Raw genomic sequence first — 60,948 nt, 5'->3', positions numbered from 1 at the left:
CATGAGAGATGGGTTTTTGGTGTTCGATTTAAGCAGTTTTGTAAACTGCCCACAACTTTGGGGAAAATAAGCTACTACTGTTTTTCCCCCCGAAAACCATTTGAGATGCCCAACTCCTTTTAAATAAAATCAGAAAGTTAAAACTGATTTTAAACCAGCTACTGGATTTCCTTTAAAATGAGCATTTCTTTTGTATTTAGACCATCAGCGGTATTATAATCTAAATGGCATTTGTAGGCGAAGTCAATCAATTAACAGCGCTCAGTACAGATTTCAGCCTCCCCTGTTGGTTTTAAAGCTACACAGAAGTTGTAACTCTGTTATTCACTAATGTATACACATTGTTACGATTTTTAAAACATTCTGGAAATGTAGCAGTTTCTTTTGGTAGGAAATAAAAATAATAGCAAATTAATTGTGTGTACTTTGTTTGATGTTGTTCCCCATTCATTCTAGTGGACTACAGCAATGCAGCCACTGGCAAATTTAAAATACCAACAGCGTCAAATAAACATCTGCCGAAGTGCTAATGAAGATTCCCCCCCCCCCATCTTCTCTAGGGGGACCGACAACCAGAAAGGGAGCAGAAAAACAGCTATGTGTTTTATTCTCTACTTAACAATACGAAAGAAAGCCTTTGTCCTTTTGAACAGGTTTGTTGAATTGTATTTTCAAGTGAAGCTCCTCATATATGAACCCACGGTCGTCTTTTTTGTCTTTTTTCATACACTGGTTTAAAGGCAGTATGCCCGTAGGTAAGTACAAGCCCCGTGTAAACTCAGCCACTGGAACACAGGTGCCTTGTGCATGGTAGGCCACGATCCATCTACCTCCAACCGCACGCTCCAGGGGATTATTTATTTTTTAAACAGAAACACGGCAAAAGGAGGAGGCTGTTCTGATCTGACCTGTGTGGATATTATCCTACAATGTACAACGGGCATTTTATCTTCAGTGCTGACACTTAACACTGATCTTGAAATTTATGCAGGTTACTTACCTGTTCAGTTATTTAATCCTCTGCAAAGTAATAACTAAACATACTAATTTTATCTTCCCCGTTAGGATGGAGAGATCCTGAGCGTGCTGTACTCCCAGTGCTAGGGAAATCTCAATCTATTCTGCGCAAAAGCAAACTGAAAAGATACCAGGTAACTGGATACCATTATATTATAGTTAAAGATTTCTCAGGACCAAACCACCATCACCACACCAAGGAAAACACTTCAAGGCTAAAAGTGTCACCTCCTTTTGTGCCTAAGAAGCACAGACTTGTTTAAGCCAGCGGGCATAAAACTCTTCACCCTCAAAGACAGGCCTAAGTTTGTGTCTCTGTCTTCGCTATGTTTTAATTCTCAGCGCCAGCTCAGCACAACAGGGTGCGAGCGCAGACCACGCAGCGGCTGGGGCTGGGGCATTTCCTGCATCAGAACACACCGAGGGCTGCGTCGGACAACGCAGCTGCGTCCGTGCTGCCGTCTGGTTTGGATGCTGCCACCACCTGTGCCACGTACACACCCGCTGCGAGCCTTATTTACCTAGGAGTAGCAGCAACAGCTTTGCTCAGATTGTATTATATCTTTGTCAGCCATTCTGTTCCAAAGATTTTATTTGGCAAGTATTAGGTATTTACAACTGTTGCCAAAGCACCTGAAATAAAAAAAAAAACAAAAACCAAACCAAGTAACCAAGTCCAAGGATGAAGGATCAGCTTTTTTTCTCGGTCTGCTGCTCGGCTTGTCCTCCTTCCACCATTTCCCAGGTTGAAACAGCAGCTCTGTCCTGTAAGAAGCAGCAAGTGGGTCAGTCCCAGCTCCCTGGATCACAGGGGGATCACACATGTGCAGGCAGTGGGAGGCGCGGGTTTTTCACCCAGCTTCATCCGGCAAAGCTATTCATCCAGTTAGGCATTCCAGAGGAATGCCACTGTTAGTGCTGCTGCAAAACAAACCCAGACATTTCTTCCCAGTTAAGAAGGGGGAGAAAAAAAAAAAACCCACCACAATAGAAATGTAAATTTTTCAGCGTGGGATCCTGCAGTGATGTGTAGTCTCTCTCATATGAGCAACTTCTGTTAAACTCAGGCAACCGCATTTTTGTGTTTAAATGGTGCGTGTGTATGGAAAACAGCTCTTCTTACGGCCCGTACATGAGAATATATTGCCTGATAGCTCTGATCTCCTCCCGAATTTGAGGATAGTAGCCTGTTGCCATAAATACCTGTAGTGCAACACTGTCATATTTTTGAAAGAGAATATTACAGTCAAACCGAGCATTTCTGACCCTTAAGATCTAGCTGTTTGACTGCAATTGGTAAAAAGAAAAGTTAATCTGAATATTGAAACATGACAATGTTACAGGAGCTCTGACTCAGGAGAGAGGCTGGAACAGAATGTAGAATTTTCTTTACATTAAAGTGAAAACTGGTTTTGATGCCTAAATACCTCATTACTACATTTCACTTAGTGCATTTCAAGCAGGCTATCATGACGTGGAAAGACCGGTGGATATTTTAATCAGTTTGTTGCAACTTCAGGCAAACAGAACGTCATCTGCATTGAGCAGCATGAGAGAAGAAACCAGCCTACAGAAATCACAAACTTAGAAGCTGAAGAAGTTGCCCTTTCTGCAAAGCTGATTTGTAGGGGAATTAAGTTACCAGCGCTCTCTAAGTTGCCACTCGCCAACCACTCCCTGCCCAGCCCCAAACCAGGGGTTCCTGGTCCACGCTGGGTGGAGGCGAGGATCGTCTGCTTCATCTATTCTGCTGCTTTTCCTGCTGCACATGCCCTTGAGAAGTTCGGACGCATGTGACAGAGGGAGAGCACGTCCACAGCTGCGTTGCCACCTGCGTATCGTGGGGCTCCTAAGCGTTTCAGGGAAAGCAGAGGCTGGGTAGAAAAGGCAAATTCAAATCACTTCCTCAAGCGCTTATTAGGCACGCAGGACCCGGCTGCTAGGCGCTGTGTTCCCATGGCATTTGTGGCACTAGCCAGCCCAGGGCGGGTTGGCACTAGCCATTTTTGTCACTAGCCAACCCGCCCAGCAAGCACAAGGGTGGCAAGAGCCCTGCTTTGGGAAGGGCCATGTCTTGTTGCAGATGTGCTGCGGTGAGCCTGCGTGAGGAACTGCAGAGCTGCATTGCTCCATTTGCGGGACTCTTCTGGGATTTGCAAAGGCAAGATATGGGCAACCTTCACAGAACACCTTCAGATGCTTCCAAAGTATCAGCAACAAAAAAGCAGGAGTTCAGCTTCGGAGGCACGCTGTGTGCACGCACGCGTGCACGTGTGCACGTTTGCAGAATAGCAAACTATTCTGGGACAAGCAGGAGACAGATTATGCCGAGCTCCAGGTTATTAAAAAAAAAAATAAATTAAATAAATGGAATGGGCTGAATCCTGGCTAAGGCCAATTTCTAGGAGGTTATTAAATGCCCGTAAATCCCTTTAAAAACAAATCAAAACTAACCTCCAAAAGGGTGGAGGTGGGGCTACAGCTGTTTTGCCAAATAGATCAAAAGGGAGTCTTCCTCTCCAAGACTTTGTCTCCGAGCAGTTGTTTGGATTTGTGAACTTTCTTGACAGATAAGTGGAACAAGGATTTAGCTATGTACAAACAAGTTAAGGAAGCAGATGTTCCAACTTCCCGCAGTCTTCCTTTGCTTTCACAGCTGCAGCTCACCACGTCTGCGCTCTGGCCCTCACCCCAGTTTGCATCAGCACGCTCACTTTTCATCTGAGATCACGGGACAGCTGACCGCACTTTGTATTTGGTTTTAATACGTGTGTTGACAAACGACAGCTCTCACGCTCAGCAATTAAAGAGGATGTATGCCATCACTCCCTAATGTCATTGTGCTTTATATCCTCCCGTTGGTAAAATGATGCAAGGAGACTCTGCAAGGCTCAGTTCCCGAGCGAGAGAAAAATGAGCAGCATGAACTGGAGGGAGGGAGGAAGACGCTGGAGAGGAAGCGGAGGATTATTCTGCATATCAGGAGCAACACTGGCCCAGCAAGGGCTGGAGCGCAGGTGAGAAGGGCAACGAAGCAAGAGGACTGGAAGAAGTGGCACCCGTAAAAGAATAGAGCACCTTGAAACCAGGAGGAGACAGGAAGCCAGTGAAGGGATTTCTCCTGAGCAGGAGACACCACTGGGGTAGTGGAAAAGGAAAAGAACAGTAGCATTAGGATGAGGGGGAGCGGAAGAGAAGGGTAGCAGTACAACCAGGCAATGGCTAACTTCACCCATCTGCTGCTGCAGTCATGCAGGGAGCAGGGCACAACACCGAAAGCTGCCAAAGGGGCACGATGGGCAAAAATAAACGTTCTCTTAAAAAATGACCAACGGTCTCACAAAGAGGGTTACTGTCTTCTACCTTTATGTGGATTCCAAAGGCAGCAAGGTCTCCACGCAGACTGTCACAAGCCTCCAGGAGGGGTTTTCTCTCCCGCATTAACTGCTGCCTCTTTTCCTTCTGTTCTTCTTTTGGTCCCTTGGCTCCCACAGCACCCTCCACGGGCACAGCCTCTGCTGCCTCTTCTGGCAGAGCCAGCGCGTAATGACGGACCTTCGCGCGGAACCGTACAAGCTCGTCAAGGACATTTGAGAGGACGGCAGAGTTGTCTCCTCCCACAGCCACCTAGAAATGAAACAGGTGCTTTACAAACATCTGAGAATGATTTCAAAAATCAGCCCTGACTGAGTAGCATACACTGAGGCCCCGTCACCTCTCTTGGTTCTGCATCTTCCATTGTATTGGTACAATTAAAACATCATAATCTCACTAATGCTGGACAAAAGTTACAGTACAGGCACACTTGGCAGTAGTTCCGTGTATTCCTATAGAGGAAAGCATCTATCTTGGAGCAGAGGGCTCTCATGTGAACATAACACGCTGCATAACCCAACTGGGGAACTCATCGCCACAGGAAACCTCCGAGATGCCAGAAGTGTGCATAAATTAAAAAGGGATTAGATGAATCAATGGAAGAAAGGCCTGGCAACAGCCATCCAGCACAGCAAGGGCAGCCCAGCCGCCGGCTCAGACAGTCCCTCGGCTGCAAACGTCTGCAGAGCTAAAGTGCACCAGCCCCACACCCTGCCTTTGGGCTCCAGACCCTCTTCAAGAATCACAGACCAGGAAAATTAGGTATTTTTGCTTTAAGTCTCTACATTACCCTTTCTCCTTGCATCCAGAGGACCTCCCCAAATCCACAGAACTTTTATCTGTTCTGTCTTATCCAAAGTTTCAGCCACCCAAAAAACCTGAGGAGCAGCAGCCTCTGCACACGGAAGGTGCTTTCTTGGCTGATGCATGGCCTTCTCCTTCCCTCAGCCAGCTCCGAGCTTCCTCAGCCTCCTCTGGCTTGGCAGAAGTCTCGCTGGTCAATGCCTCAGGAAGGGAATGGCCTCGCTCCTCCTCCTTGAGAGCTCAGGTGCTCGCAGAACAGGAAGGCCATTCCTCGGCGCAGGAACAGCCAGGCTCCCGGTCGCGCTCTCGGCAGAGAAACCATCCCTGTGTCTCATTAGAGGCAAACTCCCACACAGGAGGAAAAGGACAATCCTCCAAACCAGGAAAACGCCATCGCAGTATTTTATCACTAAAACACAAGAGGGGGAGTGGAGCGGACAACGGAGCAGTGAAATGTAAAGCACACCAAGGCCAGGGGGGGAGAAGTTGCTGGCAGTGGCGCTCGACCGGGAGCAGAGCAGCTGAGTAATTAAAGCCAGAGGGGACTGTATTTAGTCACCGAACAGCAGGATGGAAATGAAAGGGAGTAGTTTCAGAGGTCACTGACCGAAGCAAACAAACAAGGAGGAGGAGAAGGAGGTGAGGGGGAAGCTATCAAAGACAGAATGTGAGATGCTCAATGCTCTCCCACAATCACAAAAGGCAGCAAACTCCCCAAACTTTCAAAACATGGTAAAAGTACTAAAGACGACGTTTATGAGACTGAAGAAGGCAATAAAACTAAGTGCCAGCAATGCTCTGTTGTAACCTGGGGCAGGTAAAAGAGCAGGATAAATGCTTAAATACAGAAGGGAGAGGAAACACAAATGATGAGGGGAGCAAGAAACACGCCTCTACAAACACCACTGCCAAAGTTCAAACCAAGCACCTACTCATGACACAAGGCAAGATCCTCCAAAAGGAGGGGCAGCTTTAGGAGACGAACTGATCGGATTACCATGTAAATTTTGCACCATTTCCATGGTGTAGCCTCTCGGGACTAATTTCTTCTAATTTCTTCTTTTCATTTCTCTAATTTCTTGTCCTGCAGCACCAACCAATCCAAAGAGCTCGTAAGATGCTTTATATGGAAACGTGGCCTTTGACAACCCCACCTGCTTGCCCCCGGCTGCACCCGCAGTACAGCTCTCCTGGGCAGAGCAAAAGCCCTCCCCTTTGCTGCCCAGCTCTAAAACAGGCACGATGGTTTCCACCCATCGTCTTTTCAGATGGGTTCACCTGCCTATGGCTGTCCCGGCTCCTTCTCCTTCTCTTGCCAAAGCAGAGAGAAAGACGGGCAGTCTTATTTTACACATCCACCACACCACCTTACACAACCACCAAGATGAAGCACCCCTTAGCAGTGCCTTTCTCTCCCCACCAGCTACTGCAGAGGCACAGGCAGCTACACTCAACTGTCAGGCTAATTAGCTGAGGTGAATCCCATCCTAAGAGCAAGAGAGACGCACAGGCTGTATGCAAACATCCAAATGAAGAGGGACCAAGCATCGCACCCCATAGCCTCTACATTAAATTGTTAGCCCAGCGGTGGCCAGGCCAGCGAGCCCTCTCCCAGACAGCCCACTGCCAGGACCCACGGTGGTCAGGGACCGCAAGCCACGTGCCACCTGCCTAAGGGGCAAGAAAGGTTGGATGCTGAGCTGTTGCGGCTGGTCTTGAGGTCAAAGAACAATTCCTGCACCATTTTATTTACTAGCCTGCGGCAGCCCACGGACCTTTCTGATGAAGATTTTGATTGATTCGTTTACTGGGAGCTGAGAGAGCCGAGAGAGGAGAGTCCGCTGTGCTGCTCCTTCCCTCCCACCTGCCTCGCACCAACGTCTGCTGCTGACCCTGCTGCCCCGGAGAAACTAGCCCAGCATACAAAAAAGAAGAGCATTCAGACACTTGTTTCAGCAAAAATGTAGGTGCAGCAGGCACCTGCATACAGGCAGCCCAGAATCTGACGGAATGACTTTGCCATCTGACTTACAGACAAATGTAAGTGTTTGGTACATCTCTGAAATTAACATGACAAACCATGGGTTATGAGGAGTAACACACAGACAAATCACATTCAACTGCTGCTTTGAAAGAAATTTGGTGGAAAAATCCACAAAGAGGCAAAGTAAATAAATGCATTTACTGCTCTACTGCCTGACTTTCAAAGGATGAATAAGGTTATTTACATTTTCTTATCCTCTTCTCCCTTATCCTCTTCTGCAAAAACTGTTCTGTTTTTGCAGAACAGTTGCTTTAAAGAAAGTTTTCAACTTCTTGGTATTCAGCTGCAGATTCGAGCAGGAGAGGAGCACAGAAACACCTGCTAGTCTCCGACACGTTGTGCCATTTTAAATGCTGCACTTCCATACTTCAGGGTATCACCTCCATATTTATCACTCTCTTCCCAGTGCAGTACTTCACTTTGAGCTTTTCTCTCTCCTTTTCTGCCCACCCCCGCCTCTTCCCAGTTCCTACTTTTCCATGAACTAGAGGATAGGTAATGTATTTCCAACGATGTCCCCCCCGCCACTGCCCTTCCCTCCTTGCACCCTACCAGGGCTCAAGGCAGAGCAGCCCCTTTCCCCACAGCCCGGCTTTCTGCAGAGGAGCTGGACCCCGGCTCCTGCTGCGCAGGGAGGTCACAACCGCAAATATTCGCGCAGCTATCCTAGTCAGCCTGGGTGCAACCAGCAGAAAGAAGAGGAAGAGCTGGGGAAAAGCCAGGGACATAAGAGGGCCAACTTAAAAGGCCTCCGATGCTAACTTTTTCTCGTTTCATTCCTCAAACTTTCGTTTCCACAGCTCAATTGCTGCTGAAGTCACCCGGGAGTACGTCAGAGAAGAAAAAAAGCCCACGCTTTGCTTTCTCCTGCTCTACCTCCTCACACGCTTTCCTAAGACATCACGGCAGAAACTGCAAGCGGTGCAGAAAGGTTTACTAAAACCATAAATAACTTTGTTACATCTGACGCTTTCGGAAAGCTTTCTATAAAACATAACGCTGGCACTGCTACCACATACTAGTACACATAGAAGAGATGTTTCGTACCTGTCTTTCTCCAAAGGACATCCCAAGGGCATTAAAAAAGCCTTCTATGTAGGAAATAATGCTTCCATACACAACGGAGCTTCTAGGAGATCCAGCATCCTGTTTAAAAAACACTCAAAAGAGATTGTCCAGTCAACACATATTACAGAACTCAGCATCTCTCTGTAGCCTAGTCCACCAGGAAAAACTATTACTAATTATATAGATCCACGTCCACCAGTAACACCTGCCCAGATGGGAACTTTTATGGAGATATAAAAGCACCTCACAACACAAACGGAAAAGATTTAAGTAAACAGGGGAGAGGAAGAGCTTATTACTGGCATGCACAGTAAGGAGAAGAGATGTGGGAAGCTGCCATGCATTACACGCGTGCAGTAAATTAGACCTAAAAATAGCACTTCTGGGCATGAAAGGGCTGTGTGTCTGAAAACAAAATAAAAGAACAAAATCCCAGCTTCAAGGGCGCCTATAAAATAAATGATTTTAAAGAAAAACCAAACCTTTTTTTGAGTGTCCTATTGATTTAAACAATGCAAAGATTGCTTTGAGATAGCTTATGGTATTTTGTCATGCCCAGGTAGCACCAGCAAACACCAGCAGAAGCGACAGAATAGCATTTTTAAGAACACATGTATTTCTTTCTTTCTTCCATATTTATTTCATAAAAAAATATAAAAATCAAGATTAAACAACAGACTGAGAAGCAATTTAAGGGACTAACCCTTGCTCAAAAAACAAGTGATGACAAACACAATCGAATTAGCAGCTGGTACTGGATTTTATCCGACATTTCCATTAGGGCCTGAAATCAGTCATAACCTAAAATTTGCAGAAGATCTGAACTGGAAGCAGCTGAGGTGGACCAGTGAGGGAAAGAAATAGGAATGTGCCAACTAAGGTAAGAACAGCGAGAAGGTTAAAGAGGGGACTGAGCAGTTATGTATATGTGAATTTACTCACAGTTCTTAAAGAGGAAAAACTATGCACAGAGTGAGTAAGAGGTAACGCTCAGACAGCTGGGCTGCGCCCAGAAAAGCTCCACCACCGCAACCAGAAACCTGAGTCAGCTGCAAATTACCTCACCCAATTCTCAATGAAATGACTGGCAGAAGGAATTCAGGGGAAACGAGCAATGACTGGCAAAATGTTGTCTTTAGGAGCAATAACGCTGTTACAGATCCCTGCTGCAAAATGGTTCCGGTCAGGGATTAGCTCAGAGAGTCATTTTGTAAAGGCAAAGTAAAGGACAGAATTCAAAGCCAGCGCCAAAACGGGACCGGGAGAGGCAGGACTTCTAAACCAATGGACAAATTCTCTCTTAAAATCAAGTTATTACTATGTAGTCAACATTTCTTTCACAGCACAAACATGGTGGACATTGACGACACCAGCAACCAAGCAGCACAGGAACAAGGCTGAGGTGCTTGCCTTGAGCGAGGCAGGGAGCTGTTGGTAAAAGGAGACCCAGGAGTGAGACTTCAGACTGTGTTTACTGCTCAGGTCTTGCCCTTACCAGGTGCCTCCTTTGTCTCAGCATCGAGAGACCTTAAGAGGGTCTCAATTTGCCAAAAGCCGTCTGAAGACGGACTCGTGCAGGCATGCTGAGGCCACAGTTACAGTTTGCCAACAGCAGAAGCCACTTGGTCCCCAAAGTTGAACTCGCCACCACGGCTGCCCCGTGCACATGGGACTGTGTGCCAAAGCCCCTGCAGTGACCACCCCCCCACACCTTTCCCAATCCAGGGTGATTTCTGTGCATGGGTGTTAAAGCAGAGAAGCAGGGTATGAACATAAAACCAACACTAAAATTAGCAGCATGCCACAATGGCTTCAGGCCTTTCAAAAAACCTTTGGTATAAATAATATAGGGCAGCAGGAAAGAAACATCCTTTGGACACAGCGAAGCACGAAACAATAGCCATACGCAATTCCTGCGACACGGTCAGGACAAATGGGCACCATTAAGGTCAACAATTTATGGAGCTTTGTTTCTGCCAGTTTCTTACGTGAACAATAAACTAATCTGTCTGCATTAAGCAGTAGGACAGTGGACAGCTGTCATTTTCTGATCTCTGTATCCTAATGGGTTACCTTAGTAACAGCCTTAAGCTGTCTGTTGCCATGGTGAATGAGGTCCATAATTGCTGCAACAGCCCTGGAGGTGTCAAAGTCATCTGCAAACGCAGCCTTCACGGTTACTTTTGTGTTGGCTAGCCTTCAAGAAGAAAAGGTAACTTTTCAGATAAGACAAACAAGATGCCAGCAGCGCGCTGAATTCATCAGCTATTCAGCCAGAGGGAGTCATCGAAAGGACACTGTTGTTTCCTTCCTCGCTGTCCTATGATGGGTGATGCTACACTGATCAGGAAAAATACATCTTCCAGCTGCAAAGGGAAAAACTTGATGCCTGTCAAAATCCAAAGGAATATACCTGTTCAATGAATACACGGTTAATCACAGGAACCAACAATGGCAGAGCAAGGCTTGCCTTGATCATTTAAAAACAGATGGAAAATGAGGTTGATAGCAAAATCGTTAAAGTCCTTAATAAGTTATTTTTTTGCCAGCAGCCCGTTTTTCATGCTAACAGCATGTTTCTCTTCCAAAGCCATGTCAAGCACATCACTCCAATGCCTGGCAAGAGAGCTGACTCAGGGTCAGGCAGGAGTCCTGCTCAGAAGCAGGATTCCTCATTTCCCAGGTAAGCCCAATCCCAGCCCTGGGACTCTACTTGGCTTGGCCCAGATGGAAAAGTCTGGTGGGACCGTTTGTGTAACAGCACCAAAAGCCAGCAGGGCAACCAGCACTCATTGCCGCAGGACCAGTGCTACCAGCCACTGTGAGCGGGAGGACGAGGACAGCAGGGGGAATAAACAGCAAGCTGCAAAGAGCTGCTGTTGGCACGCTCTTGTGCACAGCCAGGAGAACTGGGACCTCGACAGTGCTGACCCAAGGACGCCATTTCAGGGTAAAGCTCAGGGAGCAGGTTTACCTGTGGAGCCAGGCTGGATGGGGCGTTGGGCAGCCTGGTCTAGTGGAAGGTGTCCCTGCCCATGGCAGGGGGTTGGAACCAGATGGTCTTTAAGGTCTCTTCCAACCCAAATCATTCTATGATTCTAAGCCTCAGGCTGTCCCAGCACCTCTGGGGCTCCCCTGAACCCTGTTGTGCCTGTTCCCAAGTGGTTTTGCCTCCCTCCCCTCAGATATCGGATGATTGCTGCCCTAACCCATTCCTCCCGACGCTCTTCCCTGCAAGTTCCCCCTTCTCCATTGAACACCTACCACTTTCCTAACCAAGAGCTCCATTTCATCATGGTTGTTTTTACATCTAGTTGACACACAAGTTATGCCCAGCCCCACATTCCCCTATGGCAATCCATTTCAACCTCCCCACATGCCTCATGTCTCTCAGCCTTATATCTCACCAACGGGTCTCCGGCAGCCTCCTGCTGAAGGACTCCCTTTTGCCAAATACCACAACCAGTTAATTCAACTCCCCTTCCACGTAACACCTTCCAGTGCCCTTTGCAAGCCTTAGTTGGTGCAGTCACAAGCTCCCCGACAGCGAGGTGCCCGCACCACAAGGAAGCCACCTCTCACTTCTGCAGCACAGGATGTTCCCCCTCTCATCTATGCCCCAGAGCTGCCTGCATGTACATCCTTTCAGGGCATTCAATGTCCTTCCTGCCCCAACTCCAGAGCACTGCACTCATCTGCTCAGATTTGCACCCAACACACAGTTTTCCTAAAGGACTCCAAAGAGGATTCTCCTTACCCTTGTCAGGGCCACAGCAACCATAATTTCCTCTTTTCCTGTGACATCTCCATCCCGGACAGTTTCTCAGCAACCCTTTCTCTCCTCTGCTGCATGGCACAGTGCCAGCCAGCTTGATTACAAGCTCGCGTGCCCAAGGCATATTACTTTCCAGTCATCATCTTTCTTCTTCAGTCGCTAACGCTCAGTTCTACTTACAAACCTAATAGCCTCACAACTTCAGTCACAGCTTTGCCTTCTACATCACTCAAGAGGGCAAAGATGCAAGTGTCAGGACAGGCACACTAGATAAATAACATGGATTTTAAAAATACAGTGAACTAAGTGTAGCATGAGGAAAAGCAGCTGGATAGACAAAGAAGTAAAAAAACCAAAACAAACTGCCCTTGGTTGAGGGCTGGCAGGGAAGACTGCTTCTCGGTTCTTCTTCTGCTCCTGCTTGTTGAACAGAACCCAGCACACTACAGCGGTCAGCCCTCTAAGCCTGTCAGCAAATTACTGTTCACGTGATCATAATCATTCAGATACAGGAGATGCACTTACCTTTCCCACAGTATGTCTTCTCTAACCGGGTCACATACCAGCTGTCCTTTTATATAAGCATTTGCATCTCTAATAAATGAGGAGATTGCCTGAAGAAGGTGCTTTGCATCGTCCATGCTCTCATCACTAAATTCGACTGCTAAAGAAAAAAAAAAAAATTCAGGCATTACGATAGAAAGGATGTTGTCTGTCATACAATACCCTCTGAGGAACAATATTCTGAGACAAAGTTATTCCAGAAAAAGTTTGTTATTGCTTGTCACAGCAAAATTTTCTTACAATTAATTGCATATTTAATTAAAAACTCTGTTCTTCATGTGCACTAGGTGAATTAAATCAATATAAACCCGCAATCATTACATACGACAAAGTATAACCTACTGGAAAGGTATCAGACTGATTCAAAAAGCGTCTCGAAGCTGACTGAAGCAATAGCTCCTTGACTTTAATTCTTTTTTCCTTATTGAATCTCTCTGTGAAGTTATTGCTCCAAAGCATTTGGATTGGATATATTTCTAAGCATCTCCCCAGATTTTAGTTGGCAAGACAAACTTTTGATCTCATCCCTAATTTTTTTCCTATTCTAATTTAAGTAGACACAATCTGTCTTTGGAGACCTCCAAAGAGACCTAACCCTCACCACGGACTCCGTGAGGAATACAAGCACTTACAGTTAAAGGGCTGCTTCACCAGCATCTAAAACCTAGATGGACCTAAAATTTTGTAGTCTAGATTCTGCTCTAGATATACAATTCCCTCACAATATCAAAGCTAAACCGGCCATATCGATTTTTGAAGACATCTATTAGAGAAAATACAGATTGTTTAAACTTGTAAGGGCATGTTTGGGATGGGATTCATCACACTCGACTTACTTATACACTTACACCTAAGCCTCTTTATAGGCACTGGAAAGAAAGATAAAACCTTAAGGAAAATGATTCATCGCATCCTAAGGAAAGCACTGCTTTATGATGAGATCTGCTATACCCTAACCCCGACAGCGCTTCTCTTCCACCAGCTGGAAAGATGACATTATCCCCCCTGCTAACACGGCATCCATTCACATGGACACCCTCACTGCCTTCAGCAGGACTCTAGCTGCAGCAGGCAACTGCGCGTCGGGAGCTACCAGCGTCCACTTCTGCTGGCTTAGGGTTGAGCAGGCTCCTCTCGCCTTGCCTACCCCCTCAGAGGCGCAGGCGCTGCGCTGGTCCTTTGGCACTTTTACTGCAGGCTGCCAAAAGCAAGAGGCAATTTTTCTATCTGTACAGTAACACGCAATTTACTGTAGGAAGAGCAGTCGGACCCCAGACAAGACAGCTCACCCAACTTTGGTAGAAGTCCTAAGTTTAAATGTATTTCTTCCCACAGAGTCTATTACTTGTATTAGAACCATACGGAGCCAGCGTAATATTGCTTCACCATTTTATGCCTGACCTCTGCACTAAGGTACATCCAAACTACAGCTTGCAGCGTATCCCTGATTTCATCAGCACTGAGCATCACCTGTAGTTTCCACAGCAGGTGGAGCTTCCTCACTTCTGGTCCTGCGCACATTACAGCCCGCTGCTCTGTGCGATCGCACAACGCTGCCCAGGCACAGACTCTTTAGAGCAGCCAGTCTGAGCAAGGGGACGGATCTAAGAGGGCAGAAGCAGCCAGATGTGAGACCTGATTTTGATTGCATTAGCCTAAATCGCAAAGAAGCCTGACGATTTAAACAGACTTCCCATAAGATTTACCCCAGTACAAGTAAGGCATAAGTCTGGACCTGTATTTGTCAGATTTTCTGTTTCTGTGTAATTAAAAATCTGCATTACTGCCTCATTAACACTGGTTTTAAAATTAAGCTTTACTCAGCTTTTAAAAAGACCGATGCACAGACTTTTAGAAAACAGCCAGATACCAAAAGAGATCATTTATATCCACTAAGATTACTCAACTGATTACCCTGGTTACAGGAACTCCGCAAGGAATACTTGATGAAAGTTTATCCTGATGAAGCCCACTTTGATTAAAGCCATTCTTCTTCCCCGATTCACAGCCCTCTCCTAAACCACCGCCTGTGGGCACTGCAAACCCACCCGGCTCTATAAATCTCCACCGTACTCCCCACTCCTTCCCTCCTGTGCCACTGAGGGCACCATTGCTACATCATCCAATTACAAAAACATACGTTTATTAGCACCAACAAGTAATTAAAGACCAGAGGGACCAAAACGGTACCGTTCACTCAGGTTCACAAAATCACCAGAGCTGTTCTGGTGACCAGGAGAGCATTTTTGGGACAGCAGGCTCACAGTCCTTCCACCTAACTGCAGAAGCAAAGCCTCTGCTGAGGAGATGCAAGAGGAAATGCAGTGCCACACAGCGGGGTCCCCACAGGGCTTTGGAGATGGCACCTCTCCATTTAAGCTGCACCCAGAAGGAGCCTGGCAGGGACACTGGTGGTGGGGCACCATGTTAATGTCCATAGCACCTCAGAAAGACCTTTTTCCAGCAGCCCCAGGTGGGCCGAAGGGTGGTGACTCAGGCCGAGCAGGGGACAGCCAGATGCACCAATCAAAGCAAAATGCACCAGGGCAAGAAGTTCTCTGGATCGAAGCCATTAAGAGAGAGAGACAACTTTACAGCAATGTTTCTAACTTATATTGAATGTGATGTTCATGGTATGAAATAATCCTGTTGGCCAGCCTGGGTCAAGTGCCCGGGTCTCGCTCCTCCTCATCCCTGCACCTGGTGAGCTCGAAAATACCGAGACCTTGAAACCACATAGCCTAGCTGGCTATAAAGAAAACACTTTCACAAATTCAGACACGTGAGTCTTCTAAAACTGCAGTTTTCCCAAGCATTATAAATTAGTCCTGTGTTGCCTAAACCAGGACACGCTTCTAGAGGTCCACCGAAATAACCCAGCAGGTGTTGCCTCATGCTCCACCATCCCCTCAGCTTGCCAGGACAGCCAACAAGCCAAATGACCCAGCAGTGTTTTAGGGAAATACCAGCCGCTTTTGGCAGGCCCCAATAAACTGGTGAAAACACTATCCATATGAAAACCTCTTCCAGTTCAAAGTAGCATCTTCCTGCTGGAAAAACCATGGTGTAGACAGGGAAGCCGACAAAATCTACCACACCTCTCCCCACTGGCAGCGTTTGCCAGGCTAAGATAATCATTAGGTTATCAAGCGCCGGTGTAAACGAGCTGCGCTGCGCCACAGAACTGCTTGAACACTCAGGAACTCCATGGGATGAAAAACGATAACACAGCAGGGAGATAGAAAGTTATTAGCAAGCCCTTGTCATACCCTACGGGAATATAAGGCAAAGCTCTACCTAGATACGTCTCCAAAAACAGCCGATCGTGACTGAAATACAAGTGACTGCAACAGCTGCAAATCAGAGATGGAGGTAATTCATTAATTGAAAGCGCATTTAATTGAGAGTCGCAATTAACTGCAGCTCAGGAAGGTGTTTAGATGAATGGTTACATACTGTGCTCAGTAAAGATGCTTTTTTCTAAATGTGAAGCAAAGAGCAGCCCCATAGAGCATTGCCGGCCTTTCCACCCCCTGCGAGGTGCTCCACCCTCCCCCCCCGCTGGGAAGCCCGTGGGGGAATCCATGCTTATCTCAACAAATAAGGGATTTTTGGGTTATTTCCTTACCTGAGCTGTATCTGCTGCGCAAACAAAACATCCTGAATTGATCCGACGAAAATTTCTTCAGGAAATCCTAAACTCCACCCACAAAAAGACAACTTTAGCATTATATCAAACAATTTCTTCAGGAGTTCTTCCACTCCTTAAACTAGTTTCACAGCATATTTCAAACAAACTAACATGACAAATAACCCAGTCTTTGTAGCTTAAGACAGGCAGAAAGCTTCAAACTATAACACTGGTTTAAAGTCTAAACTAAATAAAATCTAATTCCGTGTAAGACAGATGTGCGTACATGTAGACAAGATATAAATATACACACAATGCCAAATACAAGACAGTGAAAAGTGCTTTGTAATTATGATCAAACATACACTGCATAAAGACCTTTGCAAAAAGACAGACTGAAATTACCAGGCTAAGACTGGGATACAATCACGCAGGAAAGGACAGCTCCTACGTTTTGCAAACTTCATGAAAAAAAGAAAGATTTCTTGAAAAAGAAAATAAGTGTACTTTTTCTGCAGGGCTAGAACATGAAGGAAAACAGGGAGTGAACAAAAATAACTTTTTCTTTTTATATTGTTAGAATTCATCTGTGTTAATTATGAAACCTCATTAATTTCACCCTAACATTTATTGGGCTTTACAAATAATTTACTCTAGTAAAAAGTTATTACTATTACTACTAGTGCAATTAATGTAATTAACTTACACTAATAGTATAAAGAACCATTTAAATGCTCAGAAGGTACACTGATAAAACATTCAATCCCTTCCAACTCTGCTCTCAGCAAGGCTGGACATCGTGGGAGACTGACTGTGAACACTGCATCGAAGCTTTTTTTTTTTTTTTTTTTAAATTCCAAATTGGTGATGGTAAGTTTGTAACACTGAAGTGCCACCGAAACAGAAAATCATAAGGAGAAGTCAATACAAGTCAGAATATATGGAAAGTGTCGTTTGCTTAAAGATGCACATTTCAAAATTTAGCTTCTGCTACCAGACTAAACCAGCCTGAACACCGAAGGTAGCAAAGCATCAGCAATATGCTGTCTCTCGAGTGAAAATAGAAATAACTGAGGCAATCAGGGCAAACTAAACCAAGAAATAGACAGTGATATTGTTTGTTTTGGAGGCTGGGTTTTTTTGTAATTTTTTTAAATTAAAGTCTATGTAACTGAGTGTACCAAATGTGCCCAGAAGCTTTACACTAATATACAGAGGTAGAACAAGATGAGTAAAGTATGGAAATAAATTCATATTTGGGAAAGTAGCATTTGAACAGGAAAAGTCAATTCTGCATTTTGTTAAAAATGGAGCACAGAGAAAGTATCACTGCTGTTTCAAAGCAGGTTGCTTGGCCGTGTGTTATTGCAACGCGCTTGATTTTGGGGGTCAGAATTAATAGCTATTAAAAAAAAAAAAAAAAAGAATCAGAGAAGGGGAGGACGGTGAGGGAAAGCAGGGCAGGTGGATGCGGAGGATGCAGGGTGGCCATGCCCGGGTGACAGCCTGGAATGCAGATGGCCGCTGGCGGGACCAAGGGAATGCCGCAGGCCCTGTCCTGGTTGGGCCTTTCCTCTTTCGGAGTGGGCATAAAAACTTCCACGTGGGGCTTAATTTTCAAGATGCGGGAAGGCTGTATGGGAAGAAGTTTGTTTGACTGGACTGAAAATCGCTTACAGGGAAGGATTAATACTTGTTAGCCGTGTCTTAAGGGCAGAAATTAAAACTGGAGGCCCACAAGGGAAAAGGACAGGCCTGAAGCTCTTATTTTCTCAACACAAAGAAGTCCCACCACAGACGTGGAGGGGAATGTTTCTACATGTTATTTTCAACCGCATGCATTGCATTTAGTTAAATTTTTTAATTTATCAGGGACGGTAGCGATAGGACAAGGGGTAATGGTTTTAAGCTGAAAGAGGGCAGATTCAGATTAGATATTAGGAAGGAATTCTTTCCTGTGAGGGTGGTGAGGCACTGGAACAGGTTGCCCAGAGAAGCTGTGGATGCCCCATCCCTGGAAGTGTTCAAGGCCAGGCTGGATGGGGCTTTGAGCAGCCTGGTCTAGTGGGAGGTGTCCCTGCCCACGGCAGGGGGTTGGAACTAGATGGTCTTTGAGGTCCCTTACAACCCAAACCAATTTATGATTAGTGGTCATTTCTCCACCCTGTCCAAAACATCTGCCGAGACTTGGGAAACTTCTGTGAAAATCGTGAGTGATGGGTAATTTTCCTGGGCGAGACAGGGCTTAACCATACCCAGACAGCATCAGGAGAATTAAGAATAAAGCAGTTTATATTGAAGTCCTTTTTAAAGAGATTTTAATTAAGTCTTCCGAGAGGGCAAAGGGGAACATATGTGCCAAAACAGCCTCTCAAGCTTTGTCTAAAGGAAGGAAATTACCCACTTCTAGCAATGGGTGTCAGCCAGCAGGGGGGCCACGCCTGGCAGAGAAACCCTGCTCTGTGCTATGCCAAAAAAGCTTTGGGACACAGTAAACCAGGACATATTCACGTGGCTTGTAGGTACCAAAAGAAAAAGCGCTCTCTGCATCCAAAAGGTGACCATACAAAAATAAAGGAGAGTACGAGAGACCGCTGGCACGGTGGGGTTGTAGGAGACCCAACAGTTTCCTGACAAAATGCTGACAGTGTCCCATTTCACCTAAAGCAGAACCAGGGAAAACATCTCCTCTTTTCTAAGTCCCAAAAGGATATGCACTATTAAAAGCAGATAGATGAGAACCCATGACTATAGAATAGAACCATTTAGGTTGGAAAAGACCCTTGAGATTGTCGAGTCCAACCATAAACCTATAATGCAGAAGTGTGGTATGGGGCACAAACACTGCTCCTATAAATGCTGTCAGCTTAGCAAGATCCATGTTACAAGCAAACCCTGAGTCCGAGCAGGTTTCCTACATCCAGATCTGCAATAACAGGTACACCAGCACTAGGGAAACACTCCGATTCAGGTCTTCTGCTGCAGCATAAGAACCCGCTCCAAAGTCTTCTCCAAAGAGGGCTGTGATTAATATTTACATATTATCAACACACATCGCTTCAGTTGACAGATATAGATTACCTTAATTGTTACGTAGTTTTTCAATGACTTGGACATTTTTTCTTGACTTCCTTTAACATGCAAATGCCCTAAAACAACAAAAAGAAAATTAATGAGGATAAACGAGCATGCTTCTGAATGGGGAGTGAATAAGAAAGACTGCACTGAGACCCCGGAAACGCTGGAGGCAGCATATGCTGTGATGGATATGTGCCAACCACTTCAATGCAACATGTAACATGTTTTTCGATAACTTTACCTACAGTTGTGCATACCTCTCCATCCTCAACTGGGTGAATTTTAAAACATAGGGTTTTTTTTAAAAAAAACAAAATAACAAAACACCACCATAAGCAGAGACATTAATAAGAAAAAACAAAAAGCCTCCCTGCTCAGAACTGATAATAAACTGATAAAAAGAAGTAAGCAGGCAAATACTTTTCAGTCTTCACAGACAAATACCTCACCTGTTACTCTTGACTTTTCAGAATAAAGACCTTTAAAGATCTTCCAGTGATCTCACATTATAATATTGTTGAAACTCAAATTATTTTCTGTACTTATTACTTGCTGGTGTCTGTTACACTGGTTTTTTTTAATTCAAAAGTTTATTGCTGGTTGAAAATACCATACGTGTACAAACAATTTTCTGCACATTCCCTATTTCTCCAGATTTTCAGAGACTGAGAAAAAGAAGGGGGAGGAGGGATGTAGCTATGATGCCTAATTTGAATGAGCTTATTTTAAAATGTAATCCTGAGCATTGCTAGAGCTTTCAATAACCACATGGACCATTGGTTTGCAGGGCTGTGGTACATGAAAAAGGCAGTAACCATCTCCATCGCATTCAGGAGAGTACACAGAGCTCGGCTTCAGGACTGAAAGTTCTGTCAAAGCAAGACAGGAGATGGGCGACCTCAGGCTGTACGCTCCGGGCCTCGTCCACGCTAGCCACAGCACCACCGCTGATGGAAAACATCAATTATTCACATCACCAGAGAGGTGCCAAACACGTAGCCAATCAAAGACTACTCAGCATCCTTTCAGAAACGTCGCTGAAAGCCTTTACTCGCTTCTCCTAATAAAGGAGTAATCCTCTAACTTACTGAGCACCCACAACTAACAAGCAATTTTCAGGCACTTCAAGACCTGCAGAATCCAGCACTTAATCTTACTTAGAGGCAGATTTTTAAGCATGAACTTTTCTTACTCTGGAATATTACGTCAGCACTCTGCATTCTTTCAGATTTGGTGGCCCAGCATTACCGATGCCTGGGAGTGCTCCACAAGGACAACATACGATCTATACTTCTGCTTTTACAGGTAGTGGCAGAGGTGGCATTTCTTGCTCAGCAGCCCAAGCACTTGTCCGAGTTTTGTGCTACTCTCTACCCCCTCTCTTACCAAAGTGGATAAAATCCCCATTACGCTCACCTGGATACAAAAGCAACATGCTCAGGCCTGGTAAACAGATGTGAAAAGCATCTGTTTTCACTTCTTAGCTATTTCTGACAACGATTCCAAGCAGCGGGGATTCTCTGTAAGAAGGCTACCTCTGGTCCTACCCTGACCACCTGGAAATTTAAGTTTGCACAACACACTCCACACAGAGTAGGAAAGAATTGAGAGATCTATGGATATAGAACTAGCTACAGCAGAAATCTACGATCAAACCGAAATCTCATTTTCGTCGTATTTGTCCTGACTGCTGGCAGGTGAGGTCACTGTCACCGCTGCACAGTTAAATTCGGGGCTCTGAATAAGAACACTCAGGCTGTCAGAGGCACCCTATAGCTGTTGCAACTCGAGTAGAACCCACAGAAAAACTTCTCCTGGGAGACGGGGAAGAGCCTGGGTACGATTATTATCTTTTCTTTTGCAAAGGTGCCTAAATATTGACTTACTTAACTTTAGGCAGCCAAGCTTAAAATAGTTTGATTGTGTTTTCCTAATAAGGTACAGGTAACATCTGAATTTGAAATAATAGTCCTCTTCCAGAGTTTCAGCACTCAGAATTATTTCATTAAAGAATCACAAAATACAAGGATTTTCATAACTTTGGCTTGGCGCTCTTCCCAGAGTACAAGTAGTCTAAAAATAAAGTCCTTATAAAAAGATTTATCCCCAGTGCAGGGATTTTCTTCCTCTAATGGGGATTGCTCCTCCAATTCTGAGCCTGCTAAAATTCGGAAGTCTGCTACCAGAATAAATTGTTTCTGAAGCTGATTCATTTGCCCTAAATAATTCACACTATCGTCCTCCAGCAAAATTTTTTGACTTAATGAATGTGATCTGTCAGCTCCTAGAGAACCTCAGTGTACAAATTGCCCTTGGAATTACGTTCTTTTTTAAAAAATTTTTTTTTTTTTTTTAGGAAAAATTGACTTCTCCTTATTTAGTTAGTTTCAAGGAATATTTCCCCTGTAGTTTCAATTCCCAACTTGAAAAGTCAGATTCACTGGTTTTCAACGAAGGCTCCACCTGGCAGTAACCAGTGCATCTCGGTGGAAGTGCAGAGAATTCTCCAGGACTTCAGGAGCAAAGCACACCCTGGAGGATGCACCAGCCTCTGGACAATTGCTACCGATTTATTACAGGCCCTACACTGGGAACTGAAACTAGAATTCAATATTCATTCCATACAGTACAAATATATATAAAAAAGAAAGCCCAAGTAATTCCCAGAGTGTAGCACAGGCTACAGGAGAATTTTTTACACTGGAAGGGTTATTAAGCATTGGAACAGGCTGCCCAGGGAAGTGGCTGAGGCACCACCCCTGGAGGTATTTAAAAGACGGGTAGACAGTACTTAGAGATATAGTTTAGATTAGTGCTGGTTTTTGTCAGCGTTAGGTTGATGGTTGGACTAGGTGATCTGAAAGGTCCCTTCCAACCTAGACAATTCTATGTTTCTATGATATATAGAAAAGATCAACTATTTTCACCCTCATCCTGCAGGACTGTTATAACAAAATACAATTAAAAACGAAAGCCCATCACAAAGAGCCCCCTCAAATTTTGAGGGAACTCAAATGAAAGGGAATGAGATACTACAGGAAGAACTCTTATCTCCTCATTTTTAATTAGGAGTAAGCACCGTACATGGGCAATGCATATATTATTTGGAGATTTCCCCAGATGAAATTTAGAAGTATTTAACCATAATCACTTCTACTAATAAAAGCATTCATTCTACAGTTTCAAGATACACTCCTATTTATGTTTCTTCACTTAGTGAGGTCAGAAACTCAGTCATTGTAGTGGACCATCGGCTTGGAAGGTTTCCTTCGCACTTCACACCATACAAATGCCAAACATAAATAAAATTTAAAAAAAAAATCCTACAGACCTGTTAGATGATTAATATTTTACTTACCAGAATGCAAAAAGTAATTCCCCCATTGCTCACACTGATGATACACCTCGCACTGTGCAATTTCGTTTTCATGATGAGGAAATGCAAGATCTATTCCACCGGTATGGATGTCCAGCTGCTTTCCAAACACTGCACTGTAACAATATTTTCCTGATTGGTAAGTAGAACACTACAGAAGTTTTTTGTAAAAGAAATACGGAAAAGAATAAGACGAAACAACGTAATTTAAGTGTACAATTTAATGACTGCAATTTTAAAACAAGTCTTTACACAGATCTTGGATACCAAAACTGCAGCAGAACATGCATGGACAGGACCCATATCTGCCCGCAATTAATTCTCCTTAGCAGGAACAACTATTTTTCTAACTTAGAATAAAGAATGGCAAGCAGGACATCTCTCTTCCTTGTTCTGCTACAGTTTCAGTATCAGACAGCTGCCTTCATCTGCAAACCTAACAACTTCGAAGTGATGAACATTTCTGTAAATTTGGTATTACTATTCTTTATCTTGTACCTTTTCTGTAAGAATTCAGGCAATACTCTATTTAGTCATGAAAGAAAATGCTTGGCTCTATATTGTTATGATGTCAAAAGAAAGCGTCAGCGCCTCTGATCTCCCAAGGCCATTCCATTCCTCTCATCCCAACAGCTCTGCTGCATTGGTGCCAGTCACACATGGCATCTCTGCAAACACCAATGGCTGGAAGTAAGGTATTCATGTGACAACAGGACAGACCTAGATGCCTTCTGGTTAAAGTTCAGGAGACAAGGCTGCTACACTCCATCCACTGCTCCAGCAAGTCCCTGCTAGGTCACACTGACAAGTGATTAACTTCATTTTGCCCATCTGTTAAACAAAGACAGTTACCTACTCACAGGGAGGTAAATCAACGCTAACTGCCCAGAAACCAGGGGCACTCAAGCTGGGGAGGATGCAAGGTCTACACAATAGAAAATAAAAGGCAAGCCCCACACGCGTGCACACACACAGACACACACAGTCTTTCCATATGTCACGTTAACAAGTTGCTCCTGGTAGCTGGCTAGACATTAATAATTTTGTCCCTTTTTGAAACAAAACACCCTGTTAACACCCTGGCTCACGATGGTTCTGCAGAAGCAGTTGGGGCAGAGGAAGAAAAGAAAATGAGAAGAAAGGAGGGAAGAAAGACTGGCTGTTGCCATTTCCCAGGCTTGAGCCCCTGTGCTTCCTCCTGTCTGCTCCAAAACCAGCTTAAGCACAGACCTCCACAGGAGTGGCCCGGCTCATGCCTCTTCCATCCTTGTCCAACTTGGAATGGAACTTCAACAAGAACATATGGATAGCTCCACTGTCATTCAAGGAGTGTCAAGAACGTATATGGCTTTGTATTTACTACTTACACATGAATAAGTCCTGCCCCAAAAGAGACATCTTTCTGAAATGCAGTATGAAAAGTTGTAGACAGCAGTACTCAGCCTAGAAAATACTCTTGTCACTCAAACAACCCAAAGACAGACTCTTAAACACAAAATAATTAATATAGGTAATAATATTGTCATAAATTTTATTAGCACAAGGCCAGATTTATTAATGCAAAGGCTTCAAAAGTTATCTGTAATGCAGTATGAGTATGATACACCATATTAGTTTATATATCCATGTGATCCCATTCAACTAGAGAAATGAGCCAGTATTTCCCCTTTCTATTTTACTGTTGCCAAACCTCATAATTTTATCGCCAATCATGTGATGTTTGATTGTAGCTTCAAAGGCCTGACTGTAGAATCGTGATATTCCCACAAAGTCTCTCTTCCTTGTGCCATCTACAGAGGAGCACTGGCCACTTGCCTTTTCCTCCGACAAAACCATTAAGAGCTGGGGAGAGATGGATCTGCAAAACACTCAGGGGTGGGAGGAGCAGCCCATCTCACCGCAAGGGAAATTCCATCAAGGAGATCAGAACTAAGTCACAGCAGGTGGTTTCCTCCTCCAGGGCTGCACTAGAGACCAGCGCGCTTCTCGTTCACCTTCCCCAGAGGCAGACTTCAAAGACTTTTCAAAATTAGTTCACTTAGATTACTTAAAAGTGCTTTGAGATCTTTGTCAAAACAGATGGGTAGGTAGGTATTGCTTGAAATGGGCCTTGGACAGCAAAACATTTGAGGTAACTTATCTCAATTTTTCACAGTCTGAGACTGCTACACTTACGCTCTGCATAGGTCAGCTCTTATTTACATGGCAGGAGCCTCATCCAAACACAGTAAAATAAGTTTTTACAGAAAGAAATGCAGACTCTAAACAGCACTGCATCAGCAGACAGGCTGTTTTATAATTGGCATTTCTTACCCATGCACCTCTGTCACAGGCTGCACTCCAAATACAGCATGGTTTTGTGCACTTCTGTTGCCTTAAGAACTGTTTCACAGTGCTGAAATTATTTACGGACAGAAAAACACCCTTATAAACAATCAGGTAGTAATAACCCCAGGCACACCAGCAAAGCATATCAAAGAGAAACTTAAAGCACCTGTTCCATCTACTTTCAGCTTGGGCTGAAAACTTAAGTTAAACAGGGCCAGATCCAAATAATTTGTTACTAGCTTCCAAAAAAAGATCTTTGGCTAATGCAAAACTACGTACCACTATCAATCTTCCAGGACAGAAGATTTCAAGTCTCTTTTTTAAAATTACAAATGAATAGGTCACAAGTTAACACAGTGCAGGACAAAGTACTACCACCCTGTGGAGAAAATAAACCTCCAAATCAAGAGCAAATTAATTTAAACCAACTACAAGCAAAACGCTGCTAAGCACAATTCCCATCTTCCACACAGAGATTCCCTTACTGCCACAGAGAAATCAGAATATTTAACATTGTGTCTGACTTTTAAAGAAAGCTGAATAACACTTAAATGACTAGCATGAACATCCACAACTGCGGTTAAGATAAGGCCAGGAAGATCTCAGACACTCCCTGGAGTTGGGATGGAATCCCATACCCTGTCCTCCCGACACAGCGTTAAATGCTGGATGAGGTCTGATGGAGACTGCAAAAAGTGGAAGGGAGGCAAATGAAAGAGGTACCATAACTTTCACTAAAACTTTGGTTATTCAGTTCAGGTTAAAAGACTTGCTAATCCCTGAAAGCCAACTGCATGCTGGGCTGCATCAAAAGAAGTGTGACCGGCAGATTGAAGGAGGTGATTCTGCCCTTCTGCTCCACTCTGGTGAGACCCCACCTGGAGTACTGCATCCAGCTCTGGAGCCCTCAGTACAGGAAGGATATGGACCTGTTGGAATGGGTTCAGAAGAGGGCCATGAAGATGATGAGAGGGATGGAGCACATCTCCTGTGAGGACAGGTGGAGAGAGTTGGGGTTGTTCAACCTGGAGAAGAGAAGGCTCCACAGAGACCTTATAGCAGCCTTCCAGTACCTAAAGGGGGCCTACAGGAAAGATGGGGAGGGACTCTTTATCAGGGAGTGGAGCGATAGGATGAGGGGTAATGGTTTTAAGCTGAAAGAGGGTAGATTTAGATTAGATATTAGGAAGGAATTCTGTACTGTGAGTGCAGTAAAGTATTCCTGCATTGGAACAGGTTGCCCAGGGAAGTTGTGGATGCCCCATCCCTGGAAGTGTTGAAGGCCAGGCTGGATGGGGCTTTGAGCAGCCTGGTCTAGTGGGAGGTGTCCCTGCCCATGGCAGGGGGGTTGAAACTAGATGGTCTTTAAGGTCCCTCCAAAGTCTAACCATTCTATGATCAACTGTGCAATCCTGCGCAGCATATTTTAAATACGTCTGTCTCAAGGTGACAAAACATAGCAAGACAGCTATGCCATTACGGTGAAGCAGAGTTTGTGCAATTTGCGATGTGAAGTGTGGCCCAAACAAAGTATTCACACTAAAACTGGTGCTTTCCACTGATCAGAACAAACACTTTCAATACTGCTGATACCATTGCGATTGAAAACAAAAACCAGCACTAGATTTAAGATCCAAGAAAACTGACCTTGATATTGTGGAACACTCAATGTGCCATCCAGGTCTTCCTTTTCCCCATGGAGAAGTCCAAGATAACTCTTGAGGTTTGGCAGCCTTCCACAGGGCAAAATCTTTACTGTGTCGTTTATCAGTATCAACTGCCAAGAATAAGTGATTTGTTAATGGGATATGTCTCAAAGGAAAAAAAATGAGCAAATGAAAGCAAGTGGAAATGTGCATTTAGTGAACTACTCAGATTTTAATCTCTTTCGCTCAACTTCTTTTCCTGCAACTTTCCTCTCTTGCCCCTTATACAGGGCTTCCAGTTTCTCAATCAAGCATTTGGAAAAAAAAAATTATGTTGAATTACATTTCTGCAGGCTAAAAAGATGGATTCAAGATTCTTTAATACATGCTATCCTTTTAGTCCTTTTCGCCTTCTTGGGTTTTTACATCATTCATTTAGTTACTTATCAGCCACTTTCCCAGGACAAACAGATTGTACCGCAACAGAAAAGGTAACAAAACCAGCCCAAACCAAAACCCACAAATAAGAAAAAAACCACAAAAATATTTTTTTCCCTGGGACACAAATAGTTTCTGGTTCAGAATCTATAAAACCAAGAGCAGCACAGAGATGAGAATCAAAACTATCCTTGGACAGTAGCAACCTTCCGGTATTGTTTTCACCAAGGGCTTCTCTAGAGAGAAGCTAGGTTTGTTGCTTCCTTCATTACGCAGCCAAGGACGTCATCCTTTTTGCCACAGTACGGCAGAGAAGAGGGTTTGTCTCTGCTGGCTCCTAACCCCTGGTCAGATACACACCGTTCCCTGGCAGAAGCTACAGAACAGCGTTCTGGACTCTGTGGATTTTTGCTGACAAATACACGACCTCGCATTTGACTGATGCAGAACGATATACCTATTTGGCTTGAAGGGATCCAGCTTGGCGAGCAACTCGCGCTGTTTTAAGTTCCCTTATTGAACACCGCTCATCTGTTTTATCAGCAGCTGATGCTAGATTTACTTCTTTCCCCTACTTATTTCAGACCACTAACAAAACCACAGTGTATCACTGGACCTGGAGCACTCTGGTATCAACACATTTTAATGATGATTCACAGCTATTTTTGGACATCTATTAGATGGTCATTTTTCTTGAGCCATTCCACTTGCACTTTATTGATATACAGAGTCAGTTTTTATTAGGAATGTCATGCAATATTAAGGGAAGCACATTACACAAATCCATTACACCTGCCTCATCATTCAAAATTGATAAGAAATAAAGGGAGAGAAATATAACCCTAGTTTTATCCACTGAATCTCCATCTTGGCTCTTTCACTACTTTGCCAAGCTCTGGCTGACCAGTATCTGTTGACTCTGTGCCCCTCTTCCCTTTTTTGAGTAAACTGCTAAAAAAAAAAAAGAGGAAAAAAAAGCATTCTTCATCTTCTCGGTTATGATCTGAACAACAGAACAACAGTCAAAATCTTTAGAAATAACATTAAATTTAGTTATAAGTGACAGGAGAGGAAATAGGGTAACACACATCATCAGTCACAGTTGAGGCTGGAAGGCACCTCGAGATCATCTAGTCCAACCCCTTGCTCAGAGCAGGTTCAGCTACAGCAGGCTGCCCAGGACAGTGTCCCACGGGATTTTGAACATCTCCAAGGATGGAGACTCCGCAGCCTCTCTGGGCAACATGTTCTTGTGTTAACCATCCTCAGAGTGAAAAAAGGTTGTTCTTAGCTTTAAATTGAATTTCCTGTGTTTCAGGATGTGACCAATGCCTCTTGTCTTGTCATCAAGCACCACTAAGAGCCTGGCTCCATCTTCTTTACTTCCCCCATCAGGTATTTGTACACAGGGGTAAGATGCCCCAAGCCTTCTCTTCTCCAGCCTGAGCAGTCCCAGCTCTCTCAGCCTTTTCTCATATGAAAGATGCTCCAGTACCTTCATTGTATTCGTGGCCCTTCGCTGGCCTCTCTCCGGTATGCCCGTGTCTCTCTTGTACTGGGGAGCCCAGCTCCGGACCCAGTACTCCAGATGTGTCTCATCAGTGCCGAGCAGAGAAGAAGGATCACCTCCTTTGACCTGCTAGCAATGTTCTTCCCAGTGCAGCCCAGTAGCCTGCTGGCTGCCTTTGCAGTCAGTAACTACCTCTAAATAACTGTCGACAAAACGCATTCCCTCTGCGAGTTGTAATGCTGGAACAACTCCAGAGTGGAGCTGTGAGAAGTTTCTTTCTGGCTGCAATTCACCTGAGCATCAGCCTGCCAGGCAGTTTTGGTAATTGCAAACAGATGATTTTTTTTCAATGAAGAATTTTTGAACTTCAGCGTACAAAGGATGCAGGAGACCTGCATCAAATTCTCCGATGCAAAGACCTGATCAGACCCAACTTACAGTCAGCAATCCTGCTCAACAACTGGACAACCGCAGTGGAAAACTCCCAGCCAAGGGTATGGGCATGCTTTAGCACAGCCTATCAAGAGATTGCTCACCCTCACACAAATAGGCTGTTTAGCAGCAGTCCAGCAGTAAGTAAGGAAAGAAGCAAATTCATCTGGATAGCATACAAGAAAAGGGTGCAACTGTCCAAAGAATAACACAGTAGATGACGTTCCCCTGCATTTACTCTTGACTATCTCACTGCAGGCTACTGCAACGGCTGAGACCACCACCTGACTCTGAAGTTTGTATGTACCACTCCCAAGTATTTAAATAAAATTAAGAATCTTAATTGTTCTAAGGTACCAGAACAAAGGTATACAGGGAAGCAAGCATGAAAAGCGACCGCTAAATTTCCTCTTGCACTGGCAACAGTGAGTGGCTCAATAAATAACTGAAGAAAAAAAAGAGGTCTTAATTAATTAAAAAGCTGGTTATACACAATAGGTTAGAAAACTCTTTCAGACTGTTGAATGAAGGTTTATGCATAGATACATCAAGAGCTACGACAATGCATTAATACAAACAAGTTGGTGCCATGAACATACCTGCTTCATCTTGGCTATCAGGATGAATAGTAGTTAATACTCCGTATCTTTTTCCCCAAGACTTAACATCAAAATAAACATTGCCTAATAGAAAAGAAATGTTCAGTTTTATAGCAAAGATGGGATGCGTTCATGATGAAGAGGGAACATTTCCATGAAAGCAAAACAAAACAAAACGCCTTTCAACTCCCATTTGAAATTACAATTTACAAATTCAGAAATACTGAAAAACTAGTAGCACATGTTTCCATGTTACCAGCTTTTCTGCAACCTCACTGCACGTGCTCATTCTGCTCATAGGATAAATTTGTATTCTGGAAATGTCCCCAGGTTCTTCCCTGCCCATGCACAATCAGCAGTCCCCTCTCCGACAATCGTGGCCTACTGCTACTCCAGTTATAATGCACTCGAATGCTCCTACAACCACCAGCTCTGCTTAAAAAAGGATCCATGCATTGTGCTTTGCAGGCACGTCTCCTAAAGCACCTCCTGTTTAGAGCTAAGAGCTTCCCCCAACCCTCTTGTAGAAGCCATGCCTGGACTTCCCCACAGAAGCTTAGATAGCAATTCGTTACAGTCAGCAATTATATTAACTAATGAGCTACATTTAACTCAGAAATTGAGTAACAGTTGTTCTGCCCACTCATGTCATCACAAACGAGTTGCTCACACCCTGTCTGTTAATCAACAGAAGGAAAGCCTGGCGCAGGGTATCTCATCTGATCCCAGAACAGGATTACTAAGAGCGCCGATTTCCTGTGCGTGCGCTGAACAAGGAGTTGCCTTGCTACAAGTCTTACCTTGCGAGGTTGCATAAGCTTGTCCACTATCAATTATTGTTTTTATAAAGGAAATTATCTGAGGAATATTGTCAGTCACTCTCATGTATACTGTAGGAGGAAGGACCTTAAACAAAGAAAGAGTAACATCTCGTTAGCCTGTATGAAACACACTGCTGACAAGTGTTTCAATCTAAGAAACAAACTTTAAAGAACATTCTCTTCAATTTTATCTTTCAATAAAAATGTTGCAAGTATCTTTAAAAGGTCATAATCAGCATTAAGATAATACACACAAAAAAAATTTGAGGGGTGGCAAAAAAAATCCACTAACTTTTCCCAGTTCCTTACTCCCTGCTTTTGAGAAGTATTCTGCACAAGAAGCAAAGTCACTTGAAGTCAATTAAAGAATATTTGATGTTTTTATCGATGAACCAAGGCTCTATTGCATCGGGTAAAAAAATTATGTTCCTAAAGAAATTTAACGTGCTCATTCCAAAGCTAGGGCTTGCCTCTCCCCCCATTTCCTTACTCAAAAGGTGTGCAATATCTTTCTAGAAAAACCAAAAGGTAAATCAGTACTGTTTCCAAGCAACACTTCATCACATAAGCAATCAATTTATTTTTTCATATCAAACTGTTAAAGTCAGATTCCTTAACAAAATAATTGCTTTAAAATGCTCCTAAATTTAGAAGCTCGGGTATCTGTACCTTTAAGGCAGCCATATCTTGCTTAAAGTCTTCTTCATAAATACGAGCAAGAGCTAGTGGCGATATATTCATCTGAAAAAGAAAGAAGCAGATTAGTAAATCATAAATCAAAGTAATAATATGAAATATTGCAATCTTTTATCAGACAGTTAATAGCTAATTGGAAGACTTACAGAGCCCCCAAGGTAAAGAGCCAAAAAGGCTTATTAATCTAACATTCACGGGGAGGAGATGTAAGTTATAAATAACTTAATAGATATGTATTAATATTTTGGCAATTCAGAAGCATAAATGAAATACTACTTTTAAGAGAAAACAACCAAAGATTAAAGTAACGAACTCCTTCCCTCCCTCATTATTTTCCTCTTGAGATGGTCTTCCATTTCCAGTGACAAGATATACTACAGTACATGGGACATGAAATTCATTCAACTTATTGGCAGGGGACACCAATTCCACCTACATGTCAGAAAGACAGATCAGAGACTTGCAGGATGAGACAGGATATTAATTTTCAGTGATTAAGAAAAATAAGCTATTTCGGCTGATCATGGTTACTCATAGATCTCAGGACAATCAGGGAAAATGAACTGAGCATGAGTCCCGCCCTTTGCCAAGTGCAGCACTTCTCAAGCACCTTCTCCATATTTCTCATTCACAGGGCGATGGACAGGAACAGGGACACACGCAAAAGTAACGAGAAAGTGCAACCCGAAAGGAAAGGGACAACTTGCACGCAATAAGATACTTGTTCTCAAATATTCAGAAGAGGACAGGACTTGAAAGGTGCAAGACAGCAAAACCTGCCCTAGCAAGCAAAAGCATGCCATCAAAGTGGTTCAAACGCGAGCTTTTACATCTTCTCTGTGGAGAACCTACTGGGGAGCAGACAACATACTGTCAGTCTCTCCAGCTTGCAGGTAACTGAAGCATTAACAAAACAAATCCAGTTTCATCACTTCCAATTCATTACTGGAGCATCTTTAAGGGGTCCGATTTTCAGAGCACAGGTGGGACAAGTTCCTGGATAAGGCAGGAGTTCTGGTGAAGACAGACTAGATTGAGCAATGAAACAAGGAAGGTGCCCAGCACTGAGAAACGAAGGCATGCTTCTGCCTACAGACCCGAGAGAGCGCTCTTACAGACCCAGCCATGGGACTCATCTCCCCAGACAGCTCACCTGCTTGTTGGATCAATGGGAAGACAAAAGTGCCCACAGGAGGAAGACAGGGAAATTCCTCCTGTCCAGATGGATGTCCAAAACACAAAGAGGTCACCCTCCCCCTCTACTCTGCCCTGATGAGGCCAGATCTGGAGTACTGTGTCCAGTTCTGGGCCCCCCAGTTCAAGAAACCACACAGGTAGAGGCCTTGGGCGTCCAAATGAAACACAGAGAGCAGAGCAGGCTTTTCAAAAAGCTACGAAAAAGCCACAAAAATCTTTCTTCATAGAACCAAAGAATGTAAATAAACACAAGTTCTTTTAAAACACCACGTCGTTTTCCACCCCTCAAACGTAATATCTCCATAATATTCTGTCAATAAGGAAAAATTTTAAAATGCGCATTTATAGATTTAAAATGCAGTATTTTTTTAAAGATGGCCTACTGCCTTAAAAAAATGCAAGCAAATGGACCACGGGAAAAAACACGTATTTCTACAAGAGCACCATGCTAGTATTCTTTTGAAGGTAGAGTCCTATATTTAACAGCAATAGTAACTGTTTACTTAAAGATTAAATAAAAATGACAGCTGTCAAATTCTCTGGCTCCAAGAAACCAGCTTAAAGCTCGCAACTGCAATTTGATCCAACACATTCATTTATGATCCAGAAGACATGACTTACAGATTTTTTAAAAAACTATATAATACTTAAAAAAAGAAAACCAACTTCAAAATCCAGAATGCATTCTTGGTATTTTAGTGTCGAAAAATAAGGGAAAAGGCGGGGGGAAAGGGGGGGGGAAAGGGGGGAAAGAGGGAAAGAGGGAAAAAAGAAGAAAAAGGGAAAAAAGAAGAAAAAAGAAAAAAGAAGAAAAAAGAAAAAAGAAGAAAAAAGAAAAAAGAAGAAAAAAGAAGAAAAAAGAAAAAAGAAGAAAAAAGAAAAAAGAATTGGAATAGTCATTCACCAAGCTCAGCTGGTAAAAAAAGTCTGATTAAAATCCAACTGAGAACCACTTATAACCATAAAATCTTTAATTAGGCCAACAACCCTGAGAATTCAGTGAAAGGTTTGGCTGTGTTGGGTTTTTTTATTCTTTATTGTATTTTTTTAATATTAATCCAGCCACCAGGCCCTGGTCTTACCAAGACTTACCCATACACTCAGTGTCAACCTTCACGTAGGTGACGAACTTGGACAAGACTGATAAAGCTTTTCAAGGCGCTGATGTCGCACCTTGCGGGAACCACTCCCAGTCTCCCCCGTGGCAATGCTATATATACTGTATTTAACCATCGATGGCATGCAGTGCTCCTCCAGAACACGGCCAGAAGCTTATTGGCTGCCATGTTTTGGGTTGCTTTTGGGATAAGATATTCTGCAGCTGTGCTGAGGATACATACACCCTGGCTTTTTGTTCCCTGCTGGCCTCCCAGGCAGGGGACAAGGGCAGGTCTCCCCCTCCCACAGCTCTGCACCCATCTACCTCCACACAGCTCTCAACGCCACGCACTCCGGAATCCCAGCCCCACAACAACCATGCCAGGCGACCAGAAATCTCAACATTGATTATCTACTAATTAAAACAAACAAAACTCTATTAAAAAAAAACCTCAACCCAGATTAATTTTCCTATGTAAGCAGCTGTAGAAAATACCAAATGTTTGGGTCAAAGACTGCAGCAAACACCTACCTCATTGGCTCTTTTTATTATCTTGTCATCTATGTCGGTGATCCCCATCACCATGATTACTTCAATTCCAAAAAACCTGGTCATTATCCTTCGAATTATATCAAACTTAACATAGGAGCTGGAAGAGAAAAAACATGAGCTTATAAACAGGCAGTAGCAAGAATAAACTTAAAACAAAAATAACCAACAGCACTAACAGCTGCAGGGACAATCTAAATACCCCAACACTTGCAATGACAAGGTCCTAAGTGCATAAAGTGCTTTTCCAAAACCAGTTACCACCTGCACAAAAGTCAAGCAAATTTCCCTTGAACTGGCCTACCCTCTTCTGGCATTAGCGACACATTACATCAAATTTTCTGAGTGTTTTCTTTTGTTGCATCTCGTTATTCAAGCACTGAAGTGCGACAGGAAGCTACGCGTGAGCCAGGAGGTTCTCCCAAAGCAAACACTACAAAGAGACACACAGATCAGATATTCTTGAAATACATCCCTCGGGCTTTGTATATTCTAACAGGTTTTCAAAAGCCACAGGGCAGAAGAACAGGGAGAAACAAAACAGGGTTCAAACGAACTTTTGCTTGGGGTGAAGTAACAACTACAGTTACCAGCCAACAATAAACTATTCCATTCACACACCACCACAGATCTTTTCTGATTGCAAAGAAAAGCTGCTCGGGGGGTTATTTTGTTTTATTTACACTTGAGAAAAAATTTTCAAAATTACTGGGGCTCTTCACCACAAAACAGAGTATTGAGTGCTGATAGACTGATGTATCTACAGGCTGCACGGGGCTGTGGCAGCCCCTTCTGCTGCTCACAGACTCTTCGCTCGTAATCCTCAAAACACCCTTTGACTGAGTAAAACCCAATTAGGTGAGATACTAGAAGGTGACCAGATGCTCTGGGTATGCCCCGCAAGGTGATGAGAATCCTCAGCCTGTGCTGGCTTTGGAGAAAATGGAGCCTGAAAGGAGACTTGCAGACCTACGGGTTCCCATTTCACCCGCAGCACTGCACTGAACTCCCGTGGCTGTCAGAGCAAAAAAAAGTGTAAGCAAATACTGGAAATGTGTTTGCATCCTTCCCCTTAGCTGCAGAGACCAGGTGGCATTAAGGTTCAAGTTTACAGACGTGTAATATCTTGATGAAGAAAAATACTTTTTGCTGTTGTTGTTTGCATTATGCCCAAGTTGAAAACAGCTTTGTGAAAGGTGGCACGTGCTGCCAGGGAGATAGTTTTTAATGAACACCAGCTCACGGGAAGTAATGCCCATCTAATGTGGTGACACGATTCCATAAGAATATTAAATTGGTCTTTGGACCCCATTCAGAGGAAGAATGCCAGCACCAAAAGCCTGATATCAGATTTAACTGCCCTGCGGCCCTAGTTCGCAGAGCAGATGCAAATTTTGCACTGTTCCCTCTCCTCTGATCTTCCAATTGATGGAAGAAACACTGCAAGAGCCAGAGCGGATCTCCTGACACCTAAGAAAGCAGGATCCTTACCACTTCAGGACTGAAAAGAAAATAAATAACAGACTGTCAATATCAGGGTAGGGGCAGAGCAGGCACAAGGGACTGAATGAAATCTCCTCTCGTGCTTGGGTTTACTCTTACATTCAAGCATTCAGCCAGGAACCTGGATGTCACACCAGCATGACTGAGGCCAGCCTCAGAGCTGAGGGAAAAGGTGGCGCTATCTGCACATATGATTTCTTTCTTTATACAGAATAAGTTTTGGATATTGTATCAAGGCATACAGAGCACCTGTTTTGAAGTCTGGAAGCAAAAGATAGTAGAGAAAGTTGGGTTATTTAGAGAAATAAGAAATCCTTGTGGAGGGGAAGGAGGAGGGGAGAAAAATAATAACGCCATTATTTTCAAATTCTTCTCAAGGATCTCAAGCTCATTTCCATTATTCCTTTCTGCATTATTACCTGTCCCAAGTCAAATGTAAAAAGAACAGGAAAAAAGGAATTCTAATGATAACATGTTGCAAGAGTGCGACAAAACAATAGTATTTTACAAGAGCGGCATGGTAGCAACAGCCATCACCCCATTTGACCTCATGCTCTTTCCCAGTGCTCTCCAGGCCTGTAGACCCCCAACAGCAGCATGCTCTTCAATTGTGCCTACCAAAGCTCTACAGTTAGACATATTGGGGAAAAAATACACAATTAAAAAAAAATATATATACATAGATATATATATATATACACACAATCAAGATTGTTCCACCATCCTGAACAAATCAGATAAGTAACAGGATGTCAACACTGACACGGGCAAGACCACAGATGCAGGGATGGAACAGCCAACTCCTCACATGTTGGAGGGTTTAACTGGTCAGAAGAGAGAGAAGAAGGTGGTCTTCAGCCCAGGCATCTCCCTGCACAACAGCCCTACAGGAACAACACATGAAGGCAATGAAGAGGCAGCAGAAAGAGTGTAACACAGCCACTTATCTGCATAATACACCACTCCAAAAGTGATATTCACCCTAACAGTTCTTTCCTAAACCGGCAAGTGAAGAGGTCAAAGCCTCTTCAGTGTGCCACACAGGCACAGACACATGGCAAACCTCCACATCAGGAAAGCTTGAAATTGTTAGTTTAGACATAGGATGAGAAGAGATGGGTAAGAGAACAGGCAGGGCGAGCAAGGCGTTCCTAATCCCTCCTTTAATCAAAAGAGCCTGAAGGCAGGAGAACAAAGAGAACCACTAGCAAAAACAGACATCCAAAAGCCACAGAGAGCGGCAAGACCAAAAGGTGAAATTATCCACCTCTATAAACATTGTGCTCTAGATGCACTTGTACTCCTTAGGAGGGAAATAATTCTGCAATTCCCTCCCCTTTACACCACGTCAGGGAAGGCAGGCCCTACTGTACTAGAGAACCTCCTCTGAGTGATAAAAGAAATGTATTAGCATCTTTTTATGCAGTTGCTCTCAAGCAATGACTTTAAATTGTAATTATTTCAAGGTAAACTGTAACATAGCCTGTATTACAATAACTGTAGATTTAAATACACAAATTGCTATGACTTTTTTTTTTAAATATTAAACTTCCCCTGAAGGCACTAAGAAAGACATAGTGCTTAGAGATACGGTTTAGTCAGAGTTAGGTTGATGGTTGGACTAGATGATCTGAAAGGTCCCTTCCAACCTAGGCAATTCTATGATTCTATGAAGTACAAACAAAATAATTCAAGATACCATTTTCTTGATTTTTAGATCACCAGTAAAAAGCTAAGTTAGTTTTCTGCTAAGACTGGGCAAAAGCAAGGAGGAGAAAGACACCATCACATACACACAACAGTGCAGCAGCGTTTAAGGAGAGTATTTTTACGTGACTGGTATTTTAAAACCTCCGTTTTACAGAGAGAAGGAGCAGGTATGCAGTACTGCCATCACTCAACACTGAGCAAAATTCAACACAAGCTTCTGAACGAAGTTGGGATGGGACCAGAAGCTGTGAGATGCCCTACATTAAAAGGGAATTACTCAAATATACAGCGTCTGATCTTCACACAGATGGCAATTATCCGAGAAACTCCGTCTCTTCCAAAGAGCCCAATGTATCTTGCTCTTTCAAGAATTCGGGGACAGGAGCTGAAGAGCAGCTGAGCTGCTGCAGCTCCCACCAGCTCCGCAGAAACCTGTACGCATGCCACACATCCTCCCATTGGCTGCGCTTACGAACAACTGGCAGCAACCTTCTCCGGTGTATTTAAAGTATTTAAGAAGCTGGTTTATTACTGCAATTATCCTAATGAGCTATGGAGAAAATGCTGTGCTGTTTTGGGGTTTTATTTTTTTTTAAACACAATAAGCCACTGAACTGTTACTATACAAAAAGGCCTTTAAGTTACCTGGGCCCTCCAACATTTAAGAACTGACATTTTAACTGTTAACCTTAAAAGCACCTTTTTAATAGTCAACGCTGGATGGCTTTTCCTGGGTCCCAACAGAGTGCCCCAACTCCATTCAAGGCAGAACTACCGTTTCACAGGGATAGCACATGGCTCAGCTCCCGATCCCCAACTCCTCCCAATGGGAGGTCACGTTCTGCCAAGACAATTTGGAATAACTCACCCTGACTAGCAGAAAAAAAGCACGCCGTCCTGACACTTTCCACCCCGGAATTGTCTCTTTCTGGATGAGCTGGACCAACAGCTCATTGATGGTTGGACTCGAAGCTCTGAAAGGTCCCTTCCAACCTAGGCAATTCTACGATTCTATGATCCCTTTGTGCTTCCCCTGGCGGGGTCTGTCACCAGACATGGGGTCTGTCACCCAGATGCAGGGGCTGTCACCAGACATGGCATCTCACCCAGACATCGGATCTGTACCTGTATGCAGGCTTTGTCACCAAATATGGGGTCTGTCACCAGACATGGGGTCTGCCACCCGGACGTGGGGTCTGCCACCAGACATGGGGTCTGACCCAGACATAGGCTCTGTCACGAGACATGGGGGTCTGTCACGCCATGCCCACGCAGGACGGGCCACCCCCCACCACGACCACCACCTTCCCTCCGCGCTTGGGGACAGCCGCGACTCACCAGGCGTGCCCGAGGTGCGCCCGGTCGTACACCGTCGGCCCGCAGCTGTACCTGCGGAGAGGGGAAGTCAAACCGTACGCGTCACCCCACGGCCCCCGCCCCGCCCCCGGCCCCGCCGCCCGTCGCTACCAGGTGGCCACTCCTTCCGTGGCCAGTACGAGCGGCTCCTTGCTCCGGCTCCGGCTGTTGTAAGCCACGATCCCGCTGTCCCGCCCGGCCGGCGGCACCCATTCCCGCCGCCGCGCCGCGCCCCGACACCCCCGCGTCCCCGTCGCCCTCCCCCCGCCGGGGACAGGGCCCCATCGCCGGGCCGCCGCCGCCGCTCCGCGCAGCATGGCCACGGCCATGGCCACAGCCCCCGGCCGCGGGCGGGGAACCGGCGGCTCCGCCTCTCGGCGGGGAGGGGACGAGGGGGGCGCGCACAATCCTCCGCGCCTGTTCGCCGCCTGTGCCGGGAAACAGCCGGCGACGGGGGTAGGTACAGGCGGAGCGGCAGGAAGAGGAGGGGCCGGCGGGCAGGGCCGCCTCTCGCCGGGACGGTCGTTCCCCGGAGAGGCCCCGCGGTGAGTCCGGCGGGATGGGGAGCCCCGGGGGTGCGGGACGGGGGCCTCCGCTTGAATTTGGGCCGAAATAGCGCGCCTCCAGCCTTGTGCCTCGGGGTGACCGCAGTGGCGCCGGGTTCCTTCTTAAGGAGGTTTTTAGTGGGGGTGCCTGTAGGAAATAGATGATAATTTAACAAAATGATCGCTGCCGGGTCCAGTCGGGTGGGTCGAGCGGGGCCGGCTCTGTTCCGCGGTGCCTGGCAGGTCCAGGAAGAACAGGCAGCCTGCCGACCTCCGTCAGGGCAGCGCGACGTCAGGATCCTGCACTGCGTTCCATAAATCAGAGCTTCAGAAAAACCCACTCCTGCGCCCCTGTTTGTATGGACCTGGGTAAAGTCCTTCCGAGTCTCAGATGCTTCCAAAAATGACATGAGCTGACGCTCAGTGCGGTACCCAGCATGTTAGCCGGCTGCGTGTCAAGGTCCGCTTCCTTTCCAGCGTCAGGACAAGCAAAGGACGTGTGTTTCCTGGTGATGCTTCTCTCATCCTCGCTGTGGGTTATTTATTTTCTTTTTCTTTCAGAGCATACTGAGGAAATGTAGCTGCAGCGCCTTGACCTAGTTTGGAAACTATGAGCTACTTAACTACAGTGAATAACAGTGTAATGGAATGGGCACTGGGCTGCCAAAAGTTTTTTAACTAGCATCTTGTTTCCAGAAGTAACTCTGAGCCGGTACCAAGGAAACAAATGAGGATTCCACAAGTTCATATCCAATATTTTCCCTGCTTCTCTCCCAGCTTCCGACCAGATGACTTCCACAGCTGAATGCTTTGGGGTTGTTCCCACCCCCAGTTTTTTTACTCTGCCTTGGTAGATTCCTCTACCATTAATTTCCCCGGCCTCTGTGAACCCACCTCACCTCCATCCTTTGGCACAAGGAGGGTTGTAGGCCCACTGCCGTGTTTTAGGAAGCATCCTCTTGGCACATCTTGAAGTTGAGTAGCTCTGGTTGCGACCACCCTTGCTCTTGCAGGAGAAGAGGGAGTGATCTGTCGGTTCCTGCTGCCTGCCCCACTCCTGGCTCTCCTCCTCCGTACCAGCCCCTAAGCAGCCTGTCCAGAGCAGAGCCTTTTCAGGTGTCCCCAACCATTGCGTTACTCACCCACTGAAGCGTCCCCTTGGCCTGTGGGAGGAAGGTAATACGGAGGGATCACAGCCTTTCTCACGTGGGCGCTGCAGGGAATAGGTCTGCCTGCGGTGAGCCGCCTCACAGAAGTCCTTGTGTTGTTTCCTCTTCTCTCTGCCAGGGACAGGTTTGATAGGTTTGGGCTTTTTTTCCTCATATGTAATATGATCATTTAAAATCATTGCTTTTACATAATGATAGATCACGGTCTACATCTTGCTTCATTTTAGGGAGTATCAGATATGAAACCCTACCAGCGACAAATGTTTCCTTTTTTTTTTTTTCTTAATATGCACTTTCCACAATATTTTTCATTTAACAATCTTAACTTTTTGATCAAATAAGCAACTTATTTTACAGGCTTGCTAATTTGAGACTAGCTAGGATGAAACCAAAGACACCATCCGACAACCTTTGTAAATGTTTGCTTTATATGTTTCTCGGGAAGCTTCTCAAGCCAATTATTTCAGTTTCCATACATAGTGAGCCGGTTTTGATGTCCTTGCCGTTGAACACACATCCTGTTAAGAGTTGTCATTAATGCTGTTGTCTTCTTTGTTCTGTACGGTGCCAAGCACTTTTGACAGAGTCCAACTCAATAGTAAGTAACAATGGATGTTTGTTAGCCTTAATTCCAGGTTTAGCTATCGTGGATGAAACTGTCAACAGATCAGAGGAATGGAGGAGCTCTTCCTTTCCCTGGTGGTTTCAGAAGGCTGTGCTGATAGTCTGTGTTGTCCAGACTGGCTTTTAGCATCTCGTCCAGAAACCTCTATGTCCTGCTATAAAACATTATTTTCTGAGGGCAGGAAATTATTAAATGGCTGAAATAAACAGTTAACATTGTTCAAGCTTGAGATTTGTTTTAATGCACTAGAATAAATTCAATGGAATGGTGGAAAGTATTCTGTAAGTACTGAAGTACCAAACAAATACAGTTTCAAATGAAAAGCAATACTAATCCTGATGGATTAGAACCATAAATTATGTATTTTAAAAATACCAACGTTCTTAGAAACAATCAGTCTATGGCTGTAAGCACACCTCTACTTATGCCGCTTATAACTACTTCCTTTCCCGATACCCTTATTCCTGGCCTGGGGGCATGTGGAATGAAATTATAGTTGTCTACCAAAGAGGTAGTGTAGCAGCAAAGGATTTTCTGCCTCCATCAGGAGATTCATCTCTGCTTCCACGTGGAGTAGAAGAACTCAGAAATGTTGAAAATGTTGAGTGGCATTCCCACAAATACACACAAAGTGAAGAGTATGTTTTAGAGAAATCATCTTGAGACCCCTGTTCTAAAAGAGCGATTCTGGGGAAATGAAGTAAAACTGCAAAAGAAATTTCATTGGTGAACATAAAAGAACAAAGTAAACTTTCCTGCTTTTATCAAAAGCCTAGCAGACTGGACCCTGAGTTTTTAGCACCGTCTACTATTGTTCAGACAACCTACCTCTAACAAACACTGCCTGGTTTTCATCAGAAGTATTTGGGTCCTGTGCCACGGTTTACAGAAACAAGCCCGAGGGCTGGTACGAATTTGGCCAGGGGTTGGATTGGTGTCTTTGTCAGTGGTTTCCAGTGGTTGAGGTGCATCTCTCTCGAACTCACTGTGAGAATGTGGAGCCTGTGGAATAAGCTCCCCTTGGTCTGTGCTGACTCCACGTTGGCGCAACTCAGATGCACTTCTGCCTTGGCCCTGTGCTGCAACGCACAATTACTAGTTCCAATCTGAATTTTTCGCTCGCCTTTAACGCCAGCGCTGTTTCAGCTCACTAGATGCAACAGGTGGAAGAAAGAGATGGCAGCAGCCAGAAAACAGATGTGAAAAAAGGCAGTGAGTACAACAGTCGCGGGGCAAGCAGAGGAAGAGATGAGGAGCTGTATCCAGTGAAATATCTGTTTTCTTAAACAGGACTTGACCTAAAAAAAAAAAAAAAATTTAGAGTGGCAGGCCTACGTTACGTAAGTGTTTGGGAAGTTTGTGAAGTTCTTGAGCCTTTATTGGGAAGCAGAAGAAGGACTAATTCAGCTAGATTTGTTTTCCAGATTTCAGACTCCATTAATGCAACATAATTTGCTGACACAAACAGGTATTTTTGGCCCAAATATCTGTAAATGGTGTACACTGCCCACTGCGCAGACAATGCATATTGCGTGAAAGTGTGAACTGTGACTTCTCTGCTGGTCTTCATACTTGCAAACCTCAGCTCTGCTCATCTTGCCTGTTAACCTTTTGCAGTTTTGTTTCAAAACCTTCCACCATAAGCAAAATGAATAGACTTGTAAAGTTCTATTATCATCACCCAGGTAAATATGAACTTAGCCTCATAAAGAATAAACAAACAAACAAAAACCCACCACCCTGTATGTAACAGTAGAAAAGAGGGATTAAGCTATTAAATGGTGCAGAAACAGCAATTCATTAGACGGAATAACTCATCTAATTCTTCTGTACCTATAAAGTATAACGACTAACAATCAGAAGGCACTATCTTTTCTAATAGACAGAGACACAGCTGCTTATTAGAAAGTGATTACATAGTATTTCACATAGCAGTGTTCAGCTAAGGCAGAGAAAGAGAAAGAAGGCAGCCAGCATTCCTCATACCAGCTGTCCTCATATATTCAGAATCTGCATTTGTGGAACATGTTTGGAGGTTTGGGATTTTACATTCTTCATATTAAGAATTCTGAACTTTATGCCCACGAGCTGGAATAAACATAATGACTGGAATAACTACACTTACTAGAATATGTATATGTTATATTATGTATGTGTTATATATGTACACACATAATATGTACGTTACCCAGTAGTTGTGTGAGTTACTGATCTGGTTATAGCTTCCCTTGATCACCACTGCTGTGAGTCTAGATCTTTAGTAAGGTAACAGCCTCAATAAACTTTTGAAAAACCCAGAAATTTGGGTTTCTAAACAGGAAAGATTTCTTGTAATCAGAGCAAAGGGGCTTGGAAGCAGAAGGAGAGTTACACATTTTATCCTCCCATGACGTATAGAAAATAGGATGAAAATGAAGCCCACAAGTCCCTTCCTTCTCTGACACGTGACAATCATTCCCTACGCTTCTACTTGTGAGGGCGCCACCAGAGTAAGAAACAGGCCCCTAATGCAAAAGAACAACTGAAACTCCATTGAAAATCCCCCATCTCTCACCTACTGCAGTTCAGAGGCAAGAAGCCAAAGGAAAAAGAAAGCGGAAAAGAAGTGATGGGCAATGGCCATCAGTTCCACATCTTCCAAAACTTTCTAACCTGGAGATGTACGTATATACCTGATTTCCCCCCAGATTCCTAAAAAGATAGCTAACATGCTGCTGAGCCTAGAGAGTGGTGCAGAGAACAGGTATTTCTGGGTACAGGTAAATTTGATTACAGCCCTACACAAAGCACTGAGAATCATATTTGGGAACTGTGAAAGGGGACTTTCAAAGAGTATACTAAATGCATCCTCAAGTGAGCTCAGTCCCATCCTTTCTGTAGGACTTGTGCAGTCCGATGATGGTGGGTTGTTTTCCTGTCACTTTTCTGGCAACACAAGAGGCTAACAGAGAAAGATCTAGTAGACGACATTTTTAAGAGGCAGATGATACCAAGCTCTCTATCCTCAGTGCATCCAAGCCTATCAATACTTACGAGCAAATCACTGAAGCTTAGCAGGCCACAACTACACTTCAAAGTCATACCTTCCTAATTGTTTTTTTGTCCATAAGGAGGAGGGATAGAAGCTCCTTTAGTAAATTATCAGGGTACTTTTACAAACCGATTTCTTCTTTGTGTGTGTAATTACTACTGTGTGTCTAGAATGGTGTTTAACTTTTTTTGCAAGAACGACTCTTTTGGGGACTCATTTGAATTCTTTTTAGATGTCTTGCCTCGTACTGAGTCATAATTACTGGCTTGGGTTCTTACACTAGCCAGGGGACTGTTAACTACTTTTAATTGCTGACAGTGGCTCAGCTTCTTCAAGGCAAGGGTGAAACAGGCTGTAACTACAAAGGTGGTGCCAACAATTTAGAATAGGAGCTCCCAGGCTACTGCTGCCATTACACAACTCCCCCTCGATGCCACCATAAACCAGAGCACACAGGTCCAGAAACACTGGCTTGGAGTGCTGCCTAGATGCCGTAGTACTCATCATAACTGACATATGCAAGACCTCAGGTTTTTGAGGTTTACATCAGCATGTACAGGAACTCACGGAAACAGAAAACAAGGTGAAGAAAAGAGCGGAGAACTTACAAGTATCTTCAGAAAATGAGCAACTGCCCTCTGAAACCTGCCCAAAGGAGTGGGGCAGGGTCAGTTCAAAATGGGCTTAGTCTACAGTATCGCGTCCACTCCTCAGAAGTATTTCAGTGCCTGGCTCCCACTGGAGGGATCAGTAAATAGCTGCCTGTGCTCCCCTGAAAGAGGAGAGTCTGGGCATTCAGACATCAAGTTGATGACCGCAGCAGGAGCACTTAGATGGGGTTAAAGATGCTGAGGTCCTGAGTCAGGCCGTCGCTCCCCCTCTTCCCTACACGGAGCAGCAGAACAGCAGCACCTCAATAAACAACCACCGTACCAGCAAGTCTGAGCGCTTAGAAACGATGAGTCAGTCTCCCCTAAATTAGGGGATTGCCAGTGACGTTTTAAAAAAAAAAAAATTAAAAAATTAAATGCAAGAGGCAGAAAGCCCGCGTTGTTTTGCTTCGTTGGAGGCGGGGCAGGTTTTCCAGGAGGGACGAGGTGCCTGGGGGCTCCGGGGACTTCCCAGGAGGGAACACCAGGCACGGGCGAGGGCATCTCCCTAATGAGGGGCGAGATGCAACCTCCGCGGGCGGGACGGGACCGAGCTTGCCGGCCGCCGCCTCCCCTCGGCGCCCGCCCCGGTGCCGGGAGGGAGTGGGGCGGGGGGACCGGAGCCCCGCTGCCAAGGCGGGGAGGGGAGGGCCTTCCCGGGCCTGCCCCGCCTCCTCGGCACCGCGGCGAGGGGTCGGGGTGTCCTGGTCCTTCCTCACGCCCCCCGCATCGCCCTGGCGGGGAGAACACGACTGGCACAGGACTGTACCCGGTACCCCTTCCCCTCCTCCTCACCGGGGCCACTCGGAACCCTCTCCGCCGGGCCGGGCCGCCCCTCACGGTAACCCTCTCACGGCGGCAGGCCCGTCAGCGCGCATGCGCGAGCCCCGGAGACCGCTGGGAAATGTAGTCGAATCCCGGCGGGCTTGGGGCCGCCTCCATTTTCTCCCCGCGCTGCGGGGACTGCGCATGCGTATCCTTCGCCCCGCCCCTACCCCCTCCCCGCCTCCCCCCCCCCGCGCGCACGTTACCGCCCCTTGTGCGGCGGCCGGTATCCCGGGCAGCGTTGTCACGGCGGCGCTGGTGAGGATTGGCCGAGGCAGCGGCGGGGCGGGACGCCAGGCAAGAGGTGATTGGATGGAGCGGGTGTCAGTCGCTGAGGGGGTGATGGCTGCGGCTGCCCGCTGAGGAGGGAGGCGGGCAGGAAGGAGGGAGCGTTTCTCCTCAGCGTCCGGCGCCGCGCCGGGCACGGCCCTGCCCCCCCCGGGAGTGGGGTGGCGGCGGCACCACCGCTGCGTGTGTTCCCTCTCTGCCTGTCCCTCCTCGGGAAGCCCTTCGGGGCTGCTCCGCTCTGAGTCCGGCGGAAGGCGAGGGGCTGCCCCGAAGTCTGTGCCCTACCGCAAAAGCACCTAGCTTGCCCCGCTCCCCCGGCCCCGCGCTGTCCCCTCAGCCTCCCCACAACTTCACCGGAGCCTCCGCCTGCCCATGTCCGTTCCCCCCTGCCCGTATCCGTCCCCTCCCTTCCCCCGGCAGCGGGGGCTGCCTCCCCACGCCTACGCCGGCACACAACTTCCCCCCCCCCCCCAGCCGGTACGGCCGCCATCCCCGCCGCCTTCCCTCCCCAAACGTGAGTAAGGGGAGGGAGGAGGGAACGCTGAATATGCAGAGACACCCGCCCCCCCCCCGCCGCCGCGGTTCCGGGAGGGGGAGGGCGGTTGTGCGGGATGTGTGTGTGCGCGCGCGGTGTGTGTGTGTGTGTGTGTGTGTGTGTGTACGGCGCGGGGAGGGGTGCGCATGCGCCCTGCGCGGCGGGGCTGAATGTTTCCCAAGTGTTTGAAACTGGTATTTGGGTTTTCCACGTTGGATCAAGTGCGGCGTACGGCAGCGAGGAGGAGGAGGCTGAGGAGGCTGCGTTCGTACCGCCGGGGAGCGGCGGCGGCGGCGGCGAAGCGGCGGAGAGAGCGGCGAAGCGGGGAACGGCGGCTCGGAGCGGCGCTGGCGCAGGCGGCGGGGCTGCCGCTGCCTCTGACAGACACTTTGCGGAGCACATTTTGTTTCCAGATTGTTTCGGAGGAGCTGGTTTGAGCCCCCCCCCCCCTCCTTTCTCCTCCTCTTCCTCCCCCCCTCTCCCTCCCTCCCTCCCCTTCACACACCACACACAAATCCCTCTGATTGTTCCTACCACCTCCTTCGTGAATTACCCACAACGACAGCCATTCAATCAGCTGCTGCCGGCTGTAGGGGACTAGCGGAGGGTGTGTGTGTGTGTGTCGCTCCCTCTCTCTCCCCCCTCTGTTCCACACAAGAGGAGTCAGATGTAGCTTCTCCCGGTTATTTTTTTTTTTTTTGGAGGGGGGAGCTACGGAGAGAAGAGAGGTGGGCAGGGAGTGAGCCGTGAGCCGGGGCTACCGTCCTCGGAGGGAGCAGCACTTGCTCTCACACCGGCAGGGACAGAGAAGAGGCGTGGGGAAGGATATTTTTTTTTTTTATTATTTTTTTTCCGCTCCCCCCCCCCCTCCTCCCCGCTCCCGTCTTCGCCGGATGAAAATGTTGAGTCCTGCAAACGGAGACCAGCTTCACCTAGTGAACTATGTGGAGGATTATCTGGACTCCATCGAGTCTATGCCCTTCGATCTGCAGAGAAATGTCTCCTTGATGAGGGAAATTGACGCCAAATATCAAGGTAAGTGCTTTCTATCTATCTATATATATGTGTGTGTGGTATGGGGCTGGGGGGGGTGGGTTTCTTTCCCTTTCTTTTCTTCAGAGCTGAGCCTCGGCTGCCTTTGCCCCTCCGCACCCCACAGGGGTGGTAGTTTTATTTTTGGGAGCTGAGAAGGAGGGAGAAAGCCGGGAGGAGAGACCCGAGGAGAGAGAGGGGCTGATCTGCAGCGTTAGCTCTTGTCATGGGGCGGAACAAAAGGTCTCCAGCTTCTCTTATTAAGCAAGGACTCTGCTTTTCTGTGTAAATTGCTGGCCGGGAAGGCGGGGGCAGGGAAGTGGGGTGTGCGGTGCACAAAGAGGAGGGGGGGGACGACCGTCCCCGGCCGTGGGGCTGAGGTGGAAGGATTTGGCGGGGGGGTGGGGGGGGGGGTGTACGGAAGAAAGTGCTGGGTGGACAGCGAGGGGAGAGATTACAGCACAACATTTAGGAATGTACAGTATTCATTATGGCTGTAGTAGGGGAGAGAGGCAGCGAGTGAGGGAGGGAAGGAGGGAGGGAGGGAAGGAGGGAGGGAGGGGGGAGAGGGGGGCTCGGCGAGAGCGGGGGGCAGGGTGTGCTTTCTTCCCTCCCTCCCTCCCTCTCTCTCTCTCCCTCCTCGGTGGGTTTCGTTTCACCCGGTAAAGCAGCCCCGCTCCGTGGGGCGGTGGGGTACGGGACTGGCGTGTGTGTGGAGGATGGAGGGGGGTACGGTGGGGTTTTCGGGTGTGCTGGGGGCCAGAGCGTCCCCTCCCCTCCCCGCGCTGCCGGGGCACGCCGTCCCCACGCCCCACGGGCGGACGGGAGGGGAGAGGAGGCCGGTTTGTGCGGGGCTTGGGGGGGGTGGGCAGCTTTGTCACTTGCTGGTGTCCGCTCGGGGCGGAGGGAGGGGTGGGAAGGGGAGGGGAAGGCTTTACCGGGCACCGCCGGCAGCGCTGACAGCCGGGGTGCCGGTGACCCCCCCTCTTTCCCCCCCACCCCCGGCATGTGGCCTTAGGGGCGGCAGGCGTTAAGCCCTGCCGTTCCGCCCCCCCCCGGTTGCCGGTCGGGGAGCCCGGCGGTTCCTGGGGGGACGGGAAGGGGCCTGGGGAAACTTGTCGGGGCGGAGGGGACAGGAGGGGAAGGCAGGGCGGGCAGCGCGCGCCTGGCGCGCGGCGGGCACGCGCCGCCCAGGGGGCGCTCAGCGGGCGCCTCCGCGCTTCGGCTAGGGGATACTCGGCGTCGTTGCGGGTTTTTATGGACGCCCCTCGTTAGCATACGGCGGCTGGCCCCGCCCCCCGGCGCGGCTGATAGGGGGGAAGCCTCCCCGACGGGCCGGCCGCCGCCCCGCCCCCTCCCGGCCATTGGTCCTCGGGCCGGGCTGTTCCGCCTCGTGCCCCGCCCCTCTCCTGCCCTCCGTGACGTTTCGAGAAGCAACTTTTTCCGTGGGGTTGATTTGAATATCTCGGCCTGCCCCGGCCGGCGGGTGCTGATTGGCTGGGGCGGCAGCAGGGGGCAGGCCAACCTTGGGCGTCCGGCGTGTGACTGACGTGTGACGGCGACGGAGGGCGCCGCTTTTCCCGCCTCCTCTCGCTGCTGAGTGGCGCGCTGGTGCCGGAGGGGGCGGGCGCAAGCTCGCCCCACGCGCTACGATTGGCTGCCTTTTTAATTTATTTTTTTTTCCCCACTATGCTGCTTCTCTCTGGTTACGATTGGGAGCGCCGGGCCAGCAGGGGCGGGGCTCTCCCCGCCGGAGCCTCTGATAGGGGGGAGGGTGGGCGGGGCCGCCGCCTTTCTCGCCGCCGCCTCCTCCCCCTGTTACGCTGCGAACCGGGGCGGGGGGTAACCCGCCGCCGCCGCTTTCCTGCCGGAGAACAATAGCTGATCCGTCACTTCCGGGGCCTTGGCGCCGCCCTGGTTGCTAGGAGACGGCCGTCCCCCTCGGCCCGGCGGGGTGAGGCCGTTTCCCGGCCGGTGGTTGTGCGTGCGAGGGCTGCCTTATGTTAGGACCGTTAAGGCTCGCCACGCTGTAACGGTGGCTCCTGGCGCCCTCCCCCCGGGCCGCGGACCACCCCCCGGACCGGGGGAGCTGCTGGCGTCCGCATCCCGCACGCCGTCGCCCCCGGGTAGGAGGCGGAGCGTGGAAGTCGCGGCCTGGCTCCTGGCCCTCCCGCCCGCCCAAGCGCCTCCGCCGTCGCCCTTCGGGATCCCCGTCAGCCCGGCGCTGTCCGCCCCGCGGGGAGAAGACGGGGGGTGCTGCCGGGGTGCGTGGGCGGGCAGCCGGTACGGCGGTGCCTCAGCCCCCGGCGAGTGCTGCGGAACTGTTCGGGCAATAAAGCTTTCCCAACATACGGCACCTTTTTAAGTTTTATTTTAAATTTTTTTTTGGCGTTTGCGGTGCTGGGGCTGCGCGCTCACAGCTGGTGAGCAATTGCATAACGCGCTAATCGCGCAAAACTCTGCTTTCTGGTCTTTCTTTCAGGGGAAAGCGGTTTTCTGCGATTCCAATAGCCGCAGGCTCCTCCGGGCGGGCAGCTTCAGCTGAGGGCGCCGGTGTGAGGCGCAGTGGTGCAGTCCTCCCCCGAGCTGTAGTAGACAGACAGCTGTCAAGCTGTTTCTTGTGGCTGGTGCGCTGCTTGAATACCACGCTCCTGACACCGATGCTGAGCAGCCCTTCCCGTTTGCCTGCCTTTGTGAAAGGCACGTCTCGCACCGTGTCTTACCTACTGAACGTGTCGGTGCCCGAGGACGCGCTCGGGCAGGGCTTTTGCAGGATTCAAGATTGTCGCAGCCAACTTATTTCTTCCGCATAATTACAGCGGTTTCAGGAGGTGCTGTGGTGCTGATGTGTATGGCCAGTACTAGAAGTTTTCTTAATGCCTGACCTAAGTCGTTAAGCCACTCATTATTTTGTGGTATGAGAGTGTTCTTCATCAGTCAAGTGCCAAAACTTAGAACATAAAACTTATAGATTTCAGCTATTGAAAACAATTAACGCTAGACTTTTGGTCTTCCTGAATGCTTAATATTATCTACATTTGGGTTTTTTTTGGTGGTGGTGGTAGGGGTGGTTTTTTGCGGGGTGTGTGTTTTGGATTTGGTTTTGTTTGTTGGGTTTTTTTAGTTAGAAAAAAGGCATTTACTTAAGATATTTAGTAGCACATTGAAATACTGCTTGTCGTCGGATAGGTGATATTGCGGTGCCTGCTGTGACAGGTCGTGCTTAACTGATAGGCTGCAGTTCTAAAAACTAAAGTAAAACTTGGATAAACTTTCCGTGTCTTCACTAGAAATCTGGAATGCATGTGTTCAAAAAATCTACCCAGGCAACACAAAACCTAAATCACAGGATAACTGTTAGTTGCATGTGTAAATTGCTGTTTCCACATTCTCTTATTAAAAAAAAATAAATAAAAAAAATAAATTCATACTTGTGAAATTCAGAGGCAATTTTGGTAATGTCATTTGCATGTATATGAGACCCTGGTTTCTGTTAGGTGAATTGTGGTTAGATTATATCTCAGTATATTTTGCTTCTCTAAGGCAGAATGTTCTAGCCTGTGAGAAAGGAGGAAAAACAGAAGAAAGGAGATGCAGGAAAATCATTCTGTGCTTTTTTGAGGACTTAGTATGGAAATGCTGAGTGTCCTGTATGTTTGAATTGATTTGAGTATCGTAGTAAAACTTAAAAACATCTGCTTAAAAATAGGTTTCTAGAACTATTTTTGAAACTTTAAATGCTTTTGAGCAGTGTTCATTCTTATAAACTGTTGGAACAATCCTTGAGGTGCAACTCAAGATCTAACGTATTTTCAGTGTTAGCATTTTAAATCGGAAGCTCTAGCTGCTCCAGTTGCTGCATATTGTCTTTAATGTTACCTTCTAACCTTGTCACCTCCTTTTGTAAGTAAGTTTATAAATATTTAATGACAAGTGTATTCCTGTGTTTTAAAAAGAAAGCAACAGGTATTTTACAGAAAGTGTAGGGAAGAAATCATCTAGACAGCTTGGTTATTGTAATCTTAATTCTGTAGTCCTAGGGATTTAAGTGGCCTCACATTTCCAGCAAAAGTAACTCAGCAGTATCAGGTGAAACTGCCCATAGTGTAGAGTCGAGCCCCCTGTATTTGGAGTTCTTCTGCCTCGTCTGTCAAGTATGATAGTGATTATGAAATAACTCAGCATCTGATTTCTACACTGTTTTGTGCCTTCTTTCTGTCCCACTCTCTTTATCCCACTCTCAGTCACTCGCTAAAAATATTAATCTTGTTATACAGAAAAAGTCCAGGAAAACAGTCTATTAATTTACTCTCTAATTTTACAATTAATTTCGGAACTTTTGCCGGGGGGGGGGGGTATGTGTGTATTTGTTTAGTTAGTTCTTTTTATTTACTGATAAGTTTAAAGGGATGAACTGTCAACATGCATAAAATTACATTTAGTTTTTTTTTTTTTAAACCAGCATTTGCGTTCTATTCCTGCAGGACCAACTAGAACAAAAGCAATCTGCTGGAGTCATGAGCCACTTGTCAGATACCAGCTTCAGGGAACCTGTCTTTGATCAGCTTTGTGTGTTACAAAAGGTGTTGCTGCATGGAAGGAACGATATGGAAAGGCTTTGTTTTGCCATTCTCCCTGTTGAAAATATTTATAGTTTTTATTTCTTCCTTGCAGAGATTCTGAAGGACCTGGATGATTACTATGAAAAATTTAAACGAGAGACAGATGCCGTGCAGAAGAGAAGAATGTTGCACTGCATACAGAGAGCCTTGATTCGGAGTCAGGAACTGGGGGACGAGAAGATCCAAATTGTCAGTCAGATGGTGGAGCTCGTTGAGAACAGAACGAGGCAAGTGGACAGCCACGTGGAACTGTTTGAGACTTGTCAAGAGACTAATGATACCACTGGAAACAGCGGGAAGGCCAGCCAAGATAAGTCAAAGAATGAGACAATCGCGCAGGCTGAAAAGCCCAACAATAAGAGATCGAGGCGGCAAAGGAATAACGAGAATCGTGAGAATGCTTCAAATAATCATGATCACGATGACATCACCTCAGGAACACCAAAGGAGAAGAAAGCAAAAACGTCCAAGAAGAAGAAACGATCCAAGGCTAAAGCAGAGAGGGAAACTTCTCCCCCAGACCTTCCCATTGACCCTAACGAGCCAACATACTGCTTGTGCAACCAGGTCTCCTATGGAGAAATGATAGGATGCGATAACGACGAGTGCACCATCGAGTGGTTTCACTTTTCCTGCGTGGGACTCAATCATAAACCAAAGGGCAAATGGTACTGCCCCAAATGTAGAGGAGAAAACGAGAAAACTATGGACAAGGCGTTGGAGAAGTCTAAAAAAGAAAGGGCTTACAACAGGTAGTTTGTAGACTTTTCGTAGCGAAGAAAAATAAAACCACCAAACCAGTGTATTTATTGTCAGTGTCACCTTTGTTGAGGTGAAAGGATTGTAAAATGTATATTTTTAAAGGAGGTTTAAAACTGAACCATTCCTGTTATAGGGACGGCAATAAGCAAGTTTGTTTTTCATTTGGTAAACTGTAACAAGACTGTGGTCTGTGGACCAATGTATTCCAAAAGTAAAGTTATAAGAGTTTAAACTGAATATTCGGGTGGGTCTTAAAAGATAAATTAATACTTTTTTTTTTTTTTTTTTCAAGTGCTGGTAGCACTCTACCCATTAAAATTTTGATGACAAATATCTCTGAAATGTAATTCTGTTTTCTTTATTGAAGAATGTTATTTACCTTTTGAGCAAAATTATTTAATAGTTTAGCCATCTGGTTGTATCCGAATAAAGCTGCAATACATTACAAATGTAACTTCTTTTGATGATAAGCAGTGCAAGAGCAAACAAAAGGAGGGTAAAATTTGGTTCCTGCTACAAAGTGTCAGTATAACAGTTCAATAGCAAATGTTTAAATAGGCTTAGAGGATTATTTTTAAAAAAAAAAGAAAAGTTAATGGTTAAATTTTACACGACAAATATTTTATATGCTGGCCAAGTACCACAAGGGCCATTTTAAAATGATTGAATATGTTTTATATTTAACCAGGAAGTGGTTTAGTAATGAGACTTAACATAAATGAAGCTTTATACTGTCACAGATAGGAATGTAGCAATCCTTAATTTGTTTAAGTTGTATAAATGTACATTTTTAAGTGGAGTTGCACTTACTGTATTATACTTGGAAATGCAGCCAAATGCCATTGTGTAACCAATGTGCATTTCCTGCTGTATGTATGAAAATTGTACAGCTGTGATATTAAGAAATAAATGAAACAACTTTGACAGTTTGCTTCTTTAGCAATCATGTTTAATGGTCATTCATATAGCTTAAAAAAAAAAAAAAAGTCTTTAACCTCAGCAGCTCCAGAGCTCCAGCAAGCTGCTGCGAGGAAGCCTGAAACTGTTGTAGTGGTAACCAAATTACAGTTTTCATAATGAATCTTCACAGAACTTATGACCAGCAAGGTCGTAGGAGAGACAAAATAGCATTTAATTTTCCATCCAACTCTACTTTTTCTGTGCTTGCAGTCGCTCCTAGACCTGGCCATTTATGTAAAAATCCATAGCATAGAGCTGATCTTGTTCAGTTGGTTTTGTGCTTTTACACTACAGATATAAATTATTCCATGTTTGTTATCAGCAGAAAGATCTTCTGTGTTACAGCGTTTTCAGAGTATTATCGCAGCTGTCCCAGTGTCGGCATTTTTATTCTTTGTGGTCACTTCATGCAAAAATACACTGGCTATGGCCAAGGTGCTGTGTGTTTGATTAGGTGTCCAGATCCTCTGTCGCTTAAGGTCACGGTGAAGCTTGGTCAGAGTGTTTCCTTCACCTGCCTGGCTGGAGGGGCTGACGTTCCGGCTGAGCTGCTTTCACCTCGTCCCCCTGGGGAACCTTCACTGCAAGTGAGAAGGGGATGGGACCAGCAGCAGGAACACCATGGAAGCGAAGGTTGTGGAATTGCATGGGTCAGACAGGAGTCTTGTAAGAGTATGGGAGGCTGGGGTTGAGTGTTTTTTGGACCACAGTCTGGTTTTACCTCTAAATAGGTACATGAAGTGTCTGTGCACGTGCATTCCTGTTGCTAGTTGCTACGGGCTGTCACCTTACACTGAGCCACCTTTGCCCTGGGCAAACGACCACTCTGAGTCACGTCTCCTGCTCCTGAGGTGGCGTAGGGTTGGCGTGTAATTTCTTTACTCTCTTACCCTTTTCTTTTCCTCTTCTCTCTAAAGCCTTCTTGTTTTCCATTCTCCCTACACGCTTACCCAACTTTCCTGCTACTCCCTCCTTCCACCTGGTGCTGTTGTGGCCATTCCCAATGTTTCTGATCTTTTCCTGCCTCAGCTGTTCTGCTGTCCTCCTCCCAGACGATGCTGAGAACATCGACACTTAGCAGGATTCTACTCATGAAACCCCAGTGAAACTACATGTAGGAGCTGGTGTGGACACAGGTTCAAAGGGTGGCCTTTTTCATGAAATGTCCGTGTTGGTTCTGTGGGGCATTTTAAATGGGAAAAGCCAGAAGAAAACAGCAAAGGTGCAAAGAGGTATGGTGAGAAAGTTCAGCTAACTGGATCAGTAGTGCAATATTTATACTGCCCTTAAATGATTGTATTTCCAGCTACTGTATGTTTGCTCTGGTCTTCCATATTTTGGTCTTTTGCAAAAAAACGCTGCTGAGCTGCGGGGCGGCTTGGAGTTGTATCCCTTCCCATGTTTTTCCAAGACTTGTGTTATCTTCCTAACTTGTGCTGTTACAGGCTGCCACGTTGTTCTGCTGCTCGACCCTGAGTGCTGACTGGACCGGCATGGTACAGTTTGACAGGTCTAATTTCAGTTGATGGGCACAACTAGTTACTTTAGCTCAATTTGAGGGACTCTGCTGTGGCACTAAGCTCTTTGTTGGTGGAAGTGAAGCCATCTCACGTTATACCAACACGCTGCCAAGTGCTGCGTGCTGTGCAAACCTTGGTGTCTGGTCGAATTGTCTGTCTCTACGAAACGGCTCTACAAATCTTCCTTTCATAGTTCTTTGCAGTGAAATTAATGGTCACGAGAAACTGCCATCCTTTGAGCCAATTTTTTGTTATTTCTGCATGATAGATCAGCTAATTCGTGAGGTTCCTTACGCTGCCCGGCAGGGTGACGGTGCTGTCATTCGGGGAGATCATCTGCAGGTTTGAGAAAACATCTGAATCTTTCGCTGACCCTTTCCTATGAGGCTGCCAACAAAAGGCTTGAGTGAGAGGAAGGCCCTTCTAGGAGCTGAGATGAGGCTTGCGACTCGTTTCCCACAGGCTGGTGATTGGCTATCAATCAGGTACGGTGGCATTAATACAGCATATAAAAATCAGTGTTTGTTGAGCAGCAGGAATAGCAAACTTCTTAAACTTCTCATTGAAAATTCTGAGGCGGCTGTGACCGCCGCTGGTCTGTGGTAGGTGCCGCGGGTATGTCCATATCGTGCTGCTGAACCCTTGAGCTGATGATAAAGTCCTTCTGACTGCTGAAAAGCCCCGTTTCAACCCTCAAGTCGCGGGAGCTGGCAGCAGGCTTTACACCTGAGTCATCCCCAGCCTCGGGAGGCAGATTTCTTCTGCAGGCGGGCGGCGGGCAGAGAAGAGCTGCTGCTGAAGGCAGGAGGCGGGAGGTGCGGGGCGGCAGCGAGGGAGCCCTTTGGGGGCTACATCAGCTCCAATCGCAGGGTGGAGAGAGAGAACCACCGTGAGCCTCGAACAGCGGAGCGAAGCATCGGTTTCAACTGTTCTGTCACCTGGAAGCATCCCAATTAAGCAGAACTACTGTCTCCATTAGGCAGCGGCAACCCCGGCCATGTGTATCATTAGGTTTAAATAGGTTTCTTACTAATTAAGCGCGGTTGCCGATTAACTGTGTCCTAATTTCGTGGAGCGTGCAGAATAAATACAATTGAATCGGACTGTTCCACCGGTCTCATTTTTAGGTAGGGTGTTTTTAGTTAATCTTTTAAATTGTAATAAAAATGAGAGAGAGAGAGACAAAATAAACTGTTTCACAGAATATAATACCAAAAAAGTTCTCTGTAATAGAAGTGCTTGAAAACAAATTTGCATATCCTTGGAGTGCATTCTGTTGCTTTAATTAGACTTATTATCGTTCTCATGGCCTATTTGCTCTGTGTACATAAAAAAAACCCTCCTTGTGCTAGCCGTAGCTCCAAAGAGCTAGTAGTTTCTTGTCTCTGAGTATCAAAAGTAGTGCGAGCATTCGATGTAATGTCAAAAAATAATCAAGCTAATAATGCTTCACGCAGCTTCTTACTTTCCCAGGTGTTACTGAAGTCCCAAATGTAGCAGGTAGGAGGAACGACGCAGTAAGGAAGAGCACCGGACCGAACAAAATATGTATAAGAAGTGCTGAGAGACGGTATTCAGGTTTCTCTCCTGAGTTCAGGATGCCTAGATTATATCTCCCTGTAAGTGTTTAGTGTTGGTAGTCAAAAACGGCCAAGGTACCTCTGTCCCCTGGCACAGCGGGGGACCTGTGGTGGTGGCCTGGGCAGGAGTGTGGAGGGCTGGTGGCTTTCCCAGTCGCGGGCTGCTGGTTGTCGGTGTGTGAAGCCTGATTACCGCCTTAAATTCATCCTCTGGTTTGCTTTATAAACAGGTTTGCCAATGGTGGTTACCATCCCTCCCCCCGGCGTGTGTTACTGGCCCCTCTGCAGGACCTCAGCGCTCTTGCAGCTCCGCTGGAGAAGACAAAAGGTGCTTGATATCAAGCTTTTCAAAACAGGCACCAGCATTTAAATTTCTTAGCTCTTACTTGAGAAGCGTAGGTAAACATTGTGGCTTAACGTCCTGGAGAAGGGCTGCTGGCTTTGCTGTCTATCCTCTCCGAAATACCTCGGTAGTTCAACTAACCATTCTTAAAGAAATCGCATGCTATACATCTAACATAAGGTCATGAATTCTTGGGTGCTGCAGGAACGAAGAGCGTGGAAGTAATCCTGGTCAGACAGATGGATGCTTGGTAGGAGTCAAGATTCCTTTCAGTTGTTGGGGTGAATATCTACCCCCCATTCGAATTTTAGGTAACTAGTGAAGCAGGGAGCAAAAAATGTGTCTGAAATGGCAGAATTCCTTGCAGTACCATAGTTTGACGTTATATATGACTGTGCTGTATGCACCATGCGCCTGTGCACTGAGTCTATCCCCCAAAAAAAGTTTCAAAGCAATTCCTCAGATTGCTTATCAAATGTAGTCCTAGGGATATTGACAGTAACGTTCATTTTTAAGCTGCTTTAAGTTGTTACTTGTATTTTCAATAGCTTACTTTAATAAGTCAGCCTTCCTACATGGCCGTCGGCCGAGACTGAGGGCTGGAAGGGGCTCTGTGGGAGCTGCAGAAGATGCAGGCAGTAGGTAGGTGACTTCATGCTGGTGGTACGTCAGTTGTCCATGCGGGCGCTGGCCTAAATGGGCCTGAACTTCTGCTTCCGCTTCATGCTTTGGGGAAAGGATCACGATGCATAGGAAATGAAGTGATGACTTGCATTCGGCTTGCTGACAAGTCAGGTAAGGCCCTGAAAGATTAACATCTCTAGGGCTGGTAACTGAGGATCATAAAAATATATATATATCTATTTAAAATAAACTTGGATCTCTGAAGTGAATCTTGTAAAACTTGGGTAAGACGGATACAGTCACCTTTATACTTTCACTTTGTGGAAGAATTAATGCAATTTAAATGACTGTTGTCCTCTCGGTGCTATATATCCTGAACTCCCTCATCATACAACACTTCACTAGTTCGATATTTCTTTTTTCCAAAATAAATCCAACTTGCAGAAAAAAAGATTTTTAGTGATAAGGATGAGAAACCCAAGTGAATTGTGCAGAAATGATTTACCTGCCTACCGAAAGGAATGTTTTGCTATGTTAATTAAAAGATATATATCAGGGGACTTCTCTTTCTGCCAGCCTCCTCTCTCCTTGAGATTTGCATGGTTTCATCTGAAATAAAATGCTCCGTTCTCATAATAGCTTCTTCAGTCTTATAACTTTGGGAACAGACAATTTATTGAGAGCCGTATCAGTAAAAGATGAATTGTTAGATGCATGTTCCACACAGTGATTTTATTCAACAGCTAAAAGATTAAGGGCAATTCTTTCAGGAAAGTCCCCTGAGTTTGAATGCTTTAGTTTGTAGATGTCCCTGGAGGACATTGGAAGTAGAAGGAAATGAATGTAACATGTCTTAAACTTTAATCAAGTCTAATCTATGGTCACAGTTACTTAAAAACTTTGATTATGATCATATCATTGTGGCATAGTGTCACTGCAGAACAGAAATATGATTGTTTGGATGCCCTGATTTTGCATTGGCATGCTTTATCAGGATTTGATTTACTTTATGTTTTGTCTCAGTTACTTATCTGTTGAGCCTATTCTGCTTGGATTGGAGATAGCTTCAAAAAGACAAAAGTAATATTTTAAAATTAAAATTACTGATACCGCTCTCAATCTTTGTTATTCACACTCTTATGTATATTTTTTTTCCAGGGAATATAGAAGGTGTCATGAGAGCTCCCTTATGCTGAGCCTTTAGAATCAACACAAAGAAACCTTGACAAAAGGAAGAGAGGGCCTTGTGAAGAGTGGGAGGAAGGCTACAACACTCAGGTAAACAGCTGTACTTCGATAGCAAAAGTAATCCTTCCTGGGCCATAAAAGATTTAAAGGAGTTCTGTCTAAATAACTTCAAGGGAAAGAGAGCACCAAATTTTCTGAAAAAATAAGCGCAAAGTATGTGACGTTTTTGCACGTCTGCTGCTCTTGATGAAAGGCCCAGATGCTGTTGCGTGCAGAGACAGCAGTAAAATTTTGCAAAGCCAGAAGGGTGTCATGCCATACGAGAGAGTATTGAAGAACTGTTAGAAGTGGGTGTCGTGGTTTTGGCCGGATTGGCCAGTCAGAACGACAGATGGCCCTCCCCCGGCTCTCTCCTCAGAGGGGAGAGGAAGAGATAAGGAGATTTATGAGTTTAGAAAAAGAACTAAACTACTTTAATGAAAATAATAACAAATAAGGAAATAGTAAATAATAATAGAATAATAAAGATTAAAGAAAAAAAAAGTACACAATATCTACAAAACCGTATCCAGCTCCCAGGATGACGATCGCATCACCAGCAGGCACAGGAAAAGTCCCAGACTGGAGTCAGCGATGGACAGGAGCTGAATTACAAAACTAGAGTCAGGAATGCTCAGATCGGGATCAAAGGCAGAGGAACAGACAGGGTCCTCCTCAGATGTCGGCCATTGAAGAAAGAGAGCGAGCCAGAGCAGCCTTGCCCCTTTGATCCCTCAGCTTTTATACTGGGCGTGATGCAGATGGGATGGAATACCCTGCTGGTCAGTTTTGGGTCACCTGTCCCATCCCCTCCTCCCTGCAGGTGGGACCCCTCTACGCTTCTCCGCTTCCGACCCTCTAACGGGGCAAACAGCGAAGTTAGCTGACCTTGGCTGTTACAGCAGTAGGCGTAAGCAAGGGCCTGTGTGCATACCGTTCCTTGGTATAATCAGGTCTTATCACTCTCAGAGTGAACAGTGTCTGAACAATATGCTGTTAATTTCAGACTTTAGTCAGTTAGAAGAGGCCCAGCTAAAAAGTAAAATTACAAATCAGAAAACTGGTTCTCTTTTACCTCAAACCAGGACATTCCACCCCTTATTCCATACCATTTGCGTCACGCTCAGATTACTATCACTTCTTTTCCATCAAATATATACATATATATAGATACATAGATCTCTCACTTATGATTTTATCTTTATACACCAAAGTTCATTAAGTTCTTTTAGTTCATAATTGCAGGTTTTCATCTACTATAGCAGACTCTCAGGGTAGAAAAGATAACGTGAAGTTCATTGTGGTCCATGTCCACAGGTAGTATGTCCATCCTGAAGAGTTTGCTGGACACCACTTGATGAAGCTAGCTCAGGTCTCACCACCACTATGTTATCCTGAAAAACACTTATAGAACACTGTTAGTATTATATAACAACTAACATCATACAGCTCAGAGTGTCATATCACCTATAGATGTTATTTTCCAGAAGGCGCCACTGGCCAGGAGGTATCACCTGTGTCCACACAGGTTTCAAGGGAAGCCAAAGAACGTCCTTTGGGCAAGAGAGAGGCCAAGGGTCCATTTACTGTGTCTGACAGAGCAGAAGTGGGGAAAATTATATTTTACCTCAAGCAATAGCTAAGCAAGTTTCTCAAAAAAGCACCACGTATTAACTTCCATGAGTAAACCGTTAATATTTTCCATGGGTAATGGAGGCAAGTGTCAGGTGCTTGTATTTCAGGAAATAGTTCAGGCATTAAGTGGAGAGATCTGTTATTTAATCCTACTAACGTATAAAAGGTGAAAACAAAGGAACAACTGGAGGACTAGTTGAAAAAGTTTGGGCCAAAACTCAGAAAGAAAAGGTGCATATTTTTTGTAAAACTGATGTAAATCTTACTTTAAGTGTTTAATTTAACTTTAGGAGGGTTCATTGTCTCATCCTTTCTAACGCAGGGCTTTTTTAGATCAATTTCTTGCTTGAAGTAAAAAC

General features: G+C 45.7%; 2 protein-coding genes and 1 long non-coding RNA gene across 5 annotated transcripts; 2 read left to right on the top strand and 1 right to left on the bottom strand.

Moving 5' to 3' along the window:
* Nucleotides 1–1,591: 1,591 nt before the first annotated feature.
* Nucleotides 1,592–39,248, bottom strand: CARS2 (cysteinyl-tRNA synthetase 2, mitochondrial). 2 transcript variants are annotated; one of them, XM_074561522.1, is made up of 15 exons: nt 38,728–39,248; nt 38,599–38,649; nt 34,030–34,147; nt 31,176–31,247; nt 30,486–30,591; nt 29,686–29,769; nt 26,708–26,837; nt 22,715–22,848; nt 19,360–19,427; nt 16,276–16,342; nt 12,609–12,747; nt 10,382–10,505; nt 8,288–8,386; nt 4,381–4,644; nt 1,592–1,782 (listed from the first exon to the last, which is right to left on the bottom strand). In XM_074561522.1, the coding sequence occupies exons 1-15, from the start codon at nt 38,943–38,945 to the stop codon at nt 1,708–1,710; spliced, it is 1,749 nt and encodes a 582-aa protein (XP_074417623.1). In that variant the 5' UTR covers nt 38,946–39,248; the 3' UTR covers nt 1,592–1,707. The 2 variants fall into 2 exon arrangements, with proteins under 2 accessions (XP_074417623.1, XP_074417617.1); XM_074561516.1 differs by having other exon boundaries at nt 12,609–12,744; nt 38,728–39,050.
* LOC141732497 (uncharacterized) lies at nt 38,999–41,178 on the top strand. The gene is made up of 2 exons (XR_012584125.1): nt 38,999–39,161; nt 39,723–41,178. It is a non-coding gene; the product is annotated as an uncharacterized LOC141732497 (long non-coding RNA).
* A 5,098-nt stretch (nt 41,179–46,276) lies between these two features.
* Nucleotides 46,277–53,624, top strand: ING1 (inhibitor of growth family member 1). 2 transcript variants are annotated; one of them, XM_074561531.1, is made up of 2 exons: nt 46,277–47,319; nt 51,991–53,624. In XM_074561531.1, exons 1-2 carry the CDS (start codon nt 47,178–47,180, stop codon nt 52,692–52,694), a joined length of 846 nt encoding a protein of 281 aa, XP_074417632.1. In that variant the 5' UTR covers nt 46,277–47,177; the 3' UTR covers nt 52,695–53,624. The 2 variants fall into 2 exon arrangements, with proteins under 2 accessions (XP_074417632.1, XP_074417641.1); XM_074561540.1 differs by lacking the exon at nt 46,277–47,319 and adding an exon at nt 51,797–51,899.
* The last annotated feature ends 7,324 nt before the right edge of the window (nt 53,625–60,948 follow it).

Source organism: Larus michahellis, chromosome 1 (assembly GCF_964199755.1).
Source record: "Larus michahellis chromosome 1, bLarMic1.1, whole genome shotgun sequence".
NCBI lineage: Eukaryota > Metazoa > Chordata > Aves > Charadriiformes > Laridae > Larus > Larus michahellis.
This window is presented reverse-complemented; position numbering and strand designations above follow the sequence as displayed.

What these genes read in the sequence shown, in the direction of transcription:
- CARS2 (XM_074561522.1), bottom strand. Translation starts at nt 38,945, where the DNA reads ATGGCCGTGGCCATGCTGCGCGGAGCGGCGGCGGCGGCCCGGCGATGG. An exon ending in GCGCACCTCGGGCACGCCTG is followed by an intron (nt 34,148 to 38,598) that starts GTGAGTCGCGGC and finishes TTTCTCTTCCAG; the next exon opens with CTCCTATGTTAAGTTTGATA. An exon ending in GCGCAGCAGATACAGCTCAG is followed by an intron (nt 12,748 to 16,275) that starts GTAAGGAAATAA and finishes TTTTTTCTTTAG; the next exon opens with CAGTCGAATTTAGTGATGAG.
- ING1 (XM_074561531.1), top strand. Translation starts at nt 47,178, where the DNA reads ATGAAAATGTTGAGTCCTGCAAACGGAGACCAGCTTCACCTAGTGAAC. An exon ending in AATTGACGCCAAATATCAAG is followed by an intron (nt 47,320 to 51,990) that starts GTAAGTGCTTTC and finishes TCTTCCTTGCAG; the next exon opens with AGATTCTGAAGGACCTGGAT.